General features: G+C 47.8%; 1 protein-coding gene and 6 long non-coding RNA genes across 17 annotated transcripts; all 7 read left to right on the top strand.

Annotated features, from left to right (window-relative positions):
* The first annotated feature begins 7,142 nt into the window (after positions 1 to 7,142).
* LOC311436750 lies at positions 7,143 to 12,280 on the top strand. The gene is made up of 7 exons (XR_014693082.1): positions 7,143 to 7,183; positions 8,811 to 8,851; positions 9,122 to 9,175; positions 11,045 to 11,157; positions 11,279 to 11,328; positions 11,714 to 11,807; positions 11,917 to 12,280. It is a non-coding gene; the product is annotated as an uncharacterized lncRNA (long non-coding RNA).
* Positions 12,281 to 12,352: 72 nt separating this feature from the next.
* On the top strand, positions 12,353 to 19,452 carry LOC311435414. Of its 3 annotated transcripts, XR_014692128.1 has the most exons (9): positions 12,353 to 12,578; positions 12,766 to 12,895; positions 13,082 to 13,120; positions 13,787 to 13,932; positions 15,398 to 15,499; positions 16,185 to 16,284; positions 17,041 to 17,114; positions 17,545 to 17,690; positions 18,763 to 19,452. It is a non-coding gene; the product is annotated as an uncharacterized lncRNA (long non-coding RNA). The 3 variants fall into 3 exon arrangements; XR_014692129.1 differs by lacking the exon at positions 12,353 to 12,578 and having other exon boundaries at positions 12,591 to 12,895; XR_014692130.1 differs by lacking the exons at positions 12,353 to 12,578; positions 12,766 to 12,895; positions 13,082 to 13,120 and having other exon boundaries at positions 13,649 to 13,932.
* A 5,340-nt stretch (positions 19,453 to 24,792) lies between these two features.
* LOC311435413 lies at positions 24,793 to 28,092 on the top strand. Of its 3 annotated transcripts, none has more exons than XR_014692125.1 (4): positions 24,793 to 24,826; positions 26,450 to 26,490; positions 26,761 to 26,814; positions 26,915 to 28,092. It is a non-coding gene; the product is annotated as an uncharacterized lncRNA (long non-coding RNA). The 3 variants fall into 3 exon arrangements; XR_014692126.1 differs by lacking the exon at positions 24,793 to 24,826 and adding an exon at positions 25,588 to 25,623; XR_014692127.1 differs by lacking the exon at positions 24,793 to 24,826 and having other exon boundaries at positions 26,297 to 26,490.
* A 2,312-nt stretch (positions 28,093 to 30,404) lies between these two features.
* LOC311435410 lies at positions 30,405 to 37,108 on the top strand. Of its 7 annotated transcripts, none has more exons than XR_014692119.1 (6): positions 31,261 to 31,590; positions 33,056 to 33,157; positions 33,842 to 33,941; positions 34,698 to 34,771; positions 35,202 to 35,347; positions 36,419 to 37,108. It is a non-coding gene; the product is annotated as an uncharacterized lncRNA (long non-coding RNA). The 7 variants fall into 7 exon arrangements; XR_014692121.1 differs by lacking the exon at positions 31,261 to 31,590 and adding an exon at positions 32,815 to 32,937; XR_014692118.1 differs by lacking the exon at positions 33,842 to 33,941.
* A 1,289-nt stretch (positions 37,109 to 38,397) lies between these two features.
* Positions 38,398 to 46,797, top strand: LOC311436350 (uncharacterized protein; the record flags this gene model as incomplete). Its single annotated transcript, XM_084518427.1, has 8 exons — positions 38,398 to 38,406; positions 41,615 to 41,706; positions 43,318 to 43,358; positions 43,629 to 43,682; positions 45,552 to 45,664; positions 45,786 to 45,835; positions 46,221 to 46,314; positions 46,424 to 46,797. The coding sequence occupies 6 exons, from the start codon at positions 38,398 to 38,400 to the stop codon at positions 45,813 to 45,815; spliced, it is 339 nt and encodes a 112-aa protein (XP_084374553.1). The 3' UTR covers positions 45,816 to 45,835; positions 46,221 to 46,314; positions 46,424 to 46,797.
* A 3,132-nt stretch (positions 46,798 to 49,929) lies between these two features.
* Positions 49,930 to 50,759, top strand: LOC311435412. The gene is made up of 2 exons (XR_014692124.1): positions 49,930 to 50,021; positions 50,705 to 50,759. It is a non-coding gene; the product is annotated as an uncharacterized lncRNA (long non-coding RNA).
* A 766-nt stretch (positions 50,760 to 51,525) lies between these two features.
* On the top strand, positions 51,526 to 53,410 carry LOC311435411. The gene is made up of 3 exons (XR_014692123.1): positions 51,526 to 51,602; positions 52,033 to 52,178; positions 53,250 to 53,410. It is a non-coding gene; the product is annotated as an uncharacterized lncRNA (long non-coding RNA).
* The last annotated feature ends 4,825 nt before the right edge of the window (positions 53,411 to 58,235 follow it).

The following is a 58,235-nucleotide window of genomic DNA, read 5'->3' as shown; positions in this document are numbered from 1 at the left end:
AAAGGCTTCTTCATACACTTGGCAGTCTGTTCAAACAGGATGAGAAGGTAGGAGAAGTCTTGCTATCTGCTGTATCATTATTTGAAAAGTAACTGAATTGTAACACGGAGGCAAATACTCTGGTAGTGAATTGACGAAGCAATTGTTTTTTACTTATATTAAAAAAAAAAAAAAAAAAAGTCTTTTCAGGGTACGATGATAGATGAAGCAGATAAATTTGTTGCTGGGCCTCAGAATAAGATCAAGCGTCCTGGAGAGCCCAATACTCCAGCATCACTAAAGAGAGAAGGCGTAGCACGTCGCCGCTATTGCGACGGCCACAGTCACTGTTGTGACAAACCATGTTGGTGGGAAAGGGCCACCCTGTGCTGCTGGATCTCCGTCACCATATCTGAACCTCAAAGGCATGCCAACAAATAAAGGTGTGTTGGAGTTGTTGTAGTACAGGAACTTGTGTGGTCATAAATGGACATAGTGTGCAGGAAAAAAAAAAAAAAGGTCTCCGTGCTTTCTGTGTTAATTCAAAAGGACACGTAAGTTTTAGAGTTAATTGGGACTGAATTTCTTTGGTCGGCTTAGACAAACAGGCTGTTGCTATAGGTAACGAAGTCCTGAATGAGCAATAATTTGGAACTGTTTCTAAAAAGTGCTGAAACCTTTCACCACGATGGTTTGGCGGTAGCAAGGATTTCATTTCAGCTTTTAATTCTCATTTGTGTATTCTATAGTGGGGAAGGGAGAAGTGGGGAAGGAAAGTGTGTAAAAAAAAAAAAAAAAAATTTTAAATTTCTCACAAATAGTAATTTACCCACCTGTTGCAGCAGAGTCGAAAGAAAAATTTGCTGGAACTGGGGGAAGGAGGGGAAACTTTAGTTTGCTTTAGTCACTGAAATGGGAATACAGCAAATAACTTCACGACAGTCATATGAGACGGTAGCAGCCCAAAAGGAGGTATTCCTGTGGTTGCGTCAAAGGGTGAATAAAACTACTGAAGTGATCTGACAGTGCTGAGTAACTCTCTCCACAGTACTTTCAACAAGAAGGGATGCAGAATAACGTCCTTCTGTGTTTTTTGATCCTGCAGTTATATGCACTACTAAGCTCCTTCTTAATTTTCAGACACTGGTATCAGTACTGTCCAAGATGGTAATGGAGAGAAGAAAGCAGAAAACTGTCAGTTGCTGGAAGAGCAAATTGATGGCTTGTCTGTGCAAATGGCTTCTTCGGTTCCAGCTGTTAAGGGAGAGGATGAAATGTCACCTGGTGACTTAGACTCTCTACATGATGAGTTCAATTGCTTAAATGATGCAAAGATGGCTTGGATCGTAAACCTGGTACCAATGCACTTGTTCGAGGGCCTCTAAATTACAGCGTGGCTGGAGATGACCAAAAACGAGTGATGGAGTCTACTTCTGAATCTGTGCCAAATTGATTTAAAATAACACCTACAATGTTGGAGGGAAGCGATGCTGGTATTAAAATCAGAGTGGTGAAAGAGGTTAGCAAACGTGGAAGAAGTAAGTTCTTTATTAGTGTATTAAAAATAGGCTAGGGGTACAGCAGACTTTTTCTTGAAATGAGGATCTATTTTGAAAATAAAACCTCAGATTTGGAATGATTTTTGATTACTCGTGTACAAGTAGTGGAAGAACAAGAAAGTAAGTACATGTATTCACAGTCCAACTTTATATCCTCACCGTCCTTACTGCAGCACTCTTAAGCAGGCTTAGTCACAGCACCATTCGTGTTTTCATAGTTGGTTCAGAGAAGAAAACACAGAAACCAATGAAAAAATACTGTTGTTTCACATCTAAGGTGTCCGGTTCATTCTTTTGCGCTACTTTTTTTTTTTTTTTGTTAAACTTTATACGAGACAATCGTGCTCATGCTCCACATAGATCGGTCCTCTTGTAAAGAGTAGTTATCTTAAACCTCTGCTTTCAAAAATGACAGCTCTAGGTTGAAACATGGCTCGGTATCCCTTTGTTTCTATTAACTGCTGATCATGGCAGCGTGTTCGTGGAGATACAAGGCTTCTCTGCTGATTAAACCTAGTCTGCATTTTCCAAGGGCAGGTGTTTCTAGATACTGCTCTTTTAAGAGAACAAAATTCAGCGTTACATTTGAATATCAGCTAATCGATATCACTTCAAATTATTGGTATGCTGGCTTTTTTTTCTTACGTGCATTACTGTATGCAGAAATGGGAAACTCTAGGCTTTGTTGTTTTTCCTTTGGCTGTTGAGATTTACTGAAAATGCATTTACAAGATCTGTTTCTAATATCTGTTTGGATCTCTTCTTTAAGATCGTGAAAAAAATCTTCTCTCTTCTTGAGGAGGTACGTACAAGGACGGATGGAAACTCAGAAGTATTTCATTGAATTTGCTATAAGGGAAGGAGCAAGGTTTGTATAGATACGAATGATTCGGAGTTAAACGCTAACGTTGTTCATGATAGCAAATCTCAGTCTTTTCCAAAACAAGTGTTTTGTTTTGACATACTTAAATTATTACAGTTTCAGCGGTCAAACTGCCGTTGTATTTTCTGAAGTAAATGGTCGTTACCTAGAGCTGAAGTGTGAAATAGAAAGATACGGGTGGTTATGGAAGAAAGACCCAGAATTTGCGTGGGTTGGGGAAAGATGGCTGTATCAAATTAAATTTGCCATTCTGATGTCAGAAATGAGGGAAGCTCTTCCATGCTGGAAACAGAGAGCCTCCGCTAATACTGTTTGTCGTGGCCAAATAATACTGAGTTATTTAACTGCTGTTTTTGGAAGAAGAAATGAAATTACTTCCCTAGGTTTAAAAATCGTGTCTTAATACAGCACTTAGAGAGAACGCTAGAGGAGCTAGAGTTCAACAGCCTACCCAACAGAGTTAATCAGGTGAACGGTAGATAATAGTGTACCAGCCAGAGGAATACGGACCGGGAATGAGTTTGCTGTGCCGCAGAAGAGTGGAAGAGGACGTAGCTGTTGCCCTCGCCATCCTGGCGGTCAAGTGATCTTACTGTCAGAGTCCGAGAAGAAGCAGCAGAGCTTTAACTTTACGAACCTCTATCGGCAGAAGCTGGGCTGTAACCTTAGGGACGTGCTATGAAAGGTGTGGCTTTTTTCCTGTGGAGGGTGCTCTTTGCTCAACAGGCTGAAAAAAATAACCATTGCTGCCCCTCCTGCAGGTGGTGAGAATTTACTCACTTGAATACTGTCATTAGCCGTTTTACGTGCAATAGGCAGTGGATCGCACTAAAATGGGGCACTGTCAAATGCACACAGTGTCTGCATTGTGGAGAGATCCCATCTGTTGTGTGTCCCCCCCCCCCCCCCCCCCAATAAAAAACCAACCAACCAAACAAAACTCCCAGAAACACCTGCACTGGTAATATTGCATGTTGCCAGCACAGAGACGAGGGCCTTGTTCCCGAGAACTGCTAGCCATGCCTTTAAACTTGAGATTCAGCGTAGATCGAGAGTAAAGAAACTGCTGTTGTGTTAATGAAAGCTAAAGACAGCCCTGTGACTGTTACCACTTGGTGGTTACTAAACAATCTACCTCAGACTCTCTTCTGTTTTTATCTGCGGACATTATGAAAGCGCACCTGAGGCTTCCCAGGTCCCTGACTTCAGTTCTCTTTCATCCCGTGAGGAGGACGGAGATTCTTCAGGTGGCCTTGCCTTGGCACACGCTGTGCTTTGGAAGCACTAAAAAGAAATGCTTTTAAAAGTGTGCATTTATTTTAATGTTCATACAAAAGAGATTGGTTTTGAACAGTGTTGTTACCGGATCACTAATTTGATATTTTAACTGTATGCATTTTTTTGAACATAGGTGGGTGTGTGTGTGTGTGTGTGTATATGTGTGTGTGTGTATATATATATATATATATATATATTAAAAAAAAAAATAAACCGTTTTATTAATTCTCGTTAAGTGCTGATCTGAGGAGTCTGTAATGGGCAGCGCTGAATTCCTCCAATTGTCTGTCACCAACAGACCGCTAATATTTTTTGTGAAACCAGTCTGCATATCCTGAAACCCCACTTCTGGTAATAGCTGCGGAATGTGTTTGTTACTTACCTCCCGGTAGCACGTACCCTGGAGCACCTGCCTCATCAGTCAGCTCAGCCTGTACAGGGTGTACATTTTTGCTCCAAGGCTAAAGTGTTAAAGACACCAAGTTCCAGCTTACCAAATCCTTGGTTACCCGAGTTAATATCCTCCCTTCCGTTCCTCTTACTCTTTTGTTCAAAGGTAATGTTGTGAATCACAGAAAATGCAACGAAGACTGGAGCACCTGCACGTAATTAATATTTTCCTTTTAAACGGTAATATGCCAGTAGTAAGTGGCTCTTCAGATAATTTTATTTTCGGTTGTTCTCATTTAAAAACAGTCTCCTGCTCCTTTAACAGCTTTCTTTTAAAAGACAGGTTGAAGTTGTGCTGGCGTTAAGAAGCTCTTCACAAGGTACTGGGGCTGTCCTGAGGATTCCACTTGACCAGCCAGCAGAAGAGGCAGGGAAACATACTTACATTGATGGCCTGAACTTCTCTTCCTATTACTCTTTTTAGTACTAGCCAGCGTGTGTGAGACATCTTTTCCTTCTCCTGTGAAGCAGTGGGCTGGTCTTTCTGGAAGAGGTTGTTTGACCATTGGAATTACACCAGTGAGATTCAAGAAGGAAATAAAATCCAAAAGCAGCAGCGTATCTTTATTACTACGTTAAGTGAGAAAGTGACACTTGGAACGAACTCGTTATAAACAATTCTGAACTCTTTTCTTAGCGGGAACGTACTTATCTGTACCGTTGAACGTACTTGAAAAAAAAAACAAACGAACCACAGGAGTACCTTGGAATACATAGGGCGATTCATCCCTTCAGGATCATTACACGGCAGCTGTATGTCACCACAATACACCTCTTTTGCTTAATGGTGGACTTCTCAGAGGGAATTTACTTGGGTCAGGTATACTGTGTGTATGTGGTTTTATGCACGTAGAACTGCCTGTACTACACTATCTTTTAAATAGGTGGTGGTAAGAGGAGACAGCTTTCTTCTAGTAGATTCTTCCTTAAGTTTCTTTAGTGATTCCGGGGGCGCTCACTTGACCGTGATGTGCCTGACCTGGTTAGCATCTAAACCTCCTCCTCTGATGTGGTACAGCTGTCTGCTAAATTAGTTACAGAAAGATGGTGACTTTAACTCAGCCAGTTCTCTCTTACCTCGCTATTGTTTTATCTGGATAATTTGAATTTGGATTAGAGCAGCGGAGGGAAAAGATGCCTTACACTGAAACGGACGCGAGTCTGTGAGAAGAAAGCCAGGCGTCCTTGGAGACTGTGCCAATGAAAAGGGGAAGAAAAATGAGTGGAATAAATCTGAGTGCACATAGTCCTGCATCCCGAAGGGAGCACAGAAGGAAGGTTGCTTGCTTAGAAGAGCAGTGGATGCTTCGTGCCCGCCTTAAAGAGAATATTAACAGAGAGAATTCTTTGTAAGACAAGCTGCCCCGCGGGGTGTGGGTAGCAAATACGTTGGAAAAAATACAGCCACAAGCTCCGAATGGCACAGTAGGCGAGCTGTGATCCGCCCGACAAGGCCTCCCGCGGGCGCCCTCTGCCGCCACCTGCTGGTGGAAAACGAGTACTGCAGACGGCCGAGGGGCGCGCATGCGCGGTGGCACCGGCGGGCGCCCTCTGCCGCCACCTGCTGCTGTTACTCGGGTACTGCAGGCGTCCGGGGGGCGCGCATGCGCGGTGGGGTCCGGTGGCGCCCCCTGCCGCCACCTGCTGGTGGTGAAGGGGTACTGCAGGCAGCCGGGGGGCGCCCTCTGCCGCCACCTGCTGGTGGGAAGCGAGTACTGCAGGCTGCCGGGCGCCACGAATGCCGCATGACGCCCGCGGGCGCCCTCTGCCGCCACCTGCTGGTGGGAAGCAAGTACTGCAGGCGGCCGGGGGGCGCGCAACGCGCGGTGACGCCCGCGGGCGCCCTCTGCCGCCACCTGTTGGTGCAAAACGAATACTGCAGGCGGCCGGGGGACGCGCATGCGCGTTGGCACCCGCGGGCGCCCTCTGCCGCCACCTGCTGGTGGGAAAGGGGTACTGCAGGCGGCCGGGGGGCGCGCATGCGCGGTGACGCCCGCGTGCGCCCTCTACCGCCACCTGCTGGTGGGAAGCGAGTACTGCAGGCGGCCGGGAGGCGCGCATGCGCAGTGACGCCCGCGGGCGCCCTCTGCCGCCACCTGCTGGTTTTAATCGGGTACTGCAGGCGGCCGAGGGGCGCGCATGCGCGGTGACTCCCGCGGGCGCCCTCTGCCGCCACCTGCTGGTTTTAATCGGGTACTGCAGGCGGCCGGGGGCCGCGCATGCGCGGTGACGCCCGCGGGCGCCCTCTGCCGCCACCTGCTGGTTTTAATCGGGTATTGCAGGCGGCCGGGGGGCGCGCATGCGCGGTGGGGCCCCGGGGGCGCCCTCTGCCGCCACCTGCTGGTGGAGAACTAGTACTGCAGGCGGCCGAGGGGGGCGCATGCGCGGTGAGGCCCGGGGGCGCCCTCTGCCGCCTCCTGCTGGTGGAAAACGAGTACTGCAGGCGGCCGAGGGGGGCGCATGCGCGGTGGGGCCCGGGGGCGCCCTCTGCCGCCTCCTGCTGGTGGGAAACGAGTACTGCAGGCGGCCGCGGGGCCGTGCATGCGCGTTGCTTATTACGTCGTTGTTTTTTTTGCTGTGTAATTTCCTACGCTCCTAGATTTTTCTTCATATGTAAATCACACAGAATCACAGATCTTCTAGGTTGGAAGAGACCTCAAGATCATTGAGTCCAACCTCTGACCTAACACTAACGTTTGAGCTAATTCCCGTGGAAAATATTTCATTTACTTTCTTGGTTGTATTGTCCTTTCTATGTTCAAAGCTGAGGCATAAATACGGTAAATTTTGCTTCTAGAAACACCCCAGTTCTTTTGTCTGCACTCTGCATGCTGTAAACTAGGGATAGGCACAAAAAAAAACAAATAAATAAATAAATAAAAGAACACAGCTGCTGCTGCTCCTGCTCTCTTTCTTGTGGTTTGCCCCCTCCTCTTTCCCAGGTGATTGGGTTTGGGTGCTGGGCGGGGCCAAATGGTATAGGAGCCCCAGGCATGCCATCAGAGAGCTCCTTCTGCCCGGGCTGCTCTTTGGGGTCAGTGCTTTGTTGATGCTTCTGTTAGCTACATGCAGGGTTCTTTTGGTGGGTCAGGGTCTGGTACGATCTTTTAGAGGAAACCGATCTAGTAGTATGTGCATTTATTGCTTGAAGCTCTTTGGAGGTGATTAATTGTTATAGCACATTTATGGATAGGATGTCAATGTTATTTTGTGCGTTTGCTTTGTTGTTCTAGGTCCCTCGTGATTTTTGCAGGGTTACAGGGCAGATGCCACCAGATCTACCCCTTTTGTTGTTTTTGTTTTGTTTGATTTTTTTTTTTCTTGATTTTTCTTTTTCTTTTTTGGAAGGGGGTTTGGGATTTGAGCATCTCAATTTTGCGGGTTTGGGATTTGAGCGTCTTAATTTATTGGGTTAGGGGTTTTAGGCATAGGACTTCAGGGGTTTAGTGTGGTAAATAGTTTGGGTTAGGTCCGTAGGGGTTTCGAGGATGTTTAGGGATAGGGCTTGAGGCTTTTTTGTGTAAGGGCGGGAAGGGCTAGGGTTACAGTGAGCGCTGTTAAATGTAGTTCTCGAAAACTCGGCCTCTGATTGGCCGTGCTGGCTGTCCAGGGAATTCTGGTAGGTGTAGTTTTCCGGCACCAGGCTTCCGGTAGGCCGTGTTGACTGCCCGGAGCATGCCGGGAGATGTAGTTCTGGGACTCCGAACTTCCGGGAGGCCATGTTGGGTGCCCGGAGCATGCCGGGCAATGTAGTTCTGGGCCTCCGGACCTCCGGGAGGCCATGTTGAGCGCCCAGAGCATGCCTGGAAATGAAGTTCTCGGGAACCAGGGTTGGGCTTAGGGACTAGGGCTGGGGCTAGGGTTAGAGTTTAGGGTGAGGGTTGGGGTTAGGGTTAGGGCTAGTGAATGCTGGTTCTCTGTGTTTGCAGATGACGGTGAGCGTGTTTAAACTAATTCCAGTTGAAGAAGTTTCAGTTACTTGCTTGGTGCCGTTATCAGTTCAACATTAAAAGCTGCAGCAAAAGCAAAAGGGGATTTTTGCTTCTAGAAACACCACAGGTCTCTTGTCTGCTCTCTGAATGTTTTTGAGATAAAACAGATTTTAAAAAACAAAGGAAAGGAAAGGAAAGGAAAGGAAAACAAAACAAAACAAAACACAGCTGCTCCTTTTGCTCTCTTCCTACTTTCATGTGCTTTGCCCCTCCCCTTTCCCAGGTGATTGGGTTTGGGTGCTGGGCGGGGCTAAATGCTCTATGAGCCCCAGGCATGCCATCAGAGAGCTCCTTCTGCCTGGGCTGCTCTTTTGGGGACAGTGCTTTGTTTTTCCTTCTGTCCGTTGCAGGGTTGTTTAGGCAGGCTGGAGTCTATGGATTTCTGGATTTTAAGTGCTTGGAATTCACTTAGGAGAGGGATGTTTAGTAGGGGCTGCTGGCTCAGTTTGGGGCGCGGTTGTCACTGCAGTTATTTTCCTACAGCCAATAGAGTAAAATTCCAGTTTGCCTTTTAGAGGTGCTATAAGTGGGTAAAGAGAACAGATGGAAGCGTGTGCCACGTGGGGTAGGCAAGCGGCTGAGGTACAGGAGGGGATGAGAGCATGTGATTTTTTTTCTGGGGATGAAATGGACTCAATTTTGTTGGTGTATAATCTGTTCTGCTCCTAGATTTTTCTTTCAATGTGAAGAAAAGTTTGAGCTAATTCCAGGTAAGAAAGTTCCAGTTACTTGCTGGGTCGTATTGTCCTTTTAATATTCAAAGCTACAGCAAAAGCGTGGGGATTGTTGCTTCTAGAAACACCCCAGTTTTCTTGTCTGCACTCTGCATGCCGTTGAGCTAAAGCAGACTAAAAAATAAATAAATACAGGAAACACACACACAAAAACCAACAATAACAAAAACAACAACACCAAAAAAACCACACCATTGGGTGATGTGTTGTGAACGCAACGATCATTTAATCCCTTTGTTTTCCCAGGTGGTGTGGATGATACTGGTTGCACTGTTGGAGCTTGGATTTGGAGAGGAACAGGTGAGCATAGTTGTATGTTGCATCAGCAGTAGTCAGCGTTGTGGAGAAGGTGGGCATCATGACCGGCATGCTAGTGAATGCTGGTACTCTGTTTTTGCAGCTGATGATGAGCCTGGCAATTGACTAAGATGACGACCAGTGCCTGTGTATTTCTTGAGGCGGAGGGAATTTACCATGCAGCAACCTGAGAGCTAAGTTGGGGGGCACCTGGTATCTGCATATCTGGGGTGGCTAATGGGAGCTGGGAGCCAGAGCAGCGTGGAGCCAGCTGGCTGAAAATACTTGGTGCCGCTGCGAGGGTGGTTCAGGCTGGGTCACGTTCAGGCTGCTTGTGGCTGGGTCACCAGGCTAATAGAAGCAGCGGGATTATTTTGTAGCGTGAGTGCGTGCGCCAGGCAGGACAGTTTCCTTCTGTTCGTCTGTCCTGTAGTGTTGCTTCTGCAATGTCTGTTCTGTGCTTCTCGGGTCTTGATATCCTTCTAGCTTTTTACACTGGACTGACCAGACAGGCGACTTGGTAGCGGTGCTGAAGGGCCTCAGTGCTTGTTTTGTCATCGTGGCTCTGATCCGAGCGCTTCTTGTCTTGCAGTCGCTGCTTGAAGTGCAGTTCTGTTTCAGGTCTCGTGCGTCATATTCGGTTTGAGATCGCATCTGTTTCCATCCTCGCTCTTGTGGAAGTCATCTGGGCCGCATCAGGAGCTCTTGCTTGGGAATTGATTTCCTAAGCGTCGTCTTATGTGATTAAGGAGGTATTGGGGAGGCAAGGACAGTCCCCAGACAAGGACTGTATATCTCGAAACAAGACACCGGAACTCACGATAAGGAAGCGGCAGGCGGACAGAGAAACAAATGTAAGGACTATAAATCTCAAAACTGGATGTTGGAATTCATTATAAAGACACAACAAAGGGAAGAATTAGCAACAGCCAGCTCTTGCGATTAAGAAACATGCCAACTCAGCGGATTCCTGACCAAAGGTGAAAAGTACAATGTGAGGAAGACTCGGGGTCTTCCTCCCAAAGACCCCTGCCCACGTCCCAAAGGCCCCTGCCCACAGTTCTTGGGAGGCTCTACTCAGGCGCAAGGTGCCAAAAGGCTAATTAGCATGAGAAGCGAGGGAAGGCGGGGGTAGGCAATGAATATGTATAGGCGCCGGTAGAATATTGATAGATTGATTGTATAAATTCAAGACTGCTTTCTGCTTTGGGTATGCACGATAGGTGGAGAGATCCCCCCGTGCATCCAGCGCTGCAATAAAGAATATACCGCTTAAAGGAATTTCGGCTTCGATCTTTGAATCATATGGGGTTTTCAGTCCCCATCCTTCTGGTCTCTTGTCTTGAAGGAAGGCTTTTTAGGCCTCCATCACCCCAGTTCTGGCAGTGTCTTCCAGTCGCGTGTCGTGACATTTGAGTCTCTCCTTGGGTCTGGTGCAGAGCACCTGTTGTGACTTGCTGTTGCCATAGGGCTTCCCTCCGGGGGTCACTTTTTCTTGCGCCTTGTGTTGTGTGTTTTGTTTGTAGTGTTTGTGGCGTGGCTGTGTGTGTATGTGTTTGGTCTGGAGCTGTCCTGCCTGGCAGTTAGTGATGACAGCTAACGTGGCAGTGCATGGGTGTGCTAATACATTGTCCGGACTGTGTTGGCGAAGACATCTGGTCTGCCTCTGCGCACGTACTGAAGGGCAGCAGGCACAGTCATCTCTGTGGTGTTTGTCAGATGTGCGTGTGGGGGGGAAGAGTTGAGCTGCTTGTGAGCAGCTGCTCGCATAGTGCTTGAACGGTGTGCTTGAGGAGGAGGTCTGTGGAATCTTGAAAGCTTACAGATAAGGGGTTTTTGAAACTTTTATTTTTATTTCTCTCCTGTCCCCAGTAGAGTGTAAACCTTTGGAGGAACCTGTCACAGGAAAGAGCTCCTTCCGGAACTGTTCAGCGCTCCGTAGGCAGCTCGGTGACTGGCTTGGTCTACTTCTGAGGTGTGCTGAGGTATGGGGGCTGCTGTTTCGAAATGATAATATTGTAAACGGGGTCCCTTTGTGTTGTTGAGGGATGGGTGCTAATGCTGGCAGCTGAATGATTATCTTGTGACCGTTTTCATTTGTTAAAGCTGAAACACAGTGTACAACGCGGGACTTGACCGGAGCTGCTTTTGGCAAGGTGAGCGATGAACAGATGTAGCAGGTACTTTAGGGGTGCAGTTGTCACTGCAGTTACTTAACTGCACAAAGTACAGTAAAAATCCTGTTGATATTTCAGGGGTGTTGTAGCTGGCCTAAGAGAGCAGATGGAAGCATCTGCCTCGAGGGCAGGTGAGGGAGCAGAGGTTAGGGAGCAGATGAGAGTAACTGTCCCAGCTGTGCTGTGGCTTTGGATGCTGCTTCAGCCTATGCTTTTCTTTTTGTTTCACAGGTGTGTCGCACAGGCTCAGAGGGGCCAAGCTGCACTCTGAAGAGCAGCACGGGAAGGGCGGGCTGTTTGTGAGCTGGATTGGAGCAGAACTGCCAAGTAGCACGAGGTGACTGCGAAGGGTCTTGCTTTGCAGGTGCCATGGCAGGCTCTCCACAGAAGCGGTTGAGGATTTGAGAAGAGGTTGCAGATCATCGAGGAGCGACACGTGCAGGGACGGCTTGAAAACGGTATGGCTGCTTTCTCTTCTGTTTATCAGGTGTCCCAGGCGACGTGGGCTGTGATGTTAGCCTTTAGGATCGGAACAAAGCAGGTGCTGATGGCGGTCTTCTTCGGTAGGCAAAGAGGTGCCCGAAGCCCCCTCCTGTGCAGCCTGAGCACGCCTCGCTGAGGATGAAGCTTGCTTTCCAGCAGTTCTGGAAACTGTGTTGAGGCTGAAATGCTGCGTCTGTGTTCGGGTTGGGGTTGCACCTTGGTGAGTGTAGGGATGGGTTTTAAGTGGGTGCAGCGGAGGGCCCGGCCCCAGTGTCCTGTAGTGTGTTTTGACCCATCAGCATAGCCTTTTGGTTCTCAGATAGCCTGCTGAAGTAAGTGATTTTTGCTGCGAGTGGAACGGAATTGATTTTGTTGGCGTATAATCTGTTCTGCTCCTAGATTGTTCTTTCTGCGTAAATAAAAGTTTGAGCTAATTCGAGCTGAAAAAGCTTCAGTTACTTGCTTGGTTGTGTTGTCCTTTCAATATTCAAAGCTGCAGCGAAAGCATGGGGATTGTTGCTTCTAGAAACACCCCAGTTCTCCTGTCTGCCCTCTGCATGCTGTTGAGCTAAGTCTTATAAATAAGTAAATAAACCACAGCTGCTGCTCCTCCTCTTTCTACTTTCATGTGCTTTGCCCCTCCCCTTTCCCAGGTGATTGGGTTTGGGTGCTGGGTGGGACCAAAAGGTATATGAGCCCCAAGTATGCCGTCAGAGAGCTCCTTCTGCCTGGGCTGCTCTTTGGGGGTAAGTGCTTTGTTTTTCCTTCAGTCAGTTGCCGGGTTCTCTAGGCAGGCTGGAGTCTATGGATTTCTGGAATTCTAAGGGCTTGGAATTCACTTCATAGAGGGATATGTAGCAGAGGTTGCTGGCTCACTTTTTTTTTGGGATGGTGGGATACGCTCCTGTGTTTGATCTGTATTTTAATCTCTAGATGAATCAACCCACTTGTGTAACTCTCCAGAGGACTAAAACCAGCTTGATGACATGCTACAAGAGGCTTGACCGTGTTGGTGCAGTATTACCAAGAGACTGAGCAGGGTCACCTTTTTCATCTGCAAAGGGTATGTCTGTCATTACCCCTGCCGGGGCTGCTATGCATTCACGGCCTTGTGGCATTTGTGGACTTCAGTTTGTTTGTTTGTTTGTTTTATTTGTCTGGCTCCGGTCTCTGTGTTTGAGTCCTCTGCATGTGCCGCACTGTTTGCGTATCCATTGTGGATGTGACCTTCTCTCTTTGTTTCTTGTAGCTCAGGGCGTAGGCATGGAAGCTTGAACGAAGCATGAGGGTGAGTGGACAGCAGTGGGGGCCCCGAGTTGCTCGGTGGACTGTGTGAGTCTGCTTCAGCTGTCGGGCCGGCTTTGCAAGTGCCTTGCGACAGCAGAGTACGTCTCCTGCCACGTTTCTGACACGTGCCAGACGTCAGCGGTTCCAGGGTTCCAGTTCCTGAAATGCTGGAGATGCTCGGAGCACGAGAGGAGCTGGGGCGGCTTCGGGGGGCTGGGGGAGAGGGGACAGGGGAGAGGGGGGCGGCTGCGGCGGCGGGGGGGGGCAGAGAGGGCAGCAGGAGGAGGTGCCGTTGCGTGCGCGTGGCCGACGCCCCTCTGGATTGGCTGGAGTGCTCCGTCCCGAGGCATGCTGGGAGCTGTAGTTCTGCGCTGCCGGGCGGCCACGTGGGCTCCGGGCTGCGCGGCCGGGCCGGGGCCGGGCCGTGCGCGCCGGGAGGCGCAGGTTGCCGCTGGCGGCGAGCGCGGTTGCCGGCGGTGAGGCGAGCGAGAGCCTCCGGGGGTGCCTCCTCGGAGCGTCGGGCCGGGAGGGGCGGGGGGTGTTGAGGCCGGGCGCGGGTCCTCGCTGCGCTTGATCGTTGGGCTGCGCCGCGCCGCGCCTCGGAGGCTTTCCTCTCCCTGCGTCCTGACAGCCGGCTCTCTCCTTGTGCTGCGGTTCACCGGGGCAGAAGCAGCTCCCCGCCGCTAGGACCCCTGCGGGGTTTGTTGCCGAGCGAAGGTGGGGCACCGGGTAAAGCGAGGAAAGCCGCAGCTGGCGTGCTGCGGTCGCAGGGTTCTCAGGAGAGAGAGCAGCCCGTCCGTCCCGACTGCCCAGGTAAGTCGCAGCGACCTCGGGGTGGAATCAAGGCGTGCTCGTAAGCTTCCTGCAGCCCCGGCTCCAAGGCTTCATTGAATTTGCGGAAGCGCGAGCTGCTCGGCGCTGGGAAGCGCAAAGGGAAGGAAGGCACGTAGTGCCTGCCGAGTCGTAGTAGCCTCTTAGACCTAGAATGAACTGGCCTGTCAGGCTCTGTCTGTTGCTCAGTCTTTGGTACGAGAGGCTAAACTTTGTCCCGCCTCAGCTTTCGGAGTTGTCCTAGGAATAGACCGGTGCTTGCGGGGCTTTCCAGGACGCTGGTTGCGGTCAGTGAGGACAGACGTGAGAGGCAATTTCTGTCTGTCTGTCTGTCTGTCTCTTGGTTATGTCCCAAGAGTTTTGCTTGAACTGTGTGCAATAAAGGAGGCCTTGGGCCTGTACTGAGCAGCGAGAGAGAGCAAAACTCTGCGTAAGCACTGGCCGTGGCAACGTTGCTTGGGAGTTGAGCGGCTGGGGGTCTTTCCAGAGGTGGGGGGTCTTCCCAGCGGAACTCGGTACGCAGGCAGAAACGTGACCTTCGAGGTCTTTGTTTGTCTTGCGCTGCAGCTGTGGTATTTGCCCCATAACTGTATGGAGTTGCTGAATTCTAGAGGGGATGATGATAGAGACGTCCCTGGTTCAGCCTTTTTTTGCCGCAGTCCTTGCAGAAGTTGTGGAAAAATGAGTAGTATCCTTCTCTTTAAGTTCACCTTTTAAAGAGTTCTTCCTGCAGACTCCTGTCTCCGTGGTTTAGGTACGTGATTTGTGTGAAACAGAGCCAGGCTTTCCTGTTAACGAGTGCCCTGATTGAAATTCCCTGTTGTTGGAGAACAAGAACCATCAGTGGTGCTTGGCAGTTTAAAACCTCTTGGCTTACGCAAAGGCTAACTTGCCAAAGCGAATGGGAAGTAGCCTAAAGTTCAGTAAATGCGCTGAATAGAAAAGGCCGTCTTCTTGACGGGAAAAGAGCTTTGCAGAACGTGAGCTTTGTTTCCCGTAGGGCTCCCTGCTTGCCCACCTGTTCAGCGATTACTGCAGGCTTTGACTGGTCCCCTCAGGCCCAATATCGCACACGTGCTGTGCTGCAGACGGTGCCTTAGCTTCCTTGCCGTCTCGTGCTGCGTTACTTGTACCTGCGGAAAACTTACTTCAGTGTCACAGAAACCCCGTGGGAAGCGTTCCCGACTCACGCCGGTAGGACCATCCCGTCGCGGCTGGTAAAATCCAGGAGCAGGACGATGCTTGGAAGAACGTCACCTATGGAGGAGAAGACAACAGTCTCCTTCCTGTTAGGCAACAGGTTTCCAAGACTGGTTTCCCCACCCCCCTGTGCGTTTTGAAGGAGGCAGTCCCTAAGCTGATGCAATCCAACTATCCAACTGCATCTAAGATGCTGGTTGTTACTTCCATAAGCTATAAAGGAACTTAATGTGTTCTGTGTTTTTAGGTCGAGGCTCGTGTGCGTGAGTTTGGCTTGTCGCGATGGCCGGTGTAGATGATCGCTCACGTGCCCCAAAGCTCCTTGTGCTGATGCTGGATCTGCCCCACGGTAAAGGACCGCATGCTGTGTGTTCAGCTTTTCTTCCTTACCGTGTCGTCCGTATGTATGTATGTATTTACTTCTCTGAAGGAAAGGGTGGATTTTTCGTGGGTCCCTCTGTGCGCGTCTCGAACCAGGCTGCAGTAAATACGCGTAAGCGAGTAGGCTGCTGCAGCGCGTCCTGGACAGTATCAGGGTGCTACTCTGCTAGCAGTGGAGAGCTGGGTGAAGGTGCCCAGGGTAAGGGCTTGTTCTGCCTCAAGTTGAACAGAAAGTTTCAGGAGTTGAGCATCCCAGGGGATGTTTGTAGGACTGCTGTTAGACGATAAAGGTTCGGATGGCTGTCGACGAAGGGGATTTTGTTGGTTCTTTTTCGATAGCTGTTCCTGCCAAAGATCGCGTCGGTCACAAAAGGTAGTAGTAACCTTGCGGTTTCTATGTTCTGTAGCGTTTGTACTAAAATACACTGGCAGATGAATAAATGAGCAGGTACAAATACACGTGACTCTGTAGCTGAGACTAAATAACGTGCAGTTTCTTCTGTGTTTTATCTTTCAAAGCACGTTGTTGCTGAGCGCGTGAGCTTTTTGCTCGCATTACCGAGGAAAGGAATGGCAGTGCTTCTTCCCCCCTCATCTCTCTTTTTTTTTTTTTTTTTTTTTCCCCCCCCTCTCCTCTTCTTCCTCGATGACAGGGTACTCGAAATGTTTTCCTCGGATGTCCACGTGAAAAACGAAATAAATAAATAAATGCTGATGGTGAAGACACTGACAGAATTGGGTGACATTTTCAAGGTAGAGGAGGGGCGAAGAATGTGGAAATTCCTGGTACATTAGTGGTGCTCTGTTAACAAAACTGACGTATACGCCACTTGCTGTTCCTAGTTTTTTGGTTTGGTTTTCCTTTCAGTAGTCTCCCCGAAGGCTTTTGCGGACACACGGTGTATCTTTTCTGTTCTTTTCAGTATTCTGAAAAGTATTCAGTATTTCTTTTTCAGTATTCGTTTGTCAGGAAAGACGACCGTGCAATCCGAGGGCTGTGGACAACCATCTACCAGGTGGTTGTTGCAGCCTCCATCGGTCATGTTATTTGTGCTTTTAGCTCGCCCTCTCCTATATCTTGAGTTGAATTTCTTTTTTTTTTTTTTTTTTGGCAACGCTATGTTTGCAGTGATAGCATTGCTGCCGAGGTATTTTTGACTAAAAATGATCTTAACTGTAGTAGTGAATTCACAGAGTGTGGCTTTGTGTAACGACTCCCGCGATCACAACTTTTTTTTTTTTTTTTTTCCTTTGTCACAGATAGGAGGAAAGCTCTTTCCGGAGAGATGGAAAGAAAGTTGTTTCAGAATACGTTCAGAATGTCTGAAGTTGTTTTGGAATTTTTTTTTGTTTTGTTTTGTTTTTTAGTAGTTAACGGTAGTACAGCCCACAGAGCAATTTCTTTGTGCGTGAGAACTCGCGGGTTAACTGAAAGTTACTTGTTTTATTATAAAACTAGGATTTGAAGCCACGGGCATTCAGAAATGCATATGATATGTCTTGTCACAGTCTTCTAGATCAGCTAACCGGAATGAGAACCAATCTTCTGAAAACACACAGGGATATCGTGGGGCAGGATGAAGGTAAATGGACACAATTATTTATTAATATTCTGGTACAGCTATTTAATTCACCTAAGTAGTGTTTCTGTCCTCGGTGTGGGAGAGGAAGTAGACTTTGCATCGTTTCTTGGGTCAGTCGTCCTTCCCTAGATTCCGAAGGAAAAGAATGAAATTTCTGCCTTCTGTCACAAAACATGTTGTGCGTGCTTGGAATTTGAAAATTCAGTTTCATGGGTGAGCTTTCCTGTGCAACAGGATGCAGTAGATGTTCTTATAGTGATGGTGAAAGGAAAGAGGGGCTTTATTTGCCTTTTGCTTTTCCTTTGTTTTGTAGAGGGAGGAAATAGTGATTTCTAGATCTTAAATGCTAACACTGGAAATGGAAGCATGCGAGGCTTGTATTTCCTTAGTCTTAAGGTAGACTAAATTTAGATACCTTGTTCTGCTGCAGACTGCCTTCACGGCGTTCCTGTTGCTCAAAGGGGAAATCATCAGGAGTAGTTGAAAATGATGCCTTCACCCCTTCGGGAGATTGATCCAGATCAACCAAAAAGGCTTCTTCATACACTTGGCAGTCTGTTCAAACAGGATGAGAAGGTAGGAGAAGTCTTGCTATCTGCTGTATCATTATTTGAAAAGTAACTGAATTGTAACACGGAGGCAAATACTCTGGTAGTGAATTGACGAAGCAATTGTTTTTTACTTATATTAAAAAAAAAAAAAAAAAAAAGTCTTTTCAGGGTACGATGATAGATGAAGCAGATAAATTTGTTGCTGGGCCTCAGAATAAGATCAAGCGTCCTGGAGAGCCCAATACTCCAGCATCACTAAAGAGAGAAGGCGTAGCACGTCGCCGCTATTGCGACGGCCACAGTCACTGTTGTGACAAACCATGTTGGTGGGAAAGGGCCACCCTGTGCTGCTGGATCTCCGTCACCATATCTGAACCTCAAAGGCATGCCAACAAATAAAGGTGTGTTGGAGTTGTTGTAGTACAGGAACTTGTGTGGTCATAAATGGACATAGTGTGCAGGAAAAAAAAAAAAAGGTCTCCGTGCTTTCTGTGTTAATTCAAAAGGACACGTAAGTTTTAGAGTTAATTGGGACTGAATTTCTTTGGTCGGCTTAGACAAACAGGCTGTTGCTATAGGTAACGAAGTCCTGAATGAGCAATAATTTGGAACTGTTTCTAAAAAGTGCTGAAACCTTTCACCACGATGGTTTGGCGGTAGCAAGGATTTCATTTCAGCTTTTAATTCTCATTTGTGTATTCTATAGTGGGGAAGGGAGAAGTGGGGAAGGAAAGTGTGTAAAAAAAAAAAAAAAAAATTTTAAATTTCTCACAAATAGTAATTTACCCACCTGTTGCAGCAGAGTCGAAAGAAAAATTTGCTGGAACTGGGGGAAGGAGGGGAAACTTTAGTTTGCTTTAGTCACTGAAATGGGAATACAGCAAATAACTTCACGACAGTCATATGAGACGGTAGCAGCCCAAAAGGAGGTATTCCTGTGGTTGCGTCAAAGGGTGAATAAAACTACTGAAGTGATCTGACAGTGCTGAGTAACTCTCTCCACAGTACTTTCAACAAGAAGGGATGCAGAATAACGTCCTTCTGTGTTTTTTGATCCTGCAGTTATATGCACTACTAAGCTCCTTCTTAATTTTCAGACACTGGTATCAGTACTGTCCAAGATGGTAATGGAGAGAAGAAAGCAGAAAACTGTCAGTTGCTGGAAGAGCAAATTGATGGCTTGTCTGTGCAAATGGCTTCTTCGGTTCCAGCTGTTAAGGGAGAGGATGAAATGTCACCTGGTGACTTAGACTCTCTACATGATGAGTTCAATTGCTTAAATGATGCAAAGATGGCTTGGATCGTAAACCTGGTACCAATGCACTTGTTCGAGGGCCTCTAAATTACAGCGTGGCTGGAGATGACCAAAAACGAGTGATGGAGTCTACTTCTGAATCTGTGCCAAATTGATTTAAAATAACACCTACAATGTTGGAGGGAAGCGATGCTGGTATTAAAATCAGAGTGGTGAAAGAGGTTAGCAAACGTGGAAGAAGTAAGTTCTTTATTAGTGTATTAAAAATAGGCTAGGGGTACAGCAGACTTTTTCTTGAAATGAGGATCTATTTTGAAAATAAAACCTCAGATTTGGAATGATTTTTGATTACTCGTGTACAAGTAGTGGAAGAACAAGAAAGTAAGTACATGTATTCACAGTCCAACTTTATATCCTCACCGTCCTTACTGCAGCACTCTTAAGCAGGCTTAGTCACAGCACCATTCGTGTTTTCATAGTTGGTTCAGAGAAGAAAACACAGAAACCAATGAAAAAATACTGTTGTTTCACATCTAAGGTGTCCGGTTCATTCTTTTGCGCTACTTTTTTTTTTTTTTTGTTAAACTTTATACGAGACAATCGTGCTCATGCTCCACATAGATCGGTCCTCTTGTAAAGAGTAGTTATCTTAAACCTCTGCTTTCAAAAATGACAGCTCTAGGTTGAAACATGGCTCGGTATCCCTTTGTTTCTATTAACTGCTGATCATGGCAGCGTGTTCGTGGAGATACAAGGCTTCTCTGCTGATTAAACCTAGTCTGCATTTTCCAAGGGCAGGTGTTTCTAGATACTGCTCTTTTAAGAGAACAAAATTCAGCGTTACATTTGAATATCAGCTAATCGATATCACTTCAAATTATTGGTATGCTGGCTTTTTTTTCTTACGTGCATTACTGTATGCAGAAATGGGAAACTCTAGGCTTTGTTGTTTTTCCTTTGGCTGTTGAGATTTACTGAAAATGCATTTACAAGATCTGTTTCTAATATCTGTTTGGATCTCTTCTTTAAGATCGTGAAAAAAATCTTCTCTCTTCTTGAGGAGGTACGTACAAGGACGGATGGAAACTCAGAAGTATTTCATTGAATTTGCTATAAGGGAAGGAGCAAGGTTTGTATAGATACGAATGATTCGGAGTTAAACGCTAACGTTGTTCATGATAGCAAATCTCAGTCTTTTCCAAAACAAGTGTTTTGTTTTGACATACTTAAATTATTACAGTTTCAGCGGTCAAACTGCCGTTGTATTTTCTGAAGTAAATGGTCGTTACCTAGAGCTGAAGTGTGAAATAGAAAGATACGGGTGGTTATGGAAGAAAGACCCAGAATTTGCGTGGGTTGGGGAAAGATGGCTGTATCAAATTAAATTTGCCATTCTGATGTCAGAAATGAGGGAAGCTCTTCCATGCTGGAAACAGAGAGCCTCCGCTAATACTGTTTGTCGTGGCCAAATAATACTGAGTTATTTAACTGCTGTTTTTGGAAGAAGAAATGAAATTACTTCCCTAGGTTTAAAAATCGTGTCTTAATACAGCACTTAGAGAGAACGCTAGAGGAGCTAGAGTTCAACAGCCTACCCAACAGAGTTAATCAGGTGAACGGTAGATAATAGTGTACCAGCCAGAGGAATACGGACCGGGAATGAGTTTGCTGTGCCGCAGAAGAGTGGAAGAGGACGTAGCTGTTGCCCTCGCCATCCTGGCGGTCAAGTGATCTTACTGTCAGAGTCCGAGAAGAAGCAGCAGAGCTTTAACTTTACGAACCTCTATCGGCAGAAGCTGGGCTGTAACCTTAGGGACGTGCTATGAAAGGTGTGGCTTTTTTCCTGTGGAGGGTGCTCTTTGCTCAACAGGCTGAAAAAAATAACCATTGCTGCCCCTCCTGCAGGTGGTGAGAATTTACTCACTTGAATACTGTCATTAGCCGTTTTACGTGCAATAGGCAGTGGATCGCACTAAAATGGGGCACTGTCAAATGCACACAGTGTCTGCATTGTGGAGAGATCCCATCTGTTGTGTGTCCCCCCCCCCCCCCCCCCCAATAAAAAACCAACCAACCAAACAAAACTCCCAGAAACACCTGCACTGGTAATATTGCATGTTGCCAGCACAGAGACGAGGGCCTTGTTCCCGAGAACTGCTAGCCATGCCTTTAAACTTGAGATTCAGCGTAGATCGAGAGTAAAGAAACTGCTGTTGTGTTAATGAAAGCTAAAGACAGCCCTGTGACTGTTACCACTTGGTGGTTACTAAACAATCTACCTCAGACTCTCTTCTGTTTTTATCTGCGGACATTATGAAAGCGCACCTGAGGCTTCCCAGGTCCCTGACTTCAGTTCTCTTTCATCCCGTGAGGAGGACGGAGATTCTTCAGGTGGCCTTGCCTTGGCACACGCTGTGCTTTGGAAGCACTAAAAAGAAATGCTTTTAAAAGTGTGCATTTATTTTAATGTTCATACAAAAGAGATTGGTTTTGAACAGTGTTGTTACCGGATCACTAATTTGATATTTTAACTGTATGCATTTTTTTGAACATAGGTGGGTGTGTGTGTGTGTGTGTGTATATGTGTGTGTGTGTATATATATATATATATATATATATTAAAAAAAAAAATAAACCGTTTTATTAATTCTCGTTAAGTGCTGATCTGAGGAGTCTGTAATGGGCAGCGCTGAATTCCTCCAATTGTCTGTCACCAACAGACCGCTAATATTTTTTGTGAAACCAGTCTGCATATCCTGAAACCCCACTTCTGGTAATAGCTGCGGAATGTGTTTGTTACTTACCTCCCGGTAGCACGTACCCTGGAGCACCTGCCTCATCAGTCAGCTCAGCCTGTACAGGGTGTACATTTTTGCTCCAAGGCTAAAGTGTTAAAGACACCAAGTTCCAGCTTACCAAATCCTTGGTTACCCGAGTTAATATCCTCCCTTCCGTTCCTCTTACTCTTTTGTTCAAAGGTAATGTTGTGAATCACAGAAAATGCAACGAAGACTGGAGCACCTGCACGTAATTAATATTTTCCTTTTAAACGGTAATATGCCAGTAGTAAGTGGCTCTTCAGATAATTTTATTTTCGGTTGTTCTCATTTAAAAACAGTCTCCTGCTCCTTTAACAGCTTTCTTTTAAAAGACAGGTTGAAGTTGTGCTGGCGTTAAGAAGCTCTTCACAAGGTACTGGGGCTGTCCTGAGGATTCCACTTGACCAGCCAGCAGAAGAGGCAGGGAAACATACTTACATTGATGGCCTGAACTTCTCTTCCTATTACTCTTTTTAGTACTAGCCAGCGTGTGTGAGACATCTTTTCCTTCTCCTGTGAAGCAGTGGGCTGGTCTTTCTGGAAGAGGTTGTTTGACCATTGGAATTACACCAGTGAGATTCAAGAAGGAAATAAAATCCAAAAGCAGCAGCGTATCTTTATTACTACGTTAAGTGAGAAAGTGACACTTGGAACGAACTCGTTATAAACAATTCTGAACTCTTTTCTTAGCGGGAACGTACTTATCTGTACCGTTGAACGTACTTGAAAAAAAAAACAAACGAACCACAGGAGTACCTTGGAATACATAGGGCGATTCATCCCTTCAGGATCATTACACGGCAGCTGTATGTCACCACAATACACCTCTTTTGCTTAATGGTGGACTTCTCAGAGGGAATTTACTTGGGTCAGGTATACTGTGTGTATGTGGTTTTATGCACGTAGAACTGCCTGTACTACACTATCTTTTAAATAGGTGGTGGTAAGAGGAGACAGCTTTCTTCTAGTAGATTCTTCCTTAAGTTTCTTTAGTGATTCCGGGGGCGCTCACTTGACCGTGATGTGCCTGACCTGGTTAGCATCTAAACCTCCTCCTCTGATGTGGTACAGCTGTCTGCTAAATTAGTTACAGAAAGATGGTGACTTTAACTCAGCCAGTTCTCTCTTACCTCGCTATTGTTTTATCTGGATAATTTGAATTTGGATTAGAGCAGCGGAGGGAAAAGATGCCTTACACTGAAACGGACGCGAGTCTGTGAGAAGAAAGCCAGGCGTCCTTGGAGACTGTGCCAATGAAAAGGGGAAGAAAAATGAGTGGAATAAATCTGAGTGCACATAGTCCTGCATCCCGAAGGGAGCACAGAAGGAAGGTTGCTTGCTTAGAAGAGCAGTGGATGCTTCGTGCCCGCCTTAAAGAGAATATTAACAGAGAGAATTCTTTGTAAGACAAGCTGCCCCGCGGGGTGTGGGTAGCAAATACGTTGGAAAAAATACAGCCACAAGCTCCGAATGGCACAGTAGGCGAGCTGTGATCCGCCCGACAAGGCCTCCCGCGGGCGCCCTCTGCCGCCACCTGCTGGTGGAAAACGAGTACTGCAGACGGCCGAGGGGCGCGCATGCGCGGTGGCACCGGCGGGCGCCCTCTGCCGCCACCTGCTGCTGTTACTCGGGTACTGCAGGCGTCCGGGGGGCGCGCATGCGCGGTGGGGTCCGGTGGCGCCCCCTGCCGCCACCTGCTGGTGGTGAAGGGGTACTGCAGGCAGCCGGGGGGCGCCCTCTGCCGCCACCTGCTGGTGGGAAGCGAGTACTGCAGGCTGCCGGGCGCCACGAATGCCGCATGACGCCCGCGGGCGCCCTCTGCCGCCACCTGCTGGTGGGAAGCAAGTACTGCAGGCGGCCGGGGGGCGCGCAACGCGCGGTGACGCCCGCGGGCGCCCTCTGCCGCCACCTGTTGGTGCAAAACGAATACTGCAGGCGGCCGGGGGACGCGCATGCGCGTTGGCACCCGCGGGCGCCCTCTGCCGCCACCTGCTGGTGGGAAAGGGGTACTGCAGGCGGCCGGGGGGCGCGCATGCGCGGTGACGCCCGCGTGCGCCCTCTACCGCCACCTGCTGGTGGGAAGCGAGTACTGCAGGCGGCCGGGAGGCGCGCATGCGCAGTGACGCCCGCGGGCGCCCTCTGCCGCCACCTGCTGGTTTTAATCGGGTACTGCAGGCGGCCGAGGGGCGCGCATGCGCGGTGACTCCCGCGGGCGCCCTCTGCCGCCACCTGCTGGTTTTAATCGGGTACTGCAGGCGGCCGGGGGCCGCGCATGCGCGGTGACGCCCGCGGGCGCCCTCTGCCGCCACCTGCTGGTTTTAATCGGGTATTGCAGGCGGCCGGGGGGCGCGCATGCGCGGTGGGGCCCCGGGGGCGCCCTCTGCCGCCACCTGCTGGTGGAGAACTAGTACTGCAGGCGGCCGAGGGGGGCGCATGCGCGGTGAGGCCCGGGGGCGCCCTCTGCCGCCTCCTGCTGGTGGAAAACGAGTACTGCAGGCGGCCGAGGGGGGCGCATGCGCGGTGGGGCCCGGGGGCGCCCTCTGCCGCCTCCTGCTGGTGGGAAACGAGTACTGCAGGCGGCCGCGGGGCCGTGCATGCGCGTTGCTTATTACGTCGTTGTTTTTTTTGCTGTGTAATTTCCTACGCTCCTAGATTTTTCTTCATATGTAAATCACACAGAATCACAGATCTTCTAGGTTGGAAGAGACCTCAAGATCATTGAGTCCAACCTCTGACCTAACACTAACGTTTGAGCTAATTCCCGTGGAAAATATTTCATTTACTTTCTTGGTTGTATTGTCCTTTCTATGTTCAAAGCTGAGGCATAAATACGGTAAATTTTGCTTCTAGAAACACCCCAGTTCTTTTGTCTGCACTCTGCATGCTGTAAACTAGGGATAGGCACAAAAAAAAACAAATAAATAAATAAATAAAAGAACACAGCTGCTGCTGCTCCTGCTCTCTTTCTTGTGGTTTGCCCCCTCCTCTTTCCCAGGTGATTGGGTTTGGGTGCTGGGCGGGGCCAAATGGTATAGGAGCCCCAGGCATGCCATCAGAGAGCTCCTTCTGCCCGGGCTGCTCTTTGGGGTCAGTGCTTTGTTGATGCTTCTGTTAGCTACATGCAGGGTTCTTTTGGTGGGTCAGGGTCTGGTACGATCTTTTAGAGGAAACCGATCTAGTAGTATGTGCATTTATTGCTTGAAGCTCTTTGGAGGTGATTAATTGTTATAGCACATTTATGGATAGGATGTCAATGTTATTTTGTGCGTTTGCTTTGTTGTTCTAGGTCCCTCGTGATTTTTGCAGGGTTACAGGGCAGATGCCACCAGATCTACCCCTTTTGTTGTTTTTGTTTTGTTTGATTTTTTTTTTTTCTTGATTTTTCTTTTTCTTTTTTGGAAGGGGGTTTGGGATTTGAGCATCTCAATTTTGCGGGTTTGGGATTTGAGCGTCTTAATTTATTGGGTTAGGGGTTTTAGGCATAGGACTTCAGGGGTTTAGTGTGGTAAATAGTTTGGGTTAGGTCCGTAGGGGTTTCGAGGATGTTTAGGGATAGGGCTTGAGGCTTTTTTGTGTAAGGGCGGGAAGGGCTAGGGTTACAGTGAGCGCTGTTAAATGTAGTTCTCGAAAACTCGGCCTCTGATTGGCCGTGCTGGCTGTCCAGGGAATTCTGGTAGGTGTAGTTTTCCGGCACCAGGCTTCCGGTAGGCCGTGTTGACTGCCCGGAGCATGCCGGGAGATGTAGTTCTGGGACTCCGAACTTCCGGGAGGCCATGTTGGGTGCCCGGAGCATGCCGGGCAATGTAGTTCTGGGCCTCCGGACCTCCGGGAGGCCATGTTGAGCGCCCAGAGCATGCCTGGAAATGAAGTTCTCGGGAACCAGGGTTGGGCTTAGGGACTAGGGCTGGGGCTAGGGTTAGAGTTTAGGGTGAGGGTTGGGGTTAGGGTTAGGGCTAGTGAATGCTGGTTCTCTGTGTTTGCAGATGACGGTGAGCGTGTTTAAACTAATTCCAGTTGAAGAAGTTTCAGTTACTTGCTTGGTGCCGTTATCAGTTCAACATTAAAAGCTGCAGCAAAAGCAAAAGGGGATTTTTGCTTCTAGAAACACCACAGGTCTCTTGTCTGCTCTCTGAATGTTTTTGAGATAAAACAGATTTTAAAAAACAAAGGAAAGGAAAGGAAAGGAAAACAAAACAAAACAAAACACAGCTGCTCCTTTTGCTCTCTTCCTACTTTCATGTGCTTTGCCCCTCCCCTTTCCCAGGTGATTGGGTTTGGGTGCTGGGCGGGGCTAAATGCTCTATGAGCCCCAGGCATGCCATCAGAGAGCTCCTTCTGCCTGGGCTGCTCTTTTGGGGACAGTGCTTTGTTTTTCCTTCTGTCCGTTGCAGGGTTGTTTAGGCAGGCTGGAGTCTATGGATTTCTGGATTTTAAGTGCTTGGAATTCACTTAGGAGAGGGATGTTTAGTAGGGGCTGCTGGCTCAGTTTGGGGCGCGGTTGTCACTGCAGTTATTTTCCTACAGCCAATAGAGTAAAATTCCAGTTTGCCTTTTAGAGGTGCTATAAGTGGGTAAAGAGAACAGATGGAAGCGTGTGCCACGTGGGGTAGGCAAGCGGCTGAGGTACAGGAGGGGATGAGAGCATGTGATTTTTTTTCTGGGGATGAAATGGACTCAATTTTGTTGGTGTATAATCTGTTCTGCTCCTAGATTTTTCTTTCAATGTGAAGAAAAGTTTGAGCTAATTCCAGGTAAGAAAGTTCCAGTTACTTGCTGGGTCGTATTGTCCTTTTAATATTCAAAGCTACAGCAAAAGCGTGGGGATTGTTGCTTCTAGAAACACCCCAGTTTTCTTGTCTGCACTCTGCATGCCGTTGAGCTAAAGCAGACTAAAAAATAAATAAATACAGGAAACACACACACAAAAACCAACAATAACAAAAACAACAACACCAAAAAAACCACACCATTGGGTGATGTGTTGTGAACGCAACGATCATTTAATCCCTTTGTTTTCCCAGGTGGTGTGGATGATACTGGTTGCACTGTTGGAGCTTGGATTTGGAGAGGAACAGGTGAGCATAGTTGTATGTTGCATCAGCAGTAGTCAGCGTTGTGGAGAAGGTGGGCATCATGACCGGCATGCTAGTGAATGCTGGTACTCTGTTTTTGCAGCTGATGATGAGCCTGGCAATTGACTAAGATGACGACCAGTGCCTGTGTATTTCTTGAGGCGGAGGGAATTTACCATGCAGCAACCTGAGAGCTAAGTTGGGGGGCACCTGGTATCTGCATATCTGGGGTGGCTAATGGGAGCTGGGAGCCAGAGCAGCGTGGAGCCAGCTGGCTGAAAATACTTGGTGCCGCTGCGAGGGTGGTTCAGGCTGGGTCACGTTCAGGCTGCTTGTGGCTGGGTCACCAGGCTAATAGAAGCAGCGGGATTATTTTGTAGCGTGAGTGCGTGCGCCAGGCAGGACAGTTTCCTTCTGTTCGTCTGTCCTGTAGTGTTGCTTCTGCAATGTCTGTTCTGTGCTTCTCGGGTCTTGATATCCTTCTAGCTTTTTACACTGGACAGACCAGACAGGCGACTTGGTAGCGGTGCTGAAGGGCCTCAGTGCTTGTTTTGTCATCGTGGCTCTGATCCGAGCACTTCTTGTCTTGCAGTCGCTGCTTGAAGTGCAGTTCTGTTTCAGGTCTCGTGCATCATATTCGGTTTGAGATCGCATCTGTTTCCATCCTCGCTCTTGTGGAAGTCATCTGGGCCGCATCAGGAGCTCTTGCTTGGGAATTGATTTCCTAAGCGTCGTCTTATGTGATTAAGGAGGTATTGGGGAGGCAAGGACAGTCCCCAGACAAGGACTGTATATCTCGAAACAAGACACCGGAACTCACGATAAGGAAGCGGCAGACGGACAGAGAAACAAATGTAAGGACTATAAATCTCAAAACTGGACGTTGGAATTCATTATAAAGACACAACAAAGGGAAGAATTAGCAACAGCCAGCTCTTGCGATTAAGAAACATGCCAACTCAGCGGATTCCTGACCAAAGGTGAAAAGTACAATGTGAGGAAGACTCGGGGTCTTCCTCCCAAAGACCCCTGCCCACGTCCCAAAGGCCCCTGCCCACAGTTCTTGGGAGGCTCTACTCAGGCGCAAGGTGCCAAAAGGCTAATTAGCATGAGAAGCGAGGGAAGGCGGGGGTAGGCAATGAATATGTATAGGCGCCGGTAGAATATTGATAGATTGATTGTATAAATTCAAGACTGCTTTCTGCTTTGGGTATGCACGATAGGTGGAGAGATCCCCCCGTGCATCCAGCGCTGCAATAAAGAATATACCGCTTAAAGGAATTTCGGCTTCGATCTTTGAATCATATGGGGTTTTCAGTCCCCATCCTTCTGGTCTCTTGTCTTGAAGGAAGGCTTTTTAGGCCTCCATCACCCCAGTTCTGGCAGTGTCTTCCAGTCGCGTGTCGTGACATTTGAGTCTCTCCTTGGGTCTGGTGCAGAGCACCTGTTGTGACTTGCTGTTGCCATAGGGCTTCCCTCCGGGGGTCACTTTTTCTTGCGCCTTGTGTTGTGTGTTTTGTTTGTAGTGTTTGTGGCGTGGCTGTGTGTGTATGTGTTTGGTCTGGAGCTGTCCTGCCTGGCAGTTAGTGATGACAGCTAACGTGGCAGTGCATGGGTGTGCTAATACATTGTCCGGACTGTGTTGGCGAAGACATCTGGTCTGCCTCTGCGCACGTACTGAAGGGCAGCAGGCACAGTCATCTCTGTGGTGTTTGTCAGATGTGCGTGTGGGGGGGAAGAGTTGAGCTGCTTGTGAGCAGCTGCTCGCATAGTGCTTGAATGGTGTGCTTGAGGAGGAGGTCTGTGGAATCTTGAAAGCTTACAGATAAGGGGTTTTTGAAACTTTTATTTTTATTTCTCTCCTGTCCCCAGTAGAGTGTAAACCTTTGGAGGAACCTGTCACAGGAAAGAGCTCCTTCCGGAACTGTTCAGCGCTCCGTAGGCAGCTCGGTGACTGGCTTGGTCTACTTCTGAGGTGTGCTGAGGTATGGGGGCTGCTGTTTCGAAATGATAATATTGTAAACGGGGTCCCTTTGTGTTGTTGAGGGATGGGTGCTAATGCTGGCAGCTGAATGATTATCTTGTGACCGTTTTCATTTGTTAAAGCTGAAACACAGTGTACAACGCGGGACTTGACCGGAGCTGCTTTTGGCAAGGTGAGCGATGAACAGATGTAGCAGGTACTTTAGGGGTGCAGTTGTCACTGCAGTTACTTAACTGCACAAAGTACAGTAAAAATCCTGTTGATATTTCAGGGGTGTTGTAGCTGGCCTAAGAGAGCAGATGGAAGCATCTGCCTCGAGGGCAGGTGAGGGAGCAGAGGTTAGGGAGCAGATGAGAGTAACTGTCCCAGCTGTGCTGTGGCTTTGGATGCTGCTTCAGCCTATGCTTTTCTTTTTGTTTCACAGGTGTGTCGCACAGGCTCAGAGGGGCCAAGCTGCACTCTGAAGAGCAGCACGGGAAGGGCGGGCTGTTTGTGAGCTGGATTGGAGCAGAACTGCCAAGTAGCACGAGGTGACTGCGAAGGGTCTTGCTTTGCAGGTGCCATGGCAGGCTCTCCACAGAAGCGGTTGAGGATTTGAGAAGAGGTTGCAGATCATCGAGGAGCGACACGTGCAGGGACGGCTTGAAAACGGTATGGCTGCTTTCTCTTCTGTTTATCAGGTGTCCCAGGCGACGTGGGCTGTGATGTTAGCCTTTAGGATCGGAACAAAGCAGGTGCTGATGGCGGTCTTCTTCGGTAGGCAAAGAGGTGCCCGAAGCCCCCTCCTGTGCAGCCTGAGCACGCCTCGCTGAGGATGAAGCTTGCTTTCCAGCAGTTCTGGAAACTGTGTTGAGGCTGAAATGCTGCGTCTGTGTTCGGGTTGGGGTTGCACCTTGGTGAGTGTAGGGATGGGTTTTAAGTGGGTGCAGCGGAGGGCCCGGCCCCAGTGTCCTGTAGTGTGTTTTGACCCATCAGCATAGCCTTTTGGTTCTCAGATAGCCTGCTGAAGTAAGTGATTTTTGCTGCGAGTGGAACAGAATTGATTTTGTTGGCGTATAATCTGTTCTGCTCCTAGATTGTTCTTTCTGCGTAAATAAAAGTTTGAGCTAATTCGAGCTGAAAAAGCTTCAGTTACTTGCTTGGTTGTGTTGTCCTTTCAATATTCAAAGCTGCAGCGAAAGCATGGGGATTGTTGCTTCTAGAAACACCCCAGTTCTCCTGTCTGCCCTCTGCATGCTGTTGAGCTAAGTCTTATAAATAAGTAAATAAACCACAGCTGCTGCTCCTCCTCTTTCTACTTTCATGTGCTTTGCCCCTCCCCTTTCCCAGGTGATTGGGTTTGGGTGCTGGGTGGGACCAAAAGGTATATGAGCCCCAAGTATGCCGTCAGAGAGCTCCTTCTGCCTGGGCTGCTCTTTGGGGGTAAGTGCTTTGTTTTTCCTTCAGTCAGTTGCCGGGTTCTCTAGGCAGGCTGGAGTCTATGGATTTCTGGAATTCTAAGGGCTTGGAATTCACTTCATAGAGGGATATGTAGCAGAGGTTGCTGGCTCACTTTTTTTTTGGGATGGTGGGATACGCTCCTGTGTTTGATCTGTATTTTAATCTCTAGATGAATCAACCCACTTGTGTAACTCTCCAGAGGACTAAAACCAGCTTGATGACATGCTACAAGAGGCTTGACCGTGTTGGTGCAGTATTACCAAGAGACTGAGCAGGGTCACCTTTTTCATCTGCAAAGGGTATGTCTGTCATTACCCCTGCCGGGGCTGCTATGCATTCACGGCCTTGTGGCATTTGTGGACTTCAGTTTGTTTGTTTGTTTGTTTGTTTGTTTTATTTGTCTGGCTCCGGTCTCTGTGTTTGAGTCCTCTGCATGTGCCGCACTGTTTGCGTATCCATTGTGGATGTGACCTTCTCTCTTTGTTTCTTGTAGCTCAGGGCGTAGGCACGGAAGCTTGAACGAAGCATGAGGGTGAGTGGACAGCAGTGGGGGCCCCGAGTTGCTCGGTGGACTGTGTGAGTCTGCTTCAGCTGTCGGGCCGGCTTTGCAAGTGCCTTGCGACAGCAGAGTACGTCTCCTGCCACGTTTCTGACACGTGCCAGACGTCAGCGGTTCCAGGGTTCCAGTTCCTGAAATGCTGGAGATGCTCGGAGCACGAGAGGAGCTGGGGCGGCTTCGGGGGGCTGGGGGAGAGGGGACAGGGGAGAGGGGGGCGGCTGCGGCGGCGGGGGGGGGCAGAGAGGGCAGCAGGAGGAGGTGCCGTTGCGTGCGCGTGGCCGACGCCCCTCTGGATTGGCTGGACTGCTCCGTCCCGAGGCATGCTGGGAGCTGTAGTTCTGCGCTGCCGGGCGGCCACGTGGGCTCCGGGCTGCGCGGCCGGGCCGGGGCCGGGCCGGGGCCGGGCCGTGCGCGCCGGGAGGCGCAGGTTGCCGCTGGCGGCGAGCGCGGTTGCCGGCGGTGAGGCGAGCGAGAGCCTCCGGGGGTGCCTCCTCGGAGCGTCGGGCCGGGAGGGGCGGGGGGTGTTGAGGCCGGGCGCGGGTCCTCGCTGCGCTTGATCGTTGGGCTGCGCCGCGCCGCGCCTCGGAGGCTTTCCTCTCCCTGCGTCCTGACAGCCGGCTCTCTCCTTGTGCTGCGGTTCACCGGGGCAGAAGCAGCTCCCCGCCGCTAGGACCCCTGCGGGGTTTGTTGCCGAGCGAAGGTGGGGCACCGGGTAAAGCGAGGAAAGCCGCAGCTGGCGTGCTGCGGTCGCAGGGTTCTCAGGAGAGAGAGCAGCCCGTCCGTCCCGACTGCCCAGGTAAGTCGCAGCGACCTCGGGGTGGAATCAAGGCGTGCTCGTAAGCTTCCTGCAGCCCCGGCTCCAAGGCTTCATTGAATTTGCGGAAGCGCGAGCTGCTCGGCGCTGGGAAGCGCAAAGGGAAGGAAGGCACGTAGTGCCTGCCGAGTCGTAGTAGCCTCTTAGACCTAGAATGAACTGGCCTGTCAGGCTCTGTCTGTTGCTCAGTCTTTGGTACGAGAGGCTAAACTTTGTCCCGCCTCAGCTTTCGGAGTTGTCCTAGGAATAGACCGGTGCTTGCGGGGCTTTCCAGGACGCTGGTTGCGGTCAGTGAGGACAGACGTGAGAGGCAATTTCTGTCTGTCTGTCTGTCTGTCTCTTGGTTATGTCCCAAGAGTTTTGCTTGAACTGTGTGCAATAAAGGAGGCCTTGGGCCTGTACTGAGCAGCGAGAGAGAGCAAAACTCTGCGTAAGCACTGGCCGTGGCAATGTTGCTTGGGAGTTGAGCGGCTGGGGGTCTTTCCAGAGGTGGGGGGTCTTCCCAGCGGAACTCGGTACGCAGGCAGAAACGTGACCTTCGAGGTCTTTGTTTGTCTTGCGCTGCAGCTGTGGTATTTGCCCCATAACTGTATGGAGTTGCTGAATTCTAGAGGGGATGATGATAGAGACGTCCCTGGTTCAGCCTTTTTTTGCCGCAGTCCTTGCAGAAGTTGTGGAAAAATGAGTAGTATCCTTCTCTTTAAGTTCACCTTTTAAAGAGTTCTTCCTGCAGACTCCTGTCTCCGTGGTTTAGGTACGTGATTTGTGTGAAACAGAGCCAGGCTTTCCTGTTAACGAGTGCCCTGATTGAAATTCCCTGTTGTTGGAGAACAAGAACCATCAGTGGTGCTTGGCAGTTTAAAACCTCTTGGCTTACGCAAAGGCTAACTTGCCAAAGCGAATGGGAAGTAGCCTAAAGTTCAGTAAATGCGCTGAATAGAAAAGGCCGTCTTCTTGACGGGAAAAGAGCTTTGCAGAACGTGAGCTTTGTTTCCCGTAGGGCTCCCTGCTTGCCCACCTGTTCAGCGATTACTGCAGGCTTTGACTGGTCCCCTCAGGCCCAATATCGCACACGTGCTGTGCTGCAGACGGTGCCTTAGCTTCCTTGCCGTCTCGTGCTGCGTTACTTGTACCTGCGGAAAACTTACTTCAGTGTCACAGAAACCCCGTGGGAAGCGTTCCCGACTCACGCCGGTAGGACCATCCCGTCGCGGCTGGTAAAATCCAGGAGCAGGACGATGCTTGGAAGAACGTCACCTATGGAGGAGAAGACAACAGTCTCCTTCCTGTTAGGCAACAGGTTTCCAAGACTGGTTTCCCCACCCCCCTGTGCGTTTTGAAGGAGGCAGTCCCTAAGCTGATGCAATCCAACTATCCAACTGCATCTAAGATGCTGGTTGTTACTTCCATAAGCTATAAAGGAACTTAATGTGTTCTGTGTTTTTAGGTCGAGGCTCGTGTGCGTGAGTTTGGCTTGTCGCGATGGCCGGTGTAGATGATCGCTCACGTGCCCCAAAGCTCCTTGTGCTGATGCTGGATCTGCCCCACGGTAAAGGACCGCATGCTGTGTGTTCAGCTTTTCTTCCTTACCGTGTCGTCCGTATGTATGTATGTATTTACTTCTCTGAAGGAAAGGGTGGATTTTTCGTGGGTCCCTCTGTGCGCGTCTCGAACCAGGCTGCAGTAAATACGCGTAAGCGAGTAGGCTGCTGCAGCGCGTCCTGGACAGTATCAGGGTGCTACTCTGCTAGCAGTGGAGAGCTGGGTGAAGGTGCCCAGGGTAAGGGCTTGTTCTGCCTCAAGTTGAACAGAAAGTTTCAGGAGTTGAGCATCCCAGGGGATGTTTGTAGGACTGCTGTTAGACGATAAAGGTTCGGATGGCTGTCGACGAAGGGGATTTTGTTGGTTCTTTTTCGATAGCTGTTCCTGCCAAAGATCGCGTCGGTCACAAAAGGTAGTAGTAACCTTGCGGTTTCTATGTTCTGTAGCGTTTGTACTAAAATACACTGGCAGATGAATAAATGAGCAGGTACAAATACACGTGACTCTGTAGCTGAGACTAAATAACGTGCAGTTTCTTCTGTGTTTTATCTTTCAAAGCACGTTGTTGCTGAGCGCCTGAGCTTTTTGCTTGCATTACCGAGGAAAGGAATGGCAGTGCTTCTTCCCCCCTCATCTCTCTTTTTTTTTTTTTTTTTTTTCCCCCCCCTCTCCTCTTCTTCCTCGATGACAGGGTACTCGAAATGTTTTCCTCGGATGTCCACGTGAAAAACGAAATAAATAAATAAATGCTGATGGTGAAGACACTGACAGAATTGGGTGACATTTTCAAGGTAGAGGAGGGACGAAGAATGTGGAAATTCCTGGTACATTAGTGGTGCTCTGTTAACAAAACTGACGTATACGCCACTTGCTGTTCCTAGTTTTTTGGTTTGGTTTTCCTTTCAGTAGTCTCCCCGAAGGCTTTTGCGGACACACGGTGTATCTTTTCTGTTCTTTTCAGTATTCTGAAAAGTATTCAGTATTTCTTTTTCAGTATTCGTTTGTCAGGAAAGACGACCGTGCAATCCGAGGGCTGTGGACAACCATCTACCAGGTGGTTGTTGCAGCCTCCATCGGTCATGTTATTTGTGCTTTTAGCTCGCCCTCTCCTATATCTTGAGTTGAATTTCTTTTTTTTTTTTTTTTTGGCAACGCTATGTTTGCAGTGATAGCATTGCTGCCGAGGTATTTTTGACTAAAAATGATCTTAACTGTAGTAGTGAATTCACAGAGTGTGGCTTTGTGTAACGACTCCCGCGATCACAACTTTTTTTTTTTTTTTTTTTCCTTTGTCACAGATAGGAGGAAAGCTCTTTCCGGAGAGATGGAAAGAAAGTTGTTTCAGAATACGTTCAGAATGTCTGAAGTTGTTTTGGAATTTTTTTTTGTTTTGTTTTGTTTTTTAGTAGTTAACGGTAGTACAGCCCACAGAGCAATTTCTTTGTGCGTGAGAACTCGCGGGTTAACTGAAAGTTACTTGTTTTATTATAAAACTAGGATTTGAAGCCACGGGCATTCAGAAATGCATATGATATGTCTTGTCACAGTCTTCTAGATCAGCTAACCGGAATGAGAACCAATCTTCTGAAAACACACAGGGATATCGTGGGGCAGGATGAAGGTAAATGGACACAATTATTTATTAATATTCTGGTACAGCTATTTAATTCACCTAAGTAGTGTTTCTGTCCTCGGTGTGGGAGAGGAAGTAGACTTTGCATCGTTTCTTGGGTCAGTCGTCCTTCCCTAGATTCCGAAGGAAAAGAATGAAATTTCTGCCTTCTGTCACAAAACATGTTGTGCGTGCTTGGAATTTGAAAATTCAGTTTCATGGGTGAGCTTTCCTGTGCAACAGGATGCAGTAGATGTTCTTATAGTGATGGTGAAAGGAAAGAGGGGCTTTATTTGCCTTTTGCTTTTCCTTTGTTTTGTAGAGGGAGGAAATAGTGATTTCTAGATCTTAAATGCTAACACTGGAAATGGAAGCATGCGAGGCTTGTATTTCCTTAGTCTTAAGGTAGACTAAATTTAGATACCTTGTTCTGCTGCAGACTGCCTTCACGGCGTTCCTGTTGCTCAAAGGGGAAATCATCAGGAGTAGTTGAAAATGATGCCTTCACCCCTTCGGGAGATTGATCCAGATCAACCAAAAAGGCTTCTTCATACACTTGGCAGTCTGTTCAAACAGGATGAGAAGGTAGGAGAAGTCTTGCTATCTGCTGTATCATTATTTGAAAAGTAACTGAATTGTAACACGGAGGCAAATACTCTGGTAGTGAATTGACAAAGCAATTGTTTTTTACTTATATTAAAAAAAAAAAAAAAAAAGTCTTTTCAGGGTACGATGATAGATGAAGCAGATAAATTTGTTGCTGGGCCTCAGAATAAGATCAAGCGTCCTGGAGAGCCCAATACTCCAGCATCACTAAAGAGAGAAGGCGTAGCACGTCGCCGCTATTGCGACGGCCACAGTCACTGTTGTGACAAACCATGTTGGTGGGAAAGGGCCACCCTGTGCTGCTGGATCTCCGTCACCATATCTGAACCTCAAAGGCATGCCAACAAATAAAGGTGTGTTGGAGTTGTTGTAGTACAGGAACTTGTGTGGTCATAAATGGACATAGTGTGCAGGAAAAAAAAAAAAAAGGTCTCCGTGCTTTCCGTGTTAATTCAAAAGGACACGTAAGTTTTAGAGTTAATTGGGACTGAATTTCTTTGGTCGGCTTAGACAAACAGGCTGTTGCTATAGGTAACGAAGTCCTGAATGAGCAATAATTTGGAACTGTTTCTAAAAAGTGCTGAAACCTTTCACCACGATGGTTTGGCGGTAGCAAGGATTTCATTTCAGCTTTTAATTCTCATTTGTGTATTCTATAGTGGGGAAGGGAGAAGTGGGGAAGGAAAGTGTGTAAAAAAAAAAAAAAAAATTTTTAAATTTCTCACAAATAGTAATTTACCCACCTGTTGCAGCAGAGTCGAAAGAAAAATTTGCTGGAACTGGGGGAAGGAGGGGAAACTTTAGTTTGCTTTAGTCACTGAAATGGGAATACAGCAAATAACTTCACGACAGTCATATGAGACGGTAGCAGCCCAAAAGGAGGTATTCCTGTGGTTGCGTCAAAGGGTGAATAAAACTACTGAAGTGATCTGACAGTGCTGAGTAACTCTCTCCACAGTACTTTCAACAAGAAGGGATGCAGAATAACGTCCTTCTGTGTTTTTTGATCCTGCAGTTATATGCACTACTAAGCTCCTTCTTAATTTTCAGACACTGGTATCAGTACTGTCCAAGATGGTAATGGAGAGAAGAAAGCAGAAAACTGTCAGTTGCTGGAAAAGCAAATTGATGGCTTGTCTGTGCAAATGGCTTCTTCGGTTCCAGCTGTTAAGGGAGAGGATGAAATGTCACCTGGTGACTTAGACTCTCTACATGATGAGTTCAATTGCTTAAATGATGCAAAGATGGCTTGGATCGTAAACCTGGTACCAATGCACTTGTTCGAGGGCCTCTAAATTACAGCGTGGCTGGAGATGACCAAAAACGAGTGATGGAGTCTACTTCTGAATCTGTGCCAAATTGATTTAAAATAACACCTACAATGTTGGAGGGAAGCGATGCTGGTATTAAAATCAGAGTGGTGAAAGAGGTTAGCAAACGTGGAAGAAGTAAGTTCTTTATTAGTGTATTAAAAATAGGCTAGGGGTACAGCAGACTTTTTCTTGAAATGAGGATCTATTTTGAAAATAAAACCTCAGATTTGGAATGATTTTTGATTACTCGTGTACAAGTAGTGGAAGAACAAGAAAGTAAGTACATGTATTCACAGTCCAACTTTATATCCTCACCGTCCTTACTGCAGCACTCTTAAGCAGGCTTAGTCACAGCACCATTCGTGTTTTCATAGTTGGTTCAGAGAAGAAAACACAGAAACCAATGAAAAAATACTGTTGTTTCACATCTAAGGTGTCCGGTTCATTCTTTTGCGCTACTTTTTTTTTTTTTTGTTAAACTTTATACGAGACAATCGTGCTCATGCTCCACATAGATCGGTCATCTTGTAAAGAGTAGTTATCTTAAACCTCTGCTTTCAAAAATGACAGCTCTAGGTTGAAACATGGCTCGGTATCCCTTTGTTTCTATTAACTGCTGATCATGGCAGCGTGTTCGTGGAGATACAAGGCTTCTCTGCTGATTAAACCTAGTCTGCATTTTCCAAGGGCAGGTGTTTCTAGATACTGCTCTTTTAAGAGAACAAAATTCAGCGTTACATTTGAATATCAGCTAATCGATATCACTTCAAATTATTGGTATGCTGGCTTTTTTTTCTTACGTGCATTACTGTATGCAGAAATGGGAAACTCTAGGCTTTGTTGTTTTTCCTTTGGCTGTTGAGATTTACTGAAAATGCATTTACAAGATCTGTTTCTAATATCTGTTTGGATCTCTTCTTTAAGATCGTGAAAAAAATCTTCTCTCTTCTTGAGGAGGTACGTACAAGGACGGATGGAAACTCAGAAGTATTTCATTGAATTTGCTATAAGGGAAGGAGCAAGGTTTGTATAGATACGAATGATTCGGAGTTAAACGCTAACGTTGTTCATGATAGCAAATCTCAGTCTTTTCCAAAACAAGTGTTTTGTTTTGACATACTTAAATTATTACAGTTTCAGCGGTCAAACTGCCGTTGTATTTTCTGAAGTAAATGGTCGTTACCTAGAGCTGAAGTGTGAAATAGAAAGATACGGGTGGTTATGGAAGAAAGACCCAGAATTTGCGTGGGTTGGGGAAAGATGGCTGTATCAAATTAAATTTGCCATTCTGATGTCAGAAATGAGGGAAGCTCTTCCATGCTGGAAACAGAGAGCCTCCGCTAATACTGTTTGTCGTGGCCAAATAATACTGAGTTATTTAACTGCTGTTTTTGGAAGAAGAAATGAAATTACTTCCCTAGGTTTAAAAATCGTGTCTTAATACAGCACTTAGAGAGAACGCTAGAGGAGCTAGAGTTCAACAGCCTACCCAACAGAGTTAATCAGGTGAACGGTAGATAATAGTGTACCAGCCAGAGGAATACGGACCGGGAATGAGTTTGCTGTGCCGCAGAAGAGTGGAAGAGGACGTAGCTGTTGCCCTCGCCATCCTGGCGGTCAAGTGATCTTACTGTCAGAGTCCGAGAAGAAGCAGCAGAGCTTTAACTTTACGAACCTCTATCGGCAGAAGCTGGGCTGTAACCTTAGGGACGTGCTATGAAAGGTGTGGCTTTTTTCCTGTGGAGGGTGCTCTTTGCTCAACAGGCTGAAAAAAATAACCATTGCTGCCCCTCCTGCAGGTGGTGAGAATTTACTCACTTGAATACTGTCATTAGCCGTTTTACGTGCAATAGGCAGTGGATCGCACTAAAATGGGGCACTGTCAAATGCACACAGTGTCTGCATTGTGGAGAGATCCCATCTGTTGTGTCCCCCCCCCCCCCCCCCCCCCCCCAATAAAAAACCAACCAACCAAACAAAACTCCCAGAAACACCTGCACTGGTAATATTGCATGTTGCCAGCACAGAGACGAGGGCCTTGTTCCCGAGAACTGCTAGCCATGCCTTTAAACTTGAGATTCAGCGTAGATCGAGAGTAAAGAAACTGCTGTTGTGTTAATGAAAGCTAAAGACAGCCCTGTGACTGTTACCACTTGGTGGTTACTAAACAATCTACCTCAGACTCTCTTCTGTTTTTATCTGCGGACATTATGAAAGCGCACCTGAGGCTTCCCAGGTCCCTGACTTCAGTTCTCTTTCATCCCGTGAGGAGGACGGAGATTCTTCAGGTGGCCTTGCCTTGGCACACGCTGTGCTTTGGAAGCACTAAAAAGAAATGCTTTTAAAAGTGTGCATTTATTTTAATGTTCATACAAAAGAGATTGGTTTTGAACAGTGTTGTTACCGGATCACTAATTTGATATTTTAACTGTATGCATTTTTTTGAACATAGGGGTGTGTGTGTGTGTGTGTGTGTGTATATGTGTGTGTGTGTATATATATATATATATATAAAAAAAAAAAAATAAACCGTTTTATTAATTCTCGTTAAGTGCTGATCTGAGGAGTCTGTAATGGGCAGCGCTGAATTCCTCCAATTGTCTGTCACCAACAGACCGCTAATATTTTTTGTGAAACCAGTCTGCATATCCTGAAACCCCACTTCTGGTAATAGCTGCGGAATGTGTTTGTTACTTACCTCCCGGTAGCACGTACCCTGGAGCACCTGCCTCATCAGTCAGCTCAGCCTGTACAGGGTGTACATTTTTGCTCCAAGGCTAAAGTGTTAAAGACACCAAGTTCCAGCTTACCAAATCCTTGGTTACCCGAGTTAATATCCTCCCTTCCGTTCCTCTTACTCTTTTGTTCAAAGGTAATGTTGTGAATCACAGAAAATGCAACGAAGACTGGAGCACCTGCACGTAATTAATATTTTCCTTTTAAACGGTAATATGCCAGTAGTAAGTGGCTCTTCAGATAATTTTATTTTCGGTTGTTCTCATTTAAAAACAGTCTCCTGCTCCTTTAACAGCTTTCTTTTAAAAGACAGGTTGAAGTTGTGCTGGCGTTAAGAAGCTCTTCACAAGGTACTGGGGCTGTCCTGAGGATTCCACTTGACCAGCCAGCAGAAGAGGCAGGGAAACATACTTACATTGATGGCCTGAACTTCTCTTCCTATTACTCTTTTTAGTACTAGCCAGCGTGTGTGAGACATCTTTTCCTTCTCCTGTGAAGCAGTGGGCTGGTCTTTCTGGAAGAGGTTGTTTGACCATTGGAATTACACCAGTGAGATTCAAGAAGGAAATAAAATCCAAAAGCAGCAGCGTATCTTTATTACTACGTTAAGTGAGAAAGTGACACTTGGAACGAACTCGTTATAAACAATTCTGAACTCTTTTCTTAGCGGGAACGTACTTATCTGTACCGTTGAACGTACTTGAAAAAAAAAACAAACGAACCACAGGAGTACCTTGGAATACATAGGGCGATTCATCCCTTCAGGATCATTACACGGCAGCTGTATGTCACCACAATACACCTCTTTTGCTTAATGGTGGACTTCTCAGAGGGAATTTACTTGGGTCAGGTATACTGTGTGTATGTGGTTTTATGCACGTAGAACTGCCTGTACTACACTATCTTTTAAATAGGTGGTGGTAAGAGGAGACAGCTTTCTTCTAGTAGATTCTTCCTTAAGTTTCTTTAGTGATTCCGGGGGCGCTCACTTGACCGTGATGTGCCTGACCTGGTTAGCATCTAAACCTCCTCCTCTGATGTGGTACAGCTGTCTGCTAAATTAGTTACAGAAAGATGGTGACTTTAACTCAGCCAGTTCTCTCTTACCTCGCTATTGTTTTATCTGGATAATTTGAATTTGGATTAGAGCAGCGGAGGGAAAAGATGCCTTACACTGAAACGGACGCGAGTCTGTGAGAAGAAAGCCAGGCGTCCTTGGAGACTGTGCCAATGAAAAGGGGAAGAAAAATGAGTGGAATAAATCTGAGTGCACGTAGTCCTGCATCCCGAAGGGAGCACAGAAGGAAGGTTGCTTGCTTAGAAGAGCAGTGGATGCTTCGTGCCCGCCTTAAAGAGAATATTAACAGAGAGAATTCTTTGTAAGACAAGCTGCCCCGCGGGGTGTGGGTAGCAAATACGTTGGAAAAAATACAGCCACAAGCTCCGAATGGCACAGTAGGCGAGCTGTGATCCGCCCGACAAGGCCTCCCGCGGGCGCCCTCTGCCGCCACCTGCTGGTTTTAATCGGGTATTGCAGGCGGCCGGGGGGCGCGCATGCGCGGTGGGGCCCCGGGGGCGCCCTCTGCCGCCACCTGCTGGTGGAGAACTAGTACTGCAGGCGGCCGAGGGGGGCGCATGCGCGGTGAGGCCCGGGGGCGCCCTCTGCCGCCTCCTGCTGGTGGAAAACGAGTACTGCAGGCGGCCGAGGGGGGCGCATGCGCGGTGGGGCCCGGGGGCGCCCTCTGCCGCCTCCTGCTGGTGGGAAACGAGTACTGCAGGCGGCCGCGGGGCCGTGCATGCGCGTTGCTTATTACGTCGTTGTTTTTTTTGCTGTGTGATTTCCTACGCTCCTAGATTTTTCTTCATATGTAAATCACACAGAATCACAGATCTTCTAGGTTGGAAGAGACCTCAAGATCATTGAGTCCAACCTCTGACCTAACACTAACGTTTGAGCTAATTCCCGTGGAAAATATTTCATTTACTTTCTTGGTTGTATTGTCCTTTCTATGTTCAAAGCTGAGGCATAAATACGGTAAATTTTGCTTCTAGAAACACCCCAGTTCTTTTGTCTGCACTCTGCATGCTGTAAACTAGGGATAGGCACAAAAAAAAACAAATAAATAAATAAATAAAAGAACACAGCTGCTGCTGCTCCTGCTCTCTTTCTTGTGGTTTGCCCCCTCCTCTTTCCCAGGTGATTGGGTTTGGGTGCTGGGCGGGGCCAAATGGTATAGGAGCCCCAGGCACGGCATCAGAGAGCTCCTTCTGCCCGGGCTGCTCTTTGGGGTCAGTGCTTTGTTGATGCTTCTGTTAGCTACATGCAGGGTTCTTTTGGTGGGTCAGGGTCTGGTACGATCTTTTAGAGGAAACCGATCTAGTAGTATGTGCATTTATTGCTTGAAGCTCTTTGGAGGTGATTAATTGTTATAGCACATTTATGGATAGGATGTCAATGTTATTTTGTGTGTTTGCTTTGTTGTTCTAGGTCCCTCGTGATTTTTGCAGGGTTACAGGGCAGATGCCACCAGATCTACCCCTTTTGTTGTTTTTGTTTTGTTTGATTTTTTTTTTCTTGATTTTTCTTTTTCTTTTTTGGAAGGGGGTTTGGGATTTGAGCATCTCAATTTTGCGGGTTTGGGATTTGAGCGTCTTAATTTATTGGGTTAGGGGTTTTAGGCATAGGACTTCAGGGGTTTAGTGTGGTAAATAGTTTGGGTTAGGTCCGTAGGGGTTTCGAGGATGTTTAGGGATAGGGCTTGAGGCTTTTTTGTGTAAGGGCGGGAAGGGCTAGGGTTACAGTGAGCGCTGTTAAATGTAGTTCTCGAAAACTCGGCCTCTGATTGGCCGTGCTGGCTGTCCAGGGAATTCTGGTAGGTGTAGTTTTCCGGCACCAGGCTTCCGGTAGGCCGTGTTGACTGCCCGGAGCATGCCGGGAGATGTAGTTCTGGGACTCCGAACTTCCGGGAGGCCATGTTGGGTGCCCGGAGCATGCCGGGCAATGTAGTTCTGGGCCTCCGGACCTCCGGGAGGCCATGTTGAGCGCCCAGAGCATGCCTGGAAATGAAGTTCTCGGGAACCAGGGTTGGGCTTAGGGACTAGAGCTGGGGCTAGGGTTAGAGTTTAGGGTGAGGGTTGGGGTTAGGGTTAGGGCTAGTGAATGCTGGTTCTCTGTGTTTGCAGATGACGGTGAGCGTGTTTAAACTAATTCCAGTTGAAGAAGTTTCAGTTACTTGCTTGGTGCCGTTATCAGTTCAACATTAAAAGCTGCAGCAAAAGCAAAAGGGGATTTTTGCTTCTAGAAACACCACAGGTCTCTTGTCTGCTCTCTGAATGTTTTTGAGATAAAACAGATTTTAAAAAACAAAGGAAAGGAAAGGAAAACAAAACAAAACACAGCTGCTCCTTTTGCTCTCTTCCTACTTTCATGTGCTTTGCCCCTCCCCTTTCCCAGGTGATTGGGTTTGGGTGCTGGGCGGGGCTAAATGCTATATGAGCCCCAGGCATGCCATCAGAGAGCTCCTTCTGCCTGGGCTGCTCTTTTGGGGACAGTGCTTTGTTTTTCCTTCTGTCCGTTGCAGGGTTGTTTAGGCAGGCTGGAGTCTATGGATTTCTGGATTTTAAGTGCTTGGAATTCACTTAGGAGAGGGATGTTTAGTAGGGGCTGCTGGCTCAGTTTGGGGCGCGGTTGTCACTGCAGTTATTTTCCTACAGCCAATAGAGTAAAATTCCAGTTTGCCTTTTAGAGGTGCTATAAGTGGGTAAAGAGAACAGATGGAAGCGTGTGCCACGTGGGGTAGGCAAGTGGCTGAGGTACAGGAGGGGATGAGAGCATGTGATTTTTTTTCTGGGGATGAAATGGACTCAATTTTGTTGGTGTATAATCTGTTCTGCTCCTAGATTTTTCTTTCAATGTGAAGAAAAGTTTGAGCTAATTCCAGGTAAGAAAGTTCCAGTTACTTGCTGGGTCGTATTGTCCTTTTAATATTCAAAGCTACAGCAAAAGCGTGGGGATTGTTGCTTCTAGAAACACCCCAGTTTTCTTGTCTGCACTCTGCATGCCGTTGAGCTAAAGCAGACTAAAAAATAAATAAATACAGGAAACACACACACAAAAACCAACAATAACAAAAACAACAACACCAAAAAAACCACACCATTGGGTGATGTGTTGTGAACGCAACGATCATTTAATCCCTTTGTTTTCCCAGGTGGTGTGGATGATACTGGTTGCACTGTTGGAGCTTGGATTTGGAGAGGAACAGGTGAGCATAGTTGTATGTTGCATCAGCAGTAGTCAGCGTTGTGGAGAAGGTGGGCATCATGACCGGCATGCTAGTGAATGCTGGTACTCTGTTTTTGCAGCTGATGATGAGCCTGGCAATTGACTAAGATGACGACCAGTGCCTGTGTATTTCTTGAGGCGGAGGGAATTTACCATGCAGCAACCTGAGAGCTAAGTTGGGGGGCACCTGGTATCTGCATATCTGGGGTGGCTAATGGGAGCTGGGAGCCAGAGCAGCGTGGAGCCAGCTGGCTGAAAATACTTGGTGCCGCTGCGAGGGTGGTTCAGGCTGGGTCACGTTCAGGCTGCTTGTGGCTGGGTCACCAGGCTAATAGAAGCAGCGGGATTATTTTGTAGCGTGAGTGCGTGCGCCAGGCAGGACAGTTTCCTTCTGTTCGTCTGTCCTGTAGTGTTGCTTCTGCAATGTCTGTTCTGTGCTTCTCGGGTCTTGATATCCTTCTAGCTTTTTACACTGGACAGACCAGACAGGCGACTTGGTAGCGGTGCTGAAGGGCCTCAGTGCTTGTTTTGTCATCGTGGCTCTGATCCGAGCACTTCTTGTCTTGCAGTCGCTGCTTGAAGTGCAGTTCTGTTTCAGGTCTCGTGCATCATATTCGGTTTGAGATCGCATCTGTTTCCATCCTCGCTCTTGTGGAAGTCATCTGGGCCGCATCAGGAGCTCTTGCTTGGGAATTGATTTCCTAAGCGTCGTCTTATGTGATTAAGGAGGTATTGGGGAGGCAAGGACAGTCCCCAGACAAGGACTGTATATCTCGAAACAAGACACCGGAACTCACGATAAGGAAGCGGCAGACGGACAGAGAAACAAATGTAAGGACTATAAATCTCAAAACTGGACGTTGGAATTCATTATAAAGACACAACAAAGGGAAGAATTAGCAACAGCCAGCTCTTGCGATTAAGAAACATGCCAACTCAGCGGATTCCTGACCAAAGGTGAAAAGTACAATGTGAGGAAGACTCGGGGTCTTCCTCCCAAAGACCCCTGCCCACGTCCCAAAGGCCCCTGCCCACAGTTCTTGGGAGGCTCTACTCAGGCGCAAGGTGCCAAAAGGCTAATTAGCATGAGAAGCGAGGGAAGGCGGGGGTAGGCAATGAATATGTATAGGCGCCGGTAGAATATTGATAGATTGATTGTATAAATTCAAGACTGCTTTCTGCTTTGGGTATGCACGATAGGTGGAGAGATCCCCCCGTGCATCCAGCGCTGCAATAAAGAATATACCGCTTAAAGGAATTTCGGCTTCGATCTTTGAATCATATGGGGTTTTCAGTCCCCATCCTTCTGGTCTCTTGTCTTGAAGGAAGGCTTTTTAGGCCTCCATCACCCCAGTTCTGGCAGTGTCTTCCAGTCGCGTGTCGTGACATTTGAGTCTCTCCTTGGGTCTGGTGCAGAGCACCTGTTGTGACTTGCTGTTGCCATAGGGCTTCCCTCCGGGGGTCACTTTTTCTTGCGCCTTGTGTTGTGTGTTTTGTTTGTAGTGTTTGTGGCGTGGCTGTGTGTGTATGTGTTTGGTCTGGAGCTGTCCTGCCTGGCAGTTAGTGATGACAGCTAACGTGGCAGTGCATGGGTGTGCTAATACATTGTCCGGACTGTGTTGGCGAAGACATCTGGTCTGCCTCTGCGCACGTACTGAAGGGCAGCAGGCACAGTCATCTCTGTGGTGTTTGTCAGATGTGCGTGTGGGGGGGAAGAGTTGAGCTGCTTGTGAGCAGCTGCTCGCATAGTGCTTGAACGGTGTGCTTGAGGAGGAGGTCTGTGGAATCTTGAAAGCTTACAGATAAGGGGTTTTTGAAACTTTTATTTTTATTTCTCTCCTGTCCCCAGTAGAGTGTAAACCTTTGGAGGAACCTGTCACAGGAAAGAGCTCCTTCCGGAACTGTTCAGCGCTCCGTAGGCAGCTCGGTGACTGGCTTGGTCTACTTCTGAGGTGTGCTGAGGTATGGGGGCTGCTGTTTCGAAATGATAATATTGTAAACGGGGTCCCTTTGTGTTGTTGAGGGATGGGTGCTAATGCTGGCAGCTGAATGATTATCTTGTGACCGTTTTCATTTGTTAAAGCTGAAACACAGTGTACAACGCGGGACTTGACCGGAGCTGCTTTTGGCAAGGTGAGCGATGAACAGATGTAGCAGGTACTTTAGGGGTGCAGTTGTCACTGCAGTTACTTAACTGCACAAAGTACAGTAAAAATCCTGTTGATATTTCAGGGGTGTTGTAGCTGGCCTAAGAGAGCAGATGGAAGCATCTGCCTCGAGGGCAGGTGAGGGAGCAGAGGTTAGGGAGCAGATGAGAGTAACTGTCCCAGCTGTGCTGTGGCTTTGGATGCTGCTTCAGCCTATGCTTTTCTTTTTGTTTCACAGGTGTGTCGCACAGGCTCAGAGGGGCCAAGCTGCACTCTGAAGAGCAGCACGGGAAGGGCGGGCTGTTTGTGAGCTGGATTGGAGCAGAACTGCCAAGTAGCACGAGGTGACTGCGAAGGGTCTTGCTTTGCAGGTGCCATGGCAGGCTCTCCACAGAAGCGGTTGAGGATTTGAGAAGAGGTTGCAGATCATCGAGGAGCGACACGTGCAGGGACGGCTTGAAAACGGTATGGCTGCTTTCTCTTCTGTTTATCAGGTGTCCCAGGCGACGTGGGCTGTGATGTTAGCCTTTAGGATCGGAACAAAGCAGGTGCTGATGGCGGTCTTCTTCGGTAGGCAAAGAGGTGCCCGAAGCCCCCTCCTGTGCAGCCTGAGCACGCCTCGCTGAGGATGAAGCTTGCTTTCCAGCAGTTCTGGAAACTGTGTTGAGGCTGAAATGCTGCGTCTGTGTTCGGGTTGGGGTTGCACCTTGGTGAGTGTAGGGATGGGTTTTAAGTGGGTGCAGCGGAGGGCCCGGCCCCAGTGTCCTGTAGTGTGTTTTGACCCATCAGCATAGCCTTTTGGTTCTCAGATAGCCTGCTGAAGTAAGTGATTTTTGCTGCGAGTGGAACGGAATTGATTTTGTTGGCGTATAATCTGTTCTGCTCCTAGATTGTTCTTTCTGCGTAAATAAAAGTTTGAGCTAATTCGAGCTGAAAAAGCTTCAGTTACTTGCTTGGTTGTGTTGTCCTTTCAATATTCAAAGCTGCAGCGAAAGCATGGGGATTGTTGCTTCTAGAAACACCCCAGTTCTCCTGTCTGCCCTCTGCATGCTGTTGAGCTAAGTCTTATAAATAAGTAAATAAACCACAGCTGCTGCTCCTCCTCTTTCTACTTTCATGTGCTTTGCCCCTCCCCTTTCCCAGGTGATTGGGTTTGGGTGCTGGGTGGGACCAAAAGGTATATGAGCCCCAAGTATGCCGTCAGAGAGCTCCTTCTGCCTGGGCTGCTCTTTGGGGGTAAGTGCTTTGTTTTTCCTTCAGTCAGTTGCCGGGTTCTCTAGGCAGGCTGGAGTCTATGGATTTCTGGAATTCTAAGGGCTTGGAATTCACTTCATAGAGGGATATGTAGCAGAGGTTGCTGGCTCACTTTTTTTTTGGGATGGTGGGATACGCTCCTGTGTTTGATCTGTATTTTAATCTCTAGATGAATCAACCCACTTGTGTAACTCTCCAGAGGACTAAAACCAGCTTGATGACATGCTACAAGAGGCTTGACCGTGTTGGTGCAGTATTACCAAGAGACTGAGCAGGGTCACCTTTTTCATCTGCAAAGGGTATGTCTGTCATTACCCCTGCCGGGGCTGCTATGCATTCACGGCCTTGTGGCATTTGTGGACTTCAGTTTGTTTGTTTGTTTGTTTGTTTTATTTGTCTGGCTCCGGTCTCTGTGTTTGAGTCCTCTGCATGTGCCGCACTGTTTGCGTATCCATTGTGGATGTGACCTTCTCTCTTTGTTTCTTGTAGCTCAGGGCGTAGGCACGGAAGCTTGAACGAAGCATGAGGGTGAGTGGACAGCAGTGGGGGCCCCGAGTTGCTCGGTGGACTGTGTGAGTCTGCTTCAGCTGTCGGGCCGGCTTTGCAAGTGCCTTGCGACAGCAGAGTACGTCTCCTGCCACGTTTCTGACACGTGCCAGACGTCAGCGGTTCCAGGGTTCCAGTTCCTGAAATGCTGGAGATGCTCGGAGCACGAGAGGAGCTGGGGCGGCTTCGGGGGGCTGGGGGAGAGGGGACAGGGGAGAGGGGGGCGGCTGCGGCGGCGGGGGGGGGCAGAGAGGGCAGCAGGAGGAGGTGCCGTTGCGTGCGCGTGGCCGACGCCCCTCTGGATTGGCTGGACTGCTCCGTCCCGAGGCATGCTGGGAGCTGTAGTTCTGCGCTGCCGGGCGGCCACGTGGGCTCCGGGCTGCGCGGCCGGGCCGGGGCCGGGCCGGGGCCGGGCCGTGCGCGCCGGGAGGCGCAGGTTGCCGCTGGCGGCGAGCGCGGTTGCCGGCGGTGAGGCGAGCGAGAGCCTCCGGGGGTGCCTCCTCGGAGCGTCGGGCCGGCAGGGGCGGGGGGTGTTGAGGCCGGGCGCGGGTCCTCGCTGCGCTTGATCGTTGGGCTGCGCCGCGCCGCGCCCCGGAGGCTTTCCTCTCCCTGCGTCCTGACAGCCGGCTCTCTCCTTGTGCTGCGGTTCACCGGGGCAGAAGCAGCTCCCCGCCGCTAGGACCCCTGCGGGGTTTGTTGCCGAGCGAAGGTGGGGCACCGGGTAAAGCGAGGAAAGCCGCAGCTGGCGTGCTGCGGTCGCAGGGTTCTCAGGAGAGAGAGCAGCCCGTCCGTCCCGACTGCCCAGGTAAGTCGCAGCGACCTCGGGGTGGAATCAAGGCGTGCTCGTAAGCTTCCTGCAGCCCCGGCTCCAAGGCTTCATTGAATTTGCGGAAGCGCGAGCTGCTCGGCGCTGGGAAGCGCAAAGGGAAGGAAGGCACGTAGTGCCTGCCGAGTCGTAGTAGCCTCTTAGACCTAGAATGAACTGGCCTGTCAGGCTCTGTCTGTTGCTCAGTCTTTGGTACGAGAGGCTAAACTTTGTCCCGCCTCAGCTTTCGGAGTTGTCCTAGGAATAGACCGGTGCTTGCGGGGCTTTCCAGGACGCTGGTTGCGGTCAGTGAGGACAGACGTGAGAGGCAATTTCTGTCTGTCTGTCTGTCTGTCTCTTGGTTATGTCCCAAGAGTTTTGCTTGAACTGTGTGCAATAAAGGAGGCCTTGGGCCTGTACTGAGCAGCGAGAGAGAGCAAAACTCTGCGTAAGCACTGGCCGTGGCAATGTTGCTTGGGAGTTGAGCGGCTGGGGGTCTTTCCAGAGGTGGGGGGTCTTCCCAGCGGAACTCGGTACGCAGGCAGAAACGTGACCTTCGAGGTCTTTGTTTGTCTTGCGCTGCAGCTGTGGTATTTGCCCCATAACTGTATGGAGTTGCTGAATTCTAGAGGGGATGATGATAGAGACGTCCCTGGTTCAGCCTTTTTTTGCCGCAGTCCTTGCAGAAGTTGTGGAAAAATGAGTAGTATCCTTCTCTTTAAGTTCACCTTTTAAAGAGTTCTTCCTGCAGACTCCTGTCTCCGTGGTTTAGGTACGTGATTTGTGTGAAACAGAGCCAGGCTTTCCTGTTAACGAGTGCCCTGATTGAAATTCCCTGTTGTTGGAGAACAAGAACCATCAGTGGTGCTTGGCAGTTTAAAACCTCTTGGCTTACGCAAAGGCTAACTTGCCAAAGCGAATGGGAAGTAGCCTAAAGTTCAGTAAATGCGCTGAATAGAAAAGGCCGTCTTCTTGACGGGAAAAGAGCTTTGCAGAACGTGAGCTTTGTTTCCCGTAGGGCTCCCTGCTTGCCCACCTGTTCAGCGATTACTGCAGGCTTTGACTGGTCCCCTCAGGCCCAATATCGCACACGTGCTGTGCTGCAGACGGTGCCTTAGCTTCCTTGCCGTCTCGTGCTGCGTTACTTGTACCTGCGGAAAACTTACTTCAGTGTCACAGAAACCCCGTGGGAAGCGTTCCCGACTCACGCCGGTAGGACCATCCCGTCGCGGCTGGTAAAATCCAGGAGCAGGACGATGCTTGGAAGAACGTCACCTATGGAGGAGAAGACAACAGTCTCCTTCCTGTTAGGCAACAGGTTTCCAAGACTGGTTTCCCCACCCCCCTGTGCGTTTTGAAGGAGGCAGTCCCTAAGCTGATGCAATCCAACTATCCAACTGCATCTAAGATGCTGGTTGTTACTTCCATAAGCTATAAAGGAACTTAATGTGTTCTGTGTTTTTAGGTCGAGGCTCGTGTGCGTGAGTTTGGCTTGTCGCGATGGCCGGTGTAGATGATCGCTCACGTGCCCCAAAGCTCCTTGTGCTGATGCTGGATCTGCCCCACGGTAAAGGACCGCATGCTGTGTGTTCAGCTTTTCTTCCTTACCGTGTCGTCCGTATGTATGTATGTATTTACTTCTCTGAAGGAAAGGGTGGATTTTTCGTGGGTCCCTCTGTGCGCGTCTCGAACCAGGCTGCAGTAAATACGCGTAAGCGAGTAGGCTGCTGCAGCGCGTCCTGGACAGTATCAGGGTGCTACTCTGCTAGCAGTGGAGAGCTGGGTGAAGGTGCCCAGGGTAAGGGCTTGTTCTGCCTCAAGTTGAACAGAAAGTTTCAGGAGTTGAGCATCCCAGGGGATGTTTGTAGGACTGCTGTTAGACGATAAAGGTTCGGATGGCTGTCGACGAAGGGGATTTTGTTGGTTCTTTTTCGATAGCTGTTCCTGCCAAAGATCGCGTCGGTCACAAAAGGTAGTAGTAACCTTGCGGTTTCTATGTTCTGTAGCGTTTGTACTAAAATACACTGGCAGATGAATAAATGAGCAGGTACAAATACACGTGACTCTATAGCTGAGACTAAATAACGTGCAGTTTCTTCTGTGTTTTATCTTTCAAAGCACGTTGTTGCTGAGCGCCTGAGCTTTTTGCTCGCGTTACCGAGGAAAGGAATGGCAGTGCTTCTTCCCCCCTCATCTCTCTTTTTTTTTTTTTTTTTTTCCCCCCCCTCTCCTCTTCTTCCTCGATGACAGGGACTCGAAATGTTTTCCTCGGATGTCCACGTGAAAAACGAAATAAATAAATAAATGCTGATGGTGAAGACACTGACAGAATTGGGTGACGTTTTCAAGGTAGAGGAGGGGCGAAGAATGTGGAAATTCCTGGTACATTAGTGGTGCTCTGTTAACAAAACTGACGTATACGCCACTTGCTGTTCCTAGTTTTTTGGTTTGGTTTTCCTTTCAGTAGTCTCCCCGAAGGCTTTTGCGGACACACGGTGTATCTTTTCTGTTCTTCCAGTATTCGTTTGTCAGGAAAGACGACCGTGCAATCCGAGGGCTGTGGACAACCGTCTACCAGGTGGTTGTTGCAGCCTCCATCGGTCATGTTATTTGTGCTTTTAGCTCGCCCTCTCCTATATCTTGAGTTGAATTTCTTTTTTTTTTTTTTTTTTGGCAACGCTATGTTTGCAGTGATAGCATTGCTGCCGAGGTATTTTTGACTAAAAATGATCTTAACTGTAGTAGTGAATTCACAGAGTGTGGCTTTGTGTAACGACTCCCGCGATCACAACTTTTTTTTTTTTTTTTTTTTTCCTTTGTCACAGATAGGAGGAAAGCTCTTTCCGGAGAGATGGAAAGAAAGTTGTTTCAGAATACGTTCAGAATGTCTGAAGTTGTTTTGGAATTTTGTTTTGTTTTGTTTTGTTTTTTAGTAGTTAACGGTAGTACAGCCCACAGAGCAATTTCTTTGTGCGTGAGAACTCGCGGGTTAACTGAAAGTTACTTGTTTTATTATAAAACTAGGATTTGAAGCCACGGGCATTCAGAAATGCATATGATATGTCTTGTCACAGTCTTCTAGATCAGCTAACCGGAATGAGAACCAATCTTCTGAAAACACACAGGGATATCGTGGGGCAGGATGAAGGTAAATGGACACAATTATTTATTAATATTCTGGTACAGCTATTTAATTCACCTAAGTAGTGTTTCTGTCCTCGGTGTGGGAGAGGAAGTAGACTTTGCATCGTTTCTTGGGTCAGTCGTCCTTCCCTAGATTCCGAAGGAAAAGAATGAAATTTCTGCCTTCTGTCACAAAACATGTTGTGCGTGCTTGGAATTTGAAAATTCAGTTTCATGGGTGAGCTTTCCTGTGCAACAGGATGCAGTAGATGTTCTTATAGTGATGGTGAAAGGAAAGAGGGGCTTTATTTGCCTTTTGCTTTTCCTTTGTTTTGTAGAGGGAGGAAATAGTGATTTCTAGATCTTAAATGCTAACACTGGAAATGGAAGCATGCGAGGCTTGTATTTCCTTAGTCTTAAGGTAGACTAAATTTAGATACCTTGTTCTGCTGCAGACTGCCTTCACGGCGTTCCTGTTGCTCAAAGGGGAAATCATCAGGAGTAGTTGAAAATGATGCCTTCACCCCTTCGGGAGATTGATCCAGATCAACCAAAAAGGCTTCTTCATACACTTGGCAGTCTGTTCAAACAGGATGAGAAGGTAGGAGAAGTCTTGCTATCTGCTGTATCATTATTTGAAAAGTAACTGAATTGTAACACGGAGGCAAATACTCTGGTAGTGAATTGACGAAGCAATTGTTTTTTACTTATATTAAAAAAAAAAAAAAAAAAAGTCTTTTCAGGGTACGATGATAGATGAAGCAGATAAATTTGTTGCTGGGCCTCAGAATAAGATCAAGCGTCCTGGAGAGCCCAATACTCCAGCATCACTAAAGAGAGAAGGCGTAGCACGTCGCCGCTATTGCGACGGCCACAGTCACTGTTGTGACAAACCATGTTGGTGGGAAAGGGCCACCCTGTGCTGCTGGATCTCCGTCACCATATCTGAACCTCAAAGGCATGCCAACAAATAAAAGTATGTTGGAGTTGTTGTAGTACAGGAACTTGTGTGGTCATAAATGGACATAATGTGCAGGAAAAAAAAAAAAGGTCTCCGTGCTTTCTGTGTTAATTCAAAAGGACACGTAAGTTTTAGAGTTAATTGGGACTGAATTTCTTTGGTCGGCTTAGACAAACAGGCTGTTGCTATAGGTAACGAAGTCCTGAATGAGCAATAATTTGGAACTGTTTCTAAAAAGTGCTGAAACCTTTCACCACGATGGTTTGGCGGTAGCAAGGATTTCATTTCAGCTTTTAATTCTCATTTGTGTATTCTATAGTGGGGAAGGGAGAAGTGGGGAAGGAAAGTGTGTAAAAAAAAAAAAAAAAAATTTTTAAATTTCTCACAAATAGTAATTTACCCACCTGTTGCAGCAGAGTCGAAAGAAAAATTTGCTGGAACTCGGGGAAGGAGGGGAAACTTTAGTTTACTTTAGTCACTGAAATGGGAATACAGCAAATAACTTCACGACAGTCATATGAGACGGTAGCAGCCCAAAAGGAGGTATTCCTGTGGTTGCGTCAAAGGGTGAATAAAACTACTGAAGTGATCTGACAGTGCTGAGTAACTCTCTCCACAGTACTTTCAACAAGAAGGGATGCAGAATAACGTCCTTCTGTGTTTTTTGATCCTGCAGTTATATGCACTACTAAGCTCCTTCTTAATTTTCAGACACTGGTATCAGTACTGTCCAAGATGGTAATGGAGAGAAGAAAGCAGAAAACTGTCAGTTGCTGGAAAAGCAAATTGATGGCTTGTCTGTGCAAATGGCTTCTTCGGTTCCAGCTGTTAAGGGAGAGGATGAAATGTCACCTGGTGACTTAGACTCTCTACATGATGAGTTCAATTGCTTAAATGATGCAAAGACGGCTTGGATCGTAAACCTGGTACCAATGCACTTGTTCGAGGGCCTCTAAATTACAGCGTGGCTGGAGATGACCAAAAACGAGTGATGGAGTCTACTTCTGAATCTGTGCCAAATTGATTTAAAATAACACCTACGATGTTGGAGGGAAGCGATGCTGGCATTAAAATCAGAGTGGTGAAAGAGGTTCGCAAACGTGGAAGAAGTAAGTTCTTTATTAGTGTATTAAAAATAGGCTAGGGGTACAGAAGACTTTTTCTTGAAATGAGGATCTATTTTGAAAATAAAACCTCAGATTTGGAATGATTTTTGATTAGTCGTGTACAAGTAGTGGAAGAACAAGAAAGTAAGTACATGTATTCACAGTCCAACTTTATATCCTCACTGTCCTTACTGCAGCACTCTTAAGCAGGCTTAGTCACAGCGCCATTCGTGTTTTCATAGTTGGTTCAGAGAAGAAAACACAGAAACCAATGAAAAAATACTGTTGTTTCACATCTAAGGTGTCCGGTTCATTCTTTGGCGCTACTTTTTTTTTTTTTTTTTTTTTGTTAAACTTTATACGAGACAATCGTGCTCATGCTCCACATAGATCGGTCATCTTGTAAAGAGTAGTTATCTTAAACCTCTGCTTTCAAAAATGACAGCTCTAGGTTGAAACGTGGCTCGGTATCCCTTTGTTTCTATTAACTGCTGATCATGGCAGCGTGTTCGTGGAGATACAAGGCTTCTCTGCTGATTAAACCTAGTCTGCATTTTCCAAGGGCAGGTGTTTCTAGATACTGCTCTTTTAAGAGAACAAAATTCAGCGTTACATTTGAATATCAGCTAATCGATATCACTTCAAATTATTGGTATGCTGGCTTTTTTTTCTTACGTGCATTACTGTATGCAGAAATGGGAAACTCTAGGCTTTGTTGTTTTTCCTTTGGCTGTTGAGATTTACTGAAAATGCATTTACAAGATCTGTTTCTAATATCCGTTTGGATCTCTTCTTTAAGATCGTGAAAAAAATCTTCTCTCTTCTTGAGGAGGTACGTACAAGGACCGATGGAAACTCAGAAGTATTTCATTGAATTTGCTATAAGGGAAGGAGCAAGGTTTGTATAGATACGAATGATTCGGAGTTAAACGCTAACGTTGTTCATGATAGCAAATCTCAGTCTTTTCCAAAACAAGTGTTTTGTTTTGACATACTTAAATTATTACAGTTTCAGCGGTCAAACTGCCGTTGTATTTTTCTGAAGTAAATGGTCGTTACCTAGAGCTGAAGTGTGAAATAGAAAGATACGGGTGGTTATGGAAGAAAGACCCAGAATTTGCGTGGGTTGGGGAAAGATGGCTGTATCAAATTAAATTTGCCATTCTGGCGTCAGAAATGAGGGAAGCTCTTCCATGCTGGAAACAGAGAGCCTCCGCTAATACTGTTTGTCGTGGCCAAATAATACTGAGTTATTTAACTGCTGTTTTTGGAAGAAGAAATGAAATTACTTCCCTAGGTTTAAAAATCGTGTCTTAATACAGCACTTAGAGAGAACGCTAGAGGAGCTAGAGTTCAACAGCCTACCCAACAGAGTTAATCAGGTGAACGGTAGATAATAGTGTACCAGCCAGAGGAATACGGACCGGGAATGAGTTTGCTGTGCCGCAGAAGAGTGGAAGAGGACGTAGCTGTTGCCCTCGCCATCCTGGCGGTCAAGTGATCTTACTGTCAGAGTCCGAGAAGAAGCAGCAGAGCTTTAACTTTACGAACCTCTATCGGCAGAAGCTGGGCTGTAACCTTAGGGACGTGCTATGAAAGGTGTGGCTTTTTTCCTGTGGAGGGTGCTCTTTGCTCAACAGGCTGAAAAAAATAACCATTGCTGCCCCTCCTGCAGGTGGTGAGAATTTACTCACTTGAATACTGTCATTAGCCGTTTTACGTGCAATAGGCAGTGGATCGCACTAAAATGGGGCACTGTCAAATGCACACAGTGTCTGCATTGTGGAGAGATCCCATCTGTTGTGTGTCCCCCCCCCCCCCCCCCCCAATAAAAAACCAACCAACCAAACAAAACTCCCAGAAACACCTGCACTGGTAATATTGCATGTTGCCAGCACAGAGACGAGGGCCTTGTTCCCGAGAACTGCTAGCCATGCCTTTAAACTTGAGATTCAGCGTAGATCGAGAGTAAAGAAACTGCTGTTGTGTTAATGAAAGCTAAAGACAGCCCTGTGACTGTTACCACTTGGTGGTTACTAAACAATCTACCTCAGACTCTCTTCTGTTTTTATCTGCGGACATTATGAAAGCGCACCTGAGGCTTCCCAGGTCCCTGACTTCAGTTCTCTTTCATCCCGTGAGGAGGACGGAGATTCTTCAGGTGGCCTTGCCTTGGCACACGCTGTGCTTTGGAAGCACTAAAAAGAAATGCTTTTAAAAGTGTGCATTTATTTTAATGTTCATACAAAAGAGATTGGTTTTGAACAGTGTTGTTACCGGATCACTAATTTGATATTTTAACTGTATGCATTTTTTTGAACATAGGGGTGTGTGTGTGTGTGTGTGTGTATATGTGTGTGTGTGTATATATATATATATATATATATAAAAAAAAAAAAATAAACCGTTTTATTAATTCTCGTTAAGTGCTGATCTGAGGAGTCTGTAATGGGCAGCGCTGAATTCCTCCAATTGTCTGTCACCAACAGACCGCTAATATTTTTTGTGAAACCAGTCTGCATATCCTGAAACCCCACTTCTGGTAATAGCTGCGGAATGTGTTTGTTACTTACCTCCCGGTAGCACGTACCCTGGAGCACCTGCCTCATCAGTCAGCTCAGCCTGTACAGGGTGTACATTTTTGCTCCAAGGCTAAAGTGTTAAAGACACCAAGTTCCAGCTTACCAAATCCTTGGTTACCCGAGTTAATATCCTCCCTTCCGTTCCTCTTACTCTTTTGTTCAAAGGTAATGTTGTGAATCACAGAAAATGCAACGAAGACTGGAGCACCTGCACGTAATTAATATTTTCCTTTTAAACGGTAATATGCCAGTAGTAAGTGGCTCTTCAGATAATTTTATTTTCGGTTGTTCTCATTTAAAAACAGTCTCCTGCTCCTTTAACAGCTTTCTTTTAAAAGACAGGTTGAAGTTGTGCTGGCGTTAAGAAGCTCTTCACAAGGTACTGGGGCTGTCCTGAGGATTCCACTTGACCAGCCAGCAGAAGAGGCAGGGAAACATACTTACATTGATGGCCTGAACTTCTCTTCCTATTACTCTTTTTAGTACTAGCCAGCGTGTGTGAGACATCTTTTCCTTCTCCTGTGAAGCAGTGGGCTGGTCTTTCTGGAAGAGGTTGTTTGACCATTGGAATTACACCAGTGAGATTCAAGAAGGAAATAAAATCCAAAAGCAGCAGCGTATCTTTATTACTACGTTAAGTGAGAAAGTGACACTTGGAACGAACTCGTTATAAACAATTCTGAACTCTTTTCTTAGCGGGAACGTACTTATCTGTACCGTTGAACGTACTTGAAAAAAAAAACAAACGAACCACAGGAGTACCTTGGAATACATAGGGCGATTCATCCCTTCAGGATCATTACACGGCAGCTGTATGTCACCACAATACACCTCTTTTGCTTAATGGTGGACTTCTCAGAGGGAATTTACTTGGGTCAGGTATACTGTGTGTATGTGGTTTTATGCACGTAGAACTGCCTGTACTACACTATCTTTTAAATAGGTGGTGGTAAGAGGAGACAGCTTTCTTCTAGTAGATTCTTCCTTAAGTTTCTTTAGTGATTCCGGGGGCGCTCACTTGACCGTGATGTGCCTGACCTGGTTAGCATCTAAACCTCCTCCTCTGATGTGGTACAGCTGTCTGCCAAATTAGTTACAGAAAGATGGTGACTTTAACTCAGCCAGTTCTCTCTTACCTCGCTATTGTTTTATCTGGATAATTTGAATTTGGATTAGAGCAGCGGAGGGAAAAGATGCCTTACACTGAAACGGACGCGAGTCTGTGAGAAGAAAGCCAGGCGTCCTTGGAGACTGTGCCAATGAAAAGGGGAAGAAAAATGAGTGGAATAAATCTGAGTGCACATAGTCCTGCATCCCGAAGGGAGCACAGAAGGAAGGTTGCTTGCTTAGAAGAGCAGTGGATGCTTCGTGCCCGCCTTAAAGAGAATATTAACAGAGAGAATTCTTTGTAAGACAAGCTGCCCCGCGGGGTGTGGGTAGCAAATACGTTGGAAAAAATACAGCCACAAGCTCCGAATGGCACAGTAGGCGAGCTGTGATCCGCCCGACAAGGCCTCCCGCGGGCGCCCTCTGCCGCCACCTGCTGGTGGAAAACGAGTACTGCAGACGGCCGAGGGGCGCGCATGCGCGGTGGCACCGGCGGGCGCCCTCTGCCGCCACCTGCTGCTGTTACTCGGGTACTGCAGGCGTCCGGGGGGCGCGCATGCGCGGTGGGGTCCGGTGGCGCCCCCTGCCGCCACCTGCTGGTGGTGAAGGGGTACTGCAGGCAGCCGGGGGGCGCCCTCTGCCGCCACCTGCTGGTGGGAAGCGAGTACTGCAGGCTGCCGGGCGCCACGAATGCCGCATGACGCCCGCGGGCGCCCTCTGCCGCCACCTGCTGGTGGGAAGCAAGTACTGCAGGCGGCCGGGGGGCGCGCAACGCGCGGTGACGCCCGCGGGCGCCCTCTGCCGCCACCTGTTGGTGCAAAACGAATACTGCAGGCGGCCGGGGGACGCGCATGCGCGTTGGCACCCGCGGGCGCCCTCTGCCGCCACCTGCTGGTGGGAAA

Source organism: Aythya ferina (genome assembly GCF_964211825.1).
Source record: "Aythya ferina genome assembly, chromosome: 4".
Lineage (NCBI taxonomy): Eukaryota > Metazoa > Chordata > Aves > Anseriformes > Anatidae > Aythya > Aythya ferina.
Note: the sequence above shows the minus strand (reverse complement) of the source record. Positions and strands in the feature narration are given on the sequence as shown.